Consider the following 60,948-nt stretch of genomic DNA (forward strand, 5'->3'; position numbering starts at 1 on the left):
GGTTGAACAGCATGTCCGTTCACATGACTTGTGTTTAAAGTTTATATTCCGTTTGAGTGTGAACGCAAACCGAACCTTCTGAAAAATGAAACAATATAACAAACTGCCGTCTGGTGCGCACCAGAGAAGTGGACTATATTAGCTGTGAATGCGAACTAAATCTGTTTTTTTTTTAAAAACCGAATATCCGAATAAAGAAATTGAAAACCAAATAGTAGGCCAACGATCGAATATTTGGATATTCGGGTACAGCCCTACACTGTTGCCGGAAGTACATCCGCGAAATACATCCTCGATGTGCATTTAGAGAAATTAGATGTCCTTCAACATGGCGCGCTGAAATCCATTTCCGGGTCACTACCGGAGGACCGAGGAGTCGAGGAGTCGAGGAAGGGAAATTAGAGAAATGAGAAACCTTCAGTGTGTTCCCTTTGGTGTTTTCTTCTGCTGTTCCCATTAAGGTTGCTGTTCATTTCTCTGGCGTCCAGCTCTCTGTCTTTTAACCTCTTTCCTTCTCTTGTGGTTTATTTGACAGTTTAGCCATCATCAATCCAAAGTCTCCTACTCTCCAAAAACAAAATGAGTTGAGTTGTGTCACTCTTCAGCGAGTCCTGGACATTTCTCTGCAACTATTTCTCGGTCATAGAACAGCGGTGAGTTTCTCTGCAGGCGATGGCGAGAGTACCTCATCAATCAGACTCAACGCTCATCGACCTCCCTTTTGTACAGAAGCTCACGAAAACAGAGTGGAAAGAGGGGTGACACGGTGCAGGAGTTTGAACTTGTTGACATTGAGATCTGAGTGCCAGTCCTGCTGGGTCAGATCGATGACGGACTAAATCAGTATGTCTCCCCACTGATATTTTAGCATGGTTTTAAAAACTGATTCTGCCATTGGGGAAATGTGTGTTAAGATGTACTCTTGATGAGTTTGTTGGTTTTGAATAGCACTACACATGAAATAAAATGTTCTATAACTATGGGGGTAATATAAGAGAATTATTCCTCACATTTGGTTAAGTTCTTTGTTTTGTTTTTTGTGTTTTTTGGTATGTTTTGTCTCAAAGAGGTCGTATTATGCTAATGTTCAGGTTCATTAAGTGCCTCTACTGTGAAATGTCTCCATCTCTAATTGGTTAGCTGGTCGGCTCTGTTGTGATTGGTCAACCGCTTAGAGATGTCCCGCCCCTTAGCCTATCGCGTACAATGTGTTGGAGCGCTAGATAATAGTTGTTAAGTGTTACATATAGTGCTGCGTACCGGTACGCCGAACCGGTACTGGACTTTCGGTTTCGGTTCAAATCCGGTTCAAACCGGAACGTCGGGAACCGGTACTTACGTATATATTCTCCTTTTTGTTCTAAACCATCTAAAACCTTCCATAGATCGAGAAATTTGCGCTGAGAAAAGACGAAAAACATTGTTTTGGCTTCTGATATGGCGTCCATTACTGAACTCACCAAGTCTCGCAAAATATCGCAACTGCTCGCGAGATCTTTGTGACGTCAAGGGAAGCTGGCTTAGACATAGTGGACACTGACAGCGTGGGATGCTGGTTGCCATATTTGGTAGTGTAGCTAAGCTAACTCCTTTGTATGTATGGTGATATAGTGTCTGCCGAAAGAGCAACACTTCACCCAGACAATGTCAATATGCTGTTGTTCTTGAACAAGAACACATAGACTTGTACTCTTGCATATTGAGTCTTGTATGTACATCACTATGTATGTAGTTGTGTTGTGTAGTTAGTAACACATGTAGAGTTCTAGAAAAGACATGGTGTAGAAACAAGTTGGAAGGGGGCACAATAAACCTGACGAGTTTGAATTTGAGTTGATTATGAGTTTATTTTCAATTGATAATTAGCTCACAGTAAGTTCACTTTAGTTACTCACACAACTTGACACAAGTCCGGACTTATAAGTCCGGACCTGAACCTGAACCTCTGGACTTGAGTCCGGACCTGAACCTGAATGTGAGTCCAGGTACACAGCACTAGTTACATAATGATGTCACTATGTTCCGGAAGTAAACAAAGGAGTCCAACACAGTGATTTTAGTCTTTGCAGACCGTTTACATGCACTAAAACCTATATAACACACTATTGGAAAGGGTAAAAGCAGAACAGGACCGTTTTAAGTCTAGGTCTTGCAATTGTCTCATGTTATGACTGATGAGAGAAAAATACACATAGAGTCCCTGTCCCATGACACTGGCTAATAACATCGTTTTAAATGTAAAAGGATTTGTATGAATAAAATGTAAAAAACACCAGGTATACAGCGAACGGGCCAAGTTTTTGTCTGATGTTATCTGTTCAAATTAGGTTTCCATTTAGTCGAGGAAGGATCAAAATGCAGTGCAGTTCCCATCCTCTCCTAAGCCCTGTCGTCTCAGCGTGATCGGTCAAGAAAGGCACCAACTTGCTCTAAATTATTAATAAAGAACTACTCCACACCCTTAGTGACAGGTGACCTAAATAACCTGCTGGGGGGAATTGAGCCAGTCAGCTTAAATTAATTGGGTAATGAAGAATGAATTACTGCCACGTCACACTATTTTACAGTGATTAAAAAAATGTCTCTTACTTAAACCACAAATATAAATCTCATAGTCACATGATGAGAAAAGCTAGTTGATTATCTAAAGCTTAACTATTTTTACAGAAATCTACCCAACCATTTTTTCATGTCTCTAGGGTAAAAAAAACGTCTCAAGGCTTCATTTCATGAGGCCCACAAGACCTTCCAAAGAATAAAATAAGTTTATGGTACGGTTACACGCCACTTTACAGAAGCACATTGCCCAGAAACTACATGTCCCACAATGCATCTCATTTTGTGGCATGCCACTGAAGAGACTTGCAATTATTTGCGCTAGACTTCTGCTTTCAGACGTAGTTAATTATGAAGTTATTACCCTATCCGATAATAATCCAAAGCAGAGGCAATAATGTAATATAATACATTAGTTTATATATATTATATTATATATTTATATGCGTATATTTATATAGTCTTAAAGTTACAACCGGCCCTTTGAGTGCAACGATAATGCTGATGTGGCCAGCAATGAAATTGAGTTAGACACCCGTGCTCTAGGGTGTCGAAAAACACATAAAGTGGATCAAGAAAATATATTAGCTGATGTACTAATGCCAAAATAACTCTCATCATTCAGGAAATGACAGTGAGAAACATTCTCTTCTTGCTTTCTCTCCAATATGAATTACTGCTTGGCTTCTTTAATCCCCACATAGGGGTTTGAGAGGATGACAGTCCTCACACACAGGATATGAATTGTGTCGGTCTCATGCTCTCTGCACGTCACACACTGAACATGGCATCAAAAGTAAGTGTGTGTGTGTGTGTGTGTGTGTGTGTGTGTGTGTGTGTGTGTGTGTGTGTGTGTGTGTGTGTGCGTGTGCGTGTGCGTGTGTGTGTGTGTGTGTGTGTGTGTTCGACCCAAATCTTCCGGGGAAAAGCTTTTGGTTTCATTTACTCTGCAGCCCTGAGCTTAGCGTTTGACAAAATGCCACCTCATCAAACGACATGATTAATTCTAATAAGACTTGAAGATTTTTCTTGAGAATTTCCTGCAATGTGATTTAGTTACTTCAAAGAACATGTTTCCATTAGTACGGTAGCCTACAGAGTCGGCTTTTCAGAGCAAAAGGAAAGTGCACATTACATTCAAATCATCTTTTTTTTTACTTTTGTGCCAATGCAACCTTAAGACATTGAACAATATCACTGCTCAGCACTTTTAGAATACAAACTACTACTTTAAATCTGCTTCATATTTTGTTGGTGGTTTAAATAGTGCACACGGGTCACATTGTGATGACGTGATTGAGGATTGTACGTAACCTAGTTTATTAAATCTTTGTCAGCAGAACTGACACTCGGAGAATGTGCCGAGCCGAGCTCTCTCTCTCAATTCAGATTTAATTTAGACTGAAGTTAGATATGTATCGTCTTTTGCTGTTTTCAGTTCACAAACTAGATTAGAAAATGTGACGAGGAAGAGGTTTATGCAAGAGATTTAACAAAAAAAGAATAGAGCAAATTCGCTTGAGCTGTTTTAACTTACGCATGCATTCACACACTGACACACAAAACAAACAAAACCTCAATGAATAAGGAACTCGCTGAGATCGTTCCTGCCAACGACAAACATTCAATGAGTTATGAAATGGCAAGCAAGGCAAACTATTTCTAATTTAAAAATAAAAATCTAATTAGTGCAACCGTGCAAGACACATGATTGATTAATTTCATGTATGGGTCCTTTTAGAAGTAATGATATATCCAATTCTTAATATGATAGTGTGTTTACTTTATATTACAATCCCCTTAATATGATTATTATGCATATACATCTGAATGTATTTTCTATTTACTAGTTTAGTAAACATTGTGGCTCAATATATGTGTATATTAATGTATATATTCCCTTTCTTTTCCAATATTTGCTTCACATATCCTTTTTGATTTAAAGATTAAGGCATGTTTCCTCGTTTTGTTTGACTGATACAGTATCAGTATACGGCCTGTAAAGAAAGGAGTTTGTGTTTTGAGCAAAAGCACATGTACAGACAGTCCAAGTCCAAGTCAATTAACAAAAACGTTTTAAATAACACTTCACACTCACACATTTGACCTCCATTTCCAGATAGCAGCTAGAATGCAGGATGTATGGCCGCCTGTGTTATGTTTCTTTTATATCTGGATGAACGAATTAAGGTTGTGTACAGATAGAGGGACCACGATGCGGCACAGAGACAAACATCAGATGTAAAGTCATTAGATATCTTAGTTTATTAAGCCGCGATAACTGCGTGACCCTAAGGATTGCAACGTCAATCTGTCGGTCCGACTGTGACTTTGGTCCTGAAATACCTCAACAACTATTGGACGAATTGTCATTGAATTTCAAGGCTTTATTGTCATGTGTAGCTACAGTGTAGATATGGCACAGGCTCCACCAACAGTGCAACGTGAATATATATAGGACATAAATCAAATAAAATAGAAATAATGCAAGAAGAGTCTATATACAAGTAAATGGAATTGATATATTGGATACATAATTAGCTAAATGCAAACAGATGAATGTTTATGGATGTTTTTTAAACAGTTCAGGTGTTTAATAGTAATATCATTTGGTATTTGATGCCTAGAACTTTTTGTTGCGAACCTTTCCCCCCTTTTTAGTCCCTGCTAGAGAGGTGGGACTTTCCTGGGGAGAAAAACGTTCCAATTTCTGATTGGCTGGGAGGATTGCAAACCACGCCCCGTAAAAGTCAAAAAAATGTTTTTGTGAAGCCGCCATTTTATTTGCTCGCATTAGCATTATTAGCATTAGCATTAGCCCGCGCACCAACGGAGAGAGACTAACTTATGTTAACACAAAAAAAAACATGGCAGCTGTGGAGATGAGGAGGTGTCGGCGTTCTGGCGCTTTACTCGGAAGGCTTCGGTAGAAGCTTCTGGGAGTCCCAGCAGCTTCGACTGAAGCCAGTCCCCAACTCCGGGGACTTCCGGCCGGGGATTTCGGGTGGCAGACAGTATACACCGTGAAGTTGTTTGCGGCCTGCCAGTAAACCCAGAGCAGAAGAAGAAGAAGTGACGTCAGCGGCTCCCTCAGGGACTTATTCCGGTGTGAATGCGATTTACGAGATAGTTCCAGGAAATAAAAGTTCCGGGGAAAAGTTCTTGGTGTGAACGCGCCTATTGTGTTATTTTTAACCAAATATCTCTCAGAGGGGCGTGGGGAGGGGGTCCTTATTTTCATCTAAAGTAACAGACAGAGAATCAGCACTTTGGAAACAGGGCTGAAACAGAGGGGATTATGGGTAATGCTGCAATGATTTGTTTGGTGTTTCAGCCAATCAGAGACAGGTTCTGTATATATCTGAGACCTGTGATATATTGATGAAAAACAGTATCATAGGGGACGTTTTTCCCTAAAGTGCTTCTTCTACAGCTCTGGACACACGGCTGTGTTTATTAAAAGCTGCTGAGGAGCAGAAGTCATTTTGATGTCATTCCATGTTTTGTCTGTAATTGATCTTTTAGCACAGAAGTCAAAGCGGTTGCGGTGCAGAGCCAAAGAGTCCAAGTCTATTTCTATCCCGCCATTGTCTAATTCATTGGTGCTGTTTTACTGGTGAAGGTGTCGTCCACAGTCAGCCAATTACAGAGCCTGTCAACCTGTAAGCTGTTATAAAGCAATTCACAGCGATCAATTGTCAAGCCACCACTTCTGATAGCAGAGAGGAAGAAAGAGAAAAGAGAAGGTAATTGCAGCGCTGAGAAATACAATAAAGATGTTAAGAGCTGTTTGATTTGGTGCAACAATATGAACTGTATGTATAAACTGAAACAGAACACTTTCTTTTGTACATTCTCAAAGATATTGAAGTGACTGTTATTTTGCATATATTGTTTGTTGTGCTTTTATGTATGTCTTAATGTGTGCATAATGTATAAATGTGTCTGTTGATTGTGTATATATAGGATATACATATTTCTATACATATTTTTATATATATTTGTATTTTGTTTTCGGGATTGTTGGAAACGGTATTTCGATCTCTCTGTCTGTACACACAAACTGAAAGATTGACAATAAAGTTGACTTTGATATAGAAACACAGAATGGCTCCCAATAAAGTTAATATTTGTGATCCTGATGTTTCTGCAAGGATTCTGCACTTGTTTCAATTCAGTCAGACAACTCATGTGTTTCTTAATATGTTTATTAGAAGCAGCATATAGTTTGAGTTTGGCGTCTAGGCTAGGGCCTCATCACTCCACAGATTTACAAAGAACATGAGTGATGATTAGATAACTATCCCCCGAGCCTACAGGTGGAGCTGGGATGGTGGGGGGGCAGGCGAGCAGCAGCAACATGAAACGCAGCAGCAGGAACATGAACGTAGCAAAAGCGAGTGAACACAGCAGTGGCAGCAGCAGCATAGCGAGGCAGAGGCAGGAAGACCTGGCAGCTTAAATAGAGCGGCATGTTTAGGAGAATGTGTTTGGTTGGTTGTAAGAAGGACGACGTGCGTCACGTGTTAATGTATCATTGGTGCTCGAGTTGACTGCCTGAACTAGCTCGCAGGCGTCGCCCCATTAATGGTTAGCCCTAACTTCTATTCCTTTCTGTTTCAAACAGTCCGAAAAACCATTTATGACAACGCTCGAAACGCATGTGATGGAAACGTTGCCCAAACAGCCAAAAAGCCATTGATGGAAACTTAATGAGAGCATGGACTCCAGCAAATGTGCAAACTGCGAGAGATGTAGGAAGAACAGGGGGAATAAACTATGCTTAATTTGACCACATCATTTAATTGACAATCAAAGAGACTTTGCGATCACGCGGTTTGTGTGGAAAAACCACCAAAGAAGACGCTTTTGACTTTACATGTAACCTTTGTCTCTAGCTGTGTCAAATTACTCTCTCCCTGATTTTGTTGCGATGTTTAAAAGTGTCCCAAATAAAAAAAATTAAAATCCCAGTTCACTTTGCATATTTTGAATGAACAACATCCATAGTTGAGTTTCAGCACAACAACACTGAAACAAATATAAGTTCTGTAAACCCATTGAACATCATTAAACTCCCAGTAACAAGAATAGTTGGTGTGTGTCTTAATTATGCTTCTACGCTCGGCAAAGTGTGAAATTCTACTTGTGATAAACATGTTACGCAAGAACAGCCATGTGGTTAAATATACATGTGTTAATTATTAACTTTTGTTTATTGTTAAAAAATTGGACATGCATAAATAGCTCCCCTCCAGAGCGGCTCACACATTTGCATCTTCTCATGCTGAGGTAACCGTGTCTCACTTTATTCAGCTGCCTCCTCTGTGGAGCTTTCAGCAGGAAGTGAGTCACCCTGTGTCGCTGCTCAGCAGAAGAGCCCACTGCTCGATTAATTAGTGATCATTATCCCATCTCTTCCTGTGCTTTTGTCCTCGCCTCCATTAGCATCGCTAGCTGCACTATAGAATCTGAAGACATGGGAATGTGTGTCGCTGCGGTCTGGCAGAGGCTGTCCGCTGGTATCTGTTCAGATGTTTTGGTGTTATTCTAAAATGTATTTTCTTTCCGTGATCGTATGACGAAGAAGTGAAGCAAGCAAGGAAGGAAGGAAGGAAGGAAGGAAGGAAATGTTGAATGGGAGACAGCGAGGGTGTCATTAGACCTCTTTCAGCGGGATGTGAGCACCTGTGTTATTGTGCCCCAGTTAGAGAGCAGCTTACACAACTGAACAGAGTTTTAAATAAACATTCATTCATCAGGAACCTGACAGTTTTCAAGCACCGGTTGTGAATCAGTGGCTGGTTTTGGACGTTTAGAAGAAGTATTGCCTTCATTAGACACCTATACTTACTGCAGATTTACATAAGTAAGCAAAGCTCTAAGAGATAAATAAGTTATAAAAACAGCCAAAGCCTTTTCTATGTGTGATTGTTTGAGCTATAATCCAGGATGATGTCCTTAAGGCAAGGTCAAATGATGCTTAAATGTAACGTTGCACACCTAGACTTCCTTTTACATCATTCATTCTGAAATACCAATACAAAAGCACATCACAGCACAGTCCAACAAGTGATTCTCTGCATTAACATATGTTTGCATTGTTAAACTTACAGCAATCAACCCACTCAACACACTAAGTGAGACTATTCAGCACCCTATAGGTGGTTATTAAATCAGGCATTAGTAGAAATGAGACAAACTCGACATTTATCTGGTGCAACTTTGATAACAACAAATAAATATATTACATTATAAATCTGTCCCTCCACTTCAACACATCTTTTCATCACCTCAGCCCACCTGAAATGCACAAAAACAATCACATCGCTCCAACAATTGTTTTTGTGTCACCATGATATAATGTCAAACTTACATCTAACACAAAATATGAAAAACTCCACTTGTAATCAACCCATTTACTGGAACTATTCAGCACACATACTGTAGGTGGTTATTAAATCAGGCATTAGTCCAAATCAGCTAGCAGGTGACGCACTGTTTCACACAAACACTCAACATTTAACAGGCTTTATAACAAGAAGGTAATTTATTTTATATTCCATCCACAAAGCATTGTTTATGAAGCATTTCAAGTAAAGTAGTTCAAGTATTTGACATTATTTCACAGATTGACTGCCTGCATTGAATAACATGTTGGTAAGAAATGTAACATAGCCGATATGATAAAGACTTTGCGTTGCTTGCATTAGGAGTAAATACATCCAATGTTATACAAATAATACATACATAATAATAAATAAATATAAATAATATAATATAAATAATAAATAAGACCATAATAATAATACACTTTATTTGTATAGCACCTTTCATGCACAAAGCAGTGCTTTACAGAACAAGAAGGAAACATCAACAATATTAAAATAAATACAGAACAAGATCAAATATCGACAGCGATCCTAATGCAATGTCCTTGAATTAAAGCTGACAAGAAATACAAATAAAACAATTAAAAAAAGAACATTTTAAATGTACAATAAAACCAACAAATACAGTAAAAAATGGACAATGCAGTGAGAATTGAAAGTTAACCCAAATTAAAAGCCATATAAATAATTCCCGAGGCTGTTACTGCAGGTACGATTCAACCTTGAGTTTCACTTCCTTTTCTCTGTGCTGTGATTTTGGAGTGCTCTCAGTCCAAAGAGAGATGCTCAATAAGAGCGTCACTAATCCCTAACAGCTGACCTCTCTCTTGACACCTCCTCCGACAGAAACACACCTTCTGATTACCTTTCATCTGCCGAGCCACAGCCATCAGACGCGCCAATTACACCTCTAATGGATCCGCCACCTCTCCACCTGGCCTTTCATCTACTACTGTAGGTGTGAGGAGAGAGGAAAGCTGGAGTCAGGAGAGAGGCACTTGAAAAAAACAAAGCAAGTTTTTAACCAAACATGCACCATTAGTGGATTTACTCATGACAGTTCCTGGAAGACAGGAGGGAAAAGAGGTGTTGCAGCACAGGCAGTATGAGAAAAATAAAGAGCTTTTTAAACATTAAAGCATGGAGACATGTCACAGTCGAGGAACTAAATACTAATATGAACCTGGAAAATGAGCAGAATATGTCCTCTTAGTCCACGTAGTCAAATAAGTCTGCAGAAAATAATGGTACTTATATGTTTAGTTCAGCAGGATAATCTCCACATATTAACACCAGGGGCGGCGCCAGGGGGGAGTTAGGGGGTGCTGAAGCACCCCCCAGGATTGCCAAAGCACCCCCTAAGCACCACCAATAACTATATGGTTTCTTTTTTTTTTTTCGAAAATTATTATTATTATTTTTATTAAATTAAATCAGAAAATGTGAAAACGAACAAATGTTTGACCAAAAACATAAAGCCAACACAGGTGATATGATTAGGCCAATGGCCAGCACCCATTAGATTTTTGACCTACCCATAGGCTAAATTACTTTGTGAAACTTGAGTGACTTCCTGTTAGCTGGAGCCCCAAATTATAACAGCAAAGTGACAAATGGATCATTTTTAGTCCTTAAACGTCCACGTGTGGACACTCAATCAAAACCAACTGAAAACGAGAGGGATTCTGCACATAATAGGCCTCGTGAGTAGAAGTAGCTTACTTCTGGGTCTCTGTGTTTCATTCAAGCTCTGCTCTCTGTGTGTGTGTGTGGCACGAGCCATTTTGTGTGCGTGCTCAAGCGAGCGAGAGAGAGAGCTCGCGTACCGGTGGGTATCTACCATGGATGTATAGGTATCTACCGGAGATCGTTGTGGTTAGCATCTGGTGCTAGCTAGCCAAGCTAACGGATATGAGGAGCTTTTTCAACAACAAGGTGGAGGGAGAACTCTCTCCTCCTGTCAGACAGAGTCTCAGATAACCTCAGCTCAGGTGAAGTAAAGGACTCTCAGTGTTTAGATAGTTAACTTTAGTCTAGTTATCTCAGTGCGTCTCAAATGGTTTGTTTTAAAAGGGGAGTGATTTGTAAAATATCTATAAAGAAATAGAAAATCTGTTTACAGTTCTGTTTCATATGTATGTTGAGAGATGTATCCATAGATCTCTTCATTTTGCTCTCAAAGTGCACCAGATTGATGCTTTTAACTTCAATATTTAAAAAGTCTTCCCGGGGGAGGTCCACTCCCCACTTGTAAAAATAGCACTTTACCCCTGCTTACACTTATATGCCGTGAGCTGATTACCGAGCCTTCATTGTAACAGTCGCGGGTACACTGTGTGTGCGTGGGGATTGTTGCAGTATAAAAAAATTCAACTATAGCGCTGGTGCATTAATGGGAAACCCTTAATGTTTGAGCACCCTCTATGAAACGTCAAGCTACCCCACAGCAGCCCCTAGAGAAAATCTCTGGCGCCGCCACTGATTAACACCAACAATTATTAAGACTTAAAAGCTAATGTTAGGCTATAAAGCAGGGGTCAGCAACCCTAGGCAGGTGGAATAAGTGTGCAAAATATTTAAATTGTATTTTCGGATCCTGAATGAGACCGCCGCCAGAGCGCGTCTCCCCGTTACCTGCAGAAGGAAGCCATGCACGCAACGCAGCGCAGAAGGATAACTTGTAGGCCCCGCTCTCTTTAACTCCAGTCGACTTGCTGCTGCTTTCCTCCATGGTGAAACGATCAGGTGTAGTGCTGCCGGAGCGCACTTCACAAATTGCAGTAGGCTACCCATAAGGAGCTGTACAAATGCCGCAGTTTTTGCGTGGCTGTGTCTTTAGTTGAAAGCCCAGTGGCGATCTGCTCATCGAAAATAATATGTTACACAGGGGCGGACTGGTCATCTGTGTGCTCTGGAGAATCAAAGAACGGACGGTCATCATTATTATTTTACCGCTTAGACGATTATTTTAATTTGTTTAAACGACATTATGTAAGTTGCACTGACAGGTGAAAGAGGTCCACACACTGCTTCCCCGCAGCGAGGCTCCCCCGTCCTCCTGTTGACAGTTCACGATCGTCGGCACACTGATCACATTTTTTTTTTAAATGGCACTTCATATCAGAAAGGTTGCCGAACCCTGCTATAAAGGAACTACAGCACGGTCATATGACTTCACGTCACCACCGCTAAGCTAAAGGTGGCTAATGTTGGGCTATAAAGGAACTACAGCACGGTCATATGACTTCACGTCACCACCGCTAAGCTAAAGGTGGCTAATGTTGGGCTATAAAGGAACTACAGCACGGTCATATGACTTCATGTCACCACCGCTAAGCTAAAGGCAGCTAATGTTGGGCTATAAAGGAACTACAGCACGGTCACATGACTTCACGTCACCACCGCTAAGCTAAAGGAGGCTAATGGTGGGCTATAAAGGAACTACAGCACGGTCACATGACTTCACGTCACCACCGCTAAGCTAAAGGCGGCTAATGGTGGGCTATAAAGGAACTACAGCACGGTCACATGACTTCACGTCACCACAGCTAAGCTAAAGGCAGCTAATGTTGGGCTATAAAGGAACTACAGCACGGTCACATGACTTCACGTTACCACCGCTAAGCTAAAGGTGGCTAATGTTGGGCTATAAAGGAACTAAAGCACGGTCACATGACTTCACTTCACCACCGCTAAGCTAAAGGCGGCTAATGTTGGTCGTGATGACGTTTAGTCCTCTCATTTAGACGCTTGTTAGCAACCGCCGTTATTAAATTCACGAGTGAGGTATTTAATGACGTATTTCATGTTGTAGAATTTTAATCTCTTCAGCTTGTGTTAACAGCAGACCTTATTTCAGGCTAACAACCAGAAACACATTCAGAAACCATTGACCTCCAGACCAGGGGACAGGAAGTACTAAAATGCTGACTCATTTCGAGATTTTAATACTCATTCCTACACGACGATATCAAGGTATTTTATTAGAAATGGTGTTCTGTTTTTCTCCATATCTCCTAACTATGACATGCACCTTGGATCTAAAAAAGTTATTCAGCTTTCTAACTTATTTAGTCCATATACAAGTTATACACACATCAAAAATAGTTTTCTTTCTCAATTTTTGACAACCGCTTAAGGCTTCTTTTCATTTAAAAGCATTTACTCTCATGGATGAAGTTTAACACTCTTACCCTTTAATTGGGTCCGGAAGTGTTTACCTGAGTTGAAGCAAGTAGCAACACGATAAATCCAACTTAATTACTTTGACTGAAAACTTCTGCAGTCAAGTGGTTAACCTTTATCTGATGGATATGACTCAGAGCTGTCCTGATCTCAGACGTGGTGGATAACAGAAGACAGAAGACTTCACACTGCGTGGGGTTTTTCTGGCCAGCCGTTTATCTCCCTCTCATCGTGCATCGTTACTCCTGGGAGACGATCACACTGTAGCAGCCTGTACACATTAAATCAGGACTCTAATGGTATCAGAATAATCTCCATAGTTGGAATAATTTGAGGCATGATGACAGTGCATAAAGACAAATCTGTGAGACTTGATACGATCCATATTGTTTCTCAAACTACAGCAAAAGCCCACTCGGCAATCATTTCCAGGCTTGGGGCTAACATGAGGATTATGTAATCAAGATACAAAAAAAGGTAGGCCTAACTGTATTCCCTTAAAACAATCAGATTACAGTTACATTTCTGAAAAATTGGGGATTACTAGAAGGATCAGGCTGCCTTTTTTTCAAGATTCAAAGGCTTTCATTGTCATGTGTACATACACTGTTCGAAATGGGGGGGAGCCAAGGGGAGCTTGGTTCCCCTAAAGAGAGGGGGAGCTCCCCTTAAGGCCGACTTTGAGATAAATAGGGGGAGCCCCAAAAAATCATATTTGTGTCAGATTAGAAATGTTAAGTTTCTGTAAATAACAGTTCTTGAAATAAATAATAGTCATTGTTCATTACAGTTTCTGAATATTAGTTTTATATTTGTGAATATTTCTGGGTGTTGCCATCTGTAAGTGGCGGCGCTGCGTTCTTTACGCTCCTTACGTTGCTATGGTTACGGTGGCGATGCCGGCGCGGTATTTGAAATGTTCATATTGATATTTGTTTAACTCTGGCTTTGTAATAAAAAATATGGCAAAACGAAAACAGCCAAGCGTCGCAGCTTTTGGATTCACAAGCAAAGAAGCGAAGGAGTCTAAAAATGACAACGTGAACGGAACAACTTTTAGTTGGCCGGCTGTAAGTGGCGTTAGGGTCGAGTTTGACAGCTCCTCACCGAGGGAGAGGCCTGACGATGCGGAGCAACAACGGCCACAGCCGCCGGCGTAGTGACACCGTCTGTAGTAGTAGCAGAGTGATTTTATAGCAATTGATCAAATCCGCGCTGCTGCGCCAGTCAACAGAGCGTGCGTGTGAGTGTGACATATTTAGTAGCAGGATGTGCACTGAAAAATAGGGCTCCCCCGAAAGCAAATGGTAATTCGAACACTATGTGCATAGCTTCTACAGTTTAGTTATGTCGATGAAAATCTTAGGCTCCTCCAACAGTGCAACACAATAAAACTGATAAAATAGTGCAAGAAGATACAATAAAATAGAATAGAAGTAGTGCTATAAGAGTCATTGCATCCTGCTACGTAATCCTGTTACATATAGTCCTTTATTTCCCAACTCTGTACTTTAATAAAGACAGACAACATGTAAACATAGATATAGTTATTGTATTTGACCTCATGACACAAGTCGCTACACGCTTTACAATTCCTGGGGTTTCAGATGTTTCTATCACCATAAACTCAGTGGGAACCTTTTTGGATTAGTACCAAAAGGCATAGTAGTAATAGCCAAATTCAAACGAAGCCGCTTAGCTCCTGAACAGCTGCCAGTTTTTGAGATGGACTCAGGATTATCTCCACAGCTGCAAAAAAGCCCTGCTAACATATGCTGAACATACAGCAGCAGCCCATTAATGAATGTGTAGCTTCTCCTTATATTACATTATACATGGGGTGAAGTGTCTCAGGGACACAACGACATGTTGACTGCAGTGGGGTTTGAACCTGTGCTCCCCTGATCCGAACACCAACGCACAACCCACTGCGCCACACGCCACACGCTTCTCAACACTTACAGTTGCAAGTAAAAGTGAACCCTTTGGAATTACCTGGATTTCTGCATAAGTTGGTCATAAAATGGAGGAAGCCACTGCTGTCCAGAAAAAACATTGCTGCACGTTTGAAGTTTGCAAAAGAGCACCTGGATGTTCCACAGCACTACTGGCAAAATATTCGGTGGACAGATGAAACCAAAGTTGAGTTGTTTGGAAGGAACAAACAACGCTATGTGTGGAGAAAAAAAGGCACAGCACACCAACATCAAAACCTCATCCCAACTGTGAAGTATGGTGGAGGGAGCGTCATGGTTTGGGGCTGCCTCAGGGCCTGGACAGATTGCCATCATCGGCGGAGAAATGAATTCTCAAGTTGATCAAGACATTTTGCTGGAGAACTTGAGGCCATCTGTCCACCAACTGAAGCTCAACAGAAGATTGGTGATGCAACAGGACAACGACCCAAAGCACAGAAGTGAATCAACAACAGAATGGCTTCAACAGAAGAAAATAGGCCTTCTGGAGTGGCCCAGTCGGAGTCCTGACCTCAACCCAATTGAGATGCTGTGGCATGACCTCAAGAGAGCGATTCACACCAGACATCCCAAGAATATTGCTGAACTGAAACAGTTTAAAGAGGAATGGTCCAAAGTTCCTCCTGACCGTTGTGCAGGTCTGATATGCAACTATAGGAAACGTTTGGTTCAGGTTATTGCTGCCAAAGGAGGGTCAACCAGTTATTAAATCCAAGGGTTCACATACTTTTTCCACCATGCACTGTGAATGTTTACATGGTGTGTTCAATAAAAACATAAAAACATATAATTGTTTGTGTGGTTTTAGCTTAAGCAGACTGTGTTTGTCTATTGTTGTGACTTAGATCCAGGTAGTTCCAAAGGGTTCACATACTTTTTCTTGCAACTGTATATCAGTTAGGTTTACTTGAAATAAATAGTCTATGTTTTGGATAAAACACATTTTCTTTTGTTAAAGATGACATATTATGCTCATGTCTCTACTGGGACATGTCTCCATGCTTTAATGTTCAAAAAGGTCCTTATTTTTCTCATACCGCCTGTGCTGCAGCACCTCTTTCCCCCCCCTGTTTTCCTTTGCAAGCACACAAACAACTCACAAAAAGAACAGTTCGACCTCTCTCATTTCATAGCCTGTTCAATTTGCTTGGCATAAAGACTGAAAACAGGGAGGCAGAGTTCGCAGTGGTTCAGAGTTGGAATATTACGCACACTTGCCCCTCAATAAAAGTCCAACATTTCATTTTAACGCTCGTGGAGACTCCAGGAAGTCACTATGCCCAACCATGAAATATTCATAACCATTTAGTCATTTCCCCCTGTATGAACTAAGATTTCACGCATTTATTAAATGTTTTATACGAAACAAACAAAATACAACTTGCTATTTTGCAGATTTGTTTACATTAGCAGTCCTGCCTGACTCACCATACTACTTCCCTGATGGCTTCCAAAAGATTGTTGACATCCTCGTGGATTCATCTTCTTATTATACACACATGCATTTCCAAACATTTGGTCTACCTATTTTGTAAATGTATTATTTCTTCAATTTACACACGGCATCTATTGCACGTCTGTCCGTCCTGGGAGAGGGATCCCTCCTCTGTTGCTCTCCATGAGGTTTCTCCCATGTTCCCCTTTAAACTGTGGGGCTTCTCTGGAAGTGTTTCCTTGTTTCCTTGTTCCTTGTACGATGTGAGGGTCTAAGGGTGTCGTATTGCCATACTGATATTCTGTACAAACTGTGAAGACCACTGAGACAAAGGTAACATTTGTGATATTGGGCTATATAAATAAACATCGATTGATTGATTAGCAAAGACCCTGGCTATTTTTCCCCCATGATTTCTTTTTTGATAAGCTTTCATTTCCCCATCTGACTCTTGTAAAGAAAGTGAACAAATGTATTTCCCTCTCTAAAAGACACACTATACTTCTAATTTAAGATTTAATATAATTTATATGACGGCACAAATAAATGATACTATACCCTCTGCATCCATTCACTTCCACATTATGTACAATATGAGCTGCATTCCAGGACTATCTGAATGATTGATGGGGCAGAAGATGCATGGTGGTTCAAAGTTAAATATGCACTTAAAACGCTAAAGGAGACACATTCTAAAAACCCAGGCTGAGGGCGTTATGATGTAACCCCCAGCCAGAGAGCTTCCTCAGCCTCCGGACTATTGTCTGTCTTTAAGGGATTACATGTAACAGGATTACGTAATCAGGATACTAAAGGTAACTGTATTCCCTTACAGGTATATGGAAAAGAGTTATTCACATTGCTGTTACATTTCTAAAAACTGGGCATTACTAACATATAGTGTTTGTTGTAAAAGGATCAGATGTGATCTCTTCTCTGTAAGCGAAATGTGAAACACGCATACTGCCTGAATCTGCTTCATGAGGTTTTTTTTATCCAATTTTTTCCCACAATTCTGACTTTTTTCCCAAATTATATTTTCCTTGAAATGTCTCACTTTTTTCTAAAAAAATCAGATTCTTTTGAAAAAACGTATTTTTCGAAATTCTCCCTTTTTTTGAAAATTGTCTGTGTAAGCTTTTCTGTTCTGTAGTATAACAATATGCCTTATATAGGTATGGTCCTACACTATATTATTCAAATATAGCATGATAGGTCCACTTTAATTTGTGAATCTATACTTCTACTGCCTGCATCTGCTTTATGCTTTTCACTTTCTTTGCTTCATTTGTTCTGTTTTTAATTCAGCAGGTGAACCTATATGTTCATAAAATAGTGTGTGTGAGCTTAACTGTGTGTGATAAACTAAAACGGAACATTTTCTGTCAGCTCAGATTTTATTTCTGCTTTTTTTAAACTGTAGTATAAAGTATGCTCATATGATTCATTGAAGGCTGCTGCTGAATATGCTTCATGAAAGGCAGGTTTTCTTATCAATAAAATCATTTCTGATCCTAAATATCTGTATTTTCTAAGGTCAGATTGTTCTCTCTTACACTTCAGTAAAAAAACATCTTATTGATATTTATTTTCTCTTGTATTTATTTGCATATTCCTTTCTGGATATATTACATATTTGTATACAAGCTACCTCTCTTGATATCTGCACAGCTTCCCACATTTCTATTAACAATACTGCACATATTTTAATATTCTGAGTATTTTGTCCGAGTATACTGTGCGCCGTTTTTGGTATATATATTTAATTTAAATAACTTTCTATACCTCTGTTATAATACTTGTTTTTTTCAATAGTTTTTATTATCGTTTTTCATTTTTTGGTTTAGTTTTTATCTCCAATTCATCTTTAACTGTCTTTATGTATCCACCGTACTGTACACACCAGGGTAAATTCCTCATATGGAAACAGCTACTTGCCAATAAACCTGATTCTGATTGCATTTGACATAATCCAAAAGTAACGCAAAGTAATCAGGTTACAATACTTCCCTTTTCCATTTTGATTAGATTACATTAGTTTACAGGTCATCTTTATGGATTACATGCATTTGCTTGTGTGGCACCGCTCTACTTTTTATATTTTTGCACAATGCCTGTGAGCTATGAGTGGTGGGAAACACAGCTGCTGCCTGAATATGCTTCATGAAAGGCAGGTTTTCATTTAAATACAATTATTTCAGATCCTAAATATTCCCCCGTGCTCGCTCCATCATGTCCGACGGCGCTAAAGCTCTCAGAAGATTGGTCACAGAGCGGAGCCATTATACTTCTAACTGGTCAGATTTCTGTCCCCATCCAAACATGAGAAATGCAGTTATTATGCTCCAAACATCTGGAACAAACTCCCAGAAACCTGCAGGTCCGCTGCAACTCTGACTACTTTTAAATCCAGCCTGAAGACTTTTCTTTTTATGGCTGCTATTAATTGAACTATTCGCATCTCAAACTGCACTGTAACTTTTATTCATATATATTTTCTTATAATGTTTAATTTATTTATTTCCTTTTAATGACTGTTTTTAAATGCCATTTTCTTTCATTTTTGTAAAGCACTTTGAATTGCCTTGTGTTGAAAGGTGCTGTATAACCAGAGGTGGGAAGTAGTGGAGTACAAATATTTTGTTACTGTACTTGAGTACATGTTTCTGGTATCAGTACTTTACTCCACTACTTATTTTTCTGATGACTTTTTACTTTGACTTCTTACATGTTGAACACAAATACCTGTACTTTCTACTTCTTACATGTTGAACTCAAATACCTGTACTTTCTACTTCTTACATTTTGAACACAAATACCTGTACTTTCTACTTCTTACATGTTGAACACAAATACCTGTACTTTCTACTTCTCACATGTTGAACTCAAATACCTGTACTTTCTACTTCTTACATGTTGAACTCAAATACCTGTACTTTCTACTTCTTACATGTTGAACACAAATACCTGTACTTTCTACTCATTGCGTGCCTATTGATTTGAACACGATCCGTGTCTCAATCATTTCCTGGTCTTCTCTAAAGAAGAGGGACCAATGAAAACGTTGTCATGTTGCCGTTGTTCAGCATGGAAAAATTCATTAGCTAACAATGACATTATTGTTCTATTAATATAAAGGGAGGTCAGGTACTCTTTAAAACAGCTGCTAGTTATGGGTACTTTTTACTGAAGCACATTTCAAAGCCTCTTTACTTTTACTTGTTAGTCAGTACTTCTACTTTCACCAGAGTATTTTTAAACACGAGTATCTGTACTTCTACTTGAGTAAAGGATATGTGTACTTCTGCCCTCTCTGCCCCCAACTCACTCCTATCAGAACAGCGACTCAGACCCTTATTCCTGTCTGACAGACCATATCCAGAATAAAGTGGATCCATGTTCCTCCGGCATCTCGATGGGAAGTCTCTGACATCTGCAGCCACCTCTCTGCGGGGGAAACCTCCACCATCATGTTTACCCACTGGGAGCTGGCCTCTAATTGAAAAGAGTTGGAATGGAGACTTTCACTTTGACGCCCTCTTCATGGATAAATCATCAATAGCTCCATGGATAACCAATCAATGAGTCCAAGTGAAATAACTTAGCTGGAAGGAAAACAGTGCAGACTTTGCCTCATTACAGAAGACATGGTAAATGTCTGTCCACATGACAGCAGGGAACACATATGGCACTTATTGGCAGCACTTTCTTAAAAATACAACCGCTCACCTGCATTAATGACGTCATAATTCCAAAAGAGGATATAATGTGCTTATTTGCAGGTTCATATTTGTATTTTGTGCCTCAATGTTAGCCTTTACAGAACATTTACATGCACCAAAACCTACATAGCACACTCGAGGAAAGGGAAAACCCAATATAGAAGAGTATGACCTCGCCTATATTTATCATCTACGTAAGTGTTGTTATTATAATAGGAGGTCAGATAAGTAGCTTAGCGAGGCCTCTTAGGACTTTGTACGTAATCAGTTCAATCTTAAAAAATGCAACAGGTTTTAAGGAGGCTCGGTGTGGTGTGGTCATATTTCCAAAAGAGGATATAATATCCTTATTTCAGGTTCATATTTGTATTTTGCGCCTTGATAGTAGCCTCTTCAGACCATTTACAACACACTAAAGACCCCAACATAGAAGAGTATGGCCCCTTTAACACGCCTGTATTTATCATCTAGGTCTGTTGTTTACTGTGGCGTGCTAACATTTGCTAATTAACAACAAGGTATTTGGATAAAAGCCACATTGAAATGTTGAACTAATGGTGTCACTTGATGAAAAGTCACTGCATCACTTAAGTTATTGGAGCTTCCCTGCAGGGCTTTGAGTCTCAGCAGCAGAGGCCAACAGAGGCTTTTGTGCCGCTCACACGGGAACGTTTGCGTTTATGCACAGTATGCGTTTTCAAAAAAGTCTTCCGTATGGTTCACACGTATTCGTTTCATTTGACGTGTCTACTCTGTTCACACGAGAACGCTGGAAACGCCGGGCATGCTGTAGTATGCCGGGACTGTAAGTGGCGCTGTAACTTCCGCCACAAAATACAACAAAAGCAGCGAAGACGACCCCGGAGCAATGTTGCCATGGCTACCCTTCTGTTTATGCCCCGCGGTGGATTTAGCAACATGTAGTAGTTCATGTAATTCTCCATGTCCACTTGTTGCTGATGGTTGTGGTAGAGGAGCTGTAGATTTTGCACTAACATCTGTAGCATGGTCAGTAGGAGTAGCACTAGCAGTAGACTGACAGTAGCTACTGGCCATGCTACAGCAGTGAGCAGCAGAGGCGGGGAGAGGTGGGGCTATAGTTATTTTTTCAGGAAATTATCGCATAGAGGCGATTACACGGACTCGTTTGACCCCCCAGACCGTTTCGTTTGCAAATCTATCCACCTTGGGACCCGTTATCGTTTGTGGGGTCTATTTCTATCGTTTTGTTACGGCCTCGTGTAAATGAAAGGGCTATACACAAGAGAAACTATGCGGATCCAGCCCGTTTTGTTCTCGTGTAAACGGCACCTTAACCACAGGGTGAGATATTATCAATATTAGAATGCTGCTGTCATACAAAGGTCCAAATCTTGGGAGATTTCCTAACAATAATTTGATTTGACTTGGCTAGACATTGATTAAAAACTCAGACAGTCATTTACACATTATTTGGCTGTCAGCAGGTCCAGAAAGAAGTGACGTCTTTAGAGAGGCAAGGCTTTTGTTCTAGGCACTAAACGTAGAGCTGGAGCAAAACACAAGAAAGTAAAAAGGGACGTCACGGCAGCAAAGGCAGTATGAGACAAATAAAGAGCATTTTGAACATTGAAGCATGGAGACATGTCCCAGTAGAGACACTACTGTACATACTGATATACACCTGAACATCAGCAGGAGAGGACTCTTTAAAGTAGAGGCACTACATACTGATACACACCTGAACATCAGCAGGAGAGGACTCTTTAAAGTAGAGACACTACATACTGATATACACCTGAACATCAGCAGGAGAGGACTCTTTAAAGCAGAGACACTACATACTGATATACACCTGAACATCAGCAGGAGAGGACTCTTTAAAGTAGAGACACTACATACTGATATACACCTGAACATCAGCAGGAGAGGACTCTTTAAAGTAGAGGCACTACATACTGATATACACCTGAACATCAGCAGGAGAGGACTCTTTAAAGTAGAGGCACTACATACTGATATACACCTGAACATCAGCAGGAGAGGACTCTTTAAAGTAGAGACACTACATACTGATATACACCTGAACATCAGCAGGAGAGGACTCTTTAAAGTAGAGGCACTACATACTGATATACACCTGAACATCAGCAGGAGAGGACTCTTTAAAGTAGAGGCACTACATACTGATATACACCTGAACATCAGCAGGAGAGGACTCTTTAAAGTAGAGACACTACATACTGATATACACCTGAACATCAGCAGGAGAGGACTCTTTAAAGTAGAGATACTACATACTGACATACACCTGAACATCAGCAGGAGAGGACTCTTTAAAGTAGAGACACTACATACTGATATACACCTGAACTTCAGCAGGAGAGGACTCTTTAAAGTAGAGACACTACATACTGACATAAACCTGAACATCAGCAGGAGAGGACTCTTTAAAGTAGAGACAGTACATACTGATATACACCTGAACATCAGCAGGAGATGACTCTTTAAAGTAGAGACAGTACATACTGATATACACCTGAACATCAGCAGGAGAGGACTCTTTAAAGTAGAGACACTACATACTGATATACACCTGAACATCAGAGGGAGAGGACTCTTTAAAGTAGAGACACTATACTAATATGAACCTGATATTTGTCCAGTTAGATATATATGATTTGTTATGAGTTATTATTGAAGTTATCATGGGACAATACACTTAACTAATTTGAGTAATTAGTAGGGTTAGATATAATAAACATAGTTAAACAAGGACAAAGACAAAGAGGTGGAGATCCATGTTGAAACTGAGGTAACGTTTTGCTGGTGAAAATAAGAGTAAATACTTCTTCAGTGTAATTTAATAAATACGCTTCACAGTACATAGTTTACATTCAACAACACACACATATTTTGGACAGTGACATTTCAATATGGACATTTGCATTAATGAACGACCTGATATTGCATTGAGACTCCTTCTCTGAGAAGTCAAAGTAATCTGTGTAAAATCTGGAGGAACACATCGTTAGTCTACAGGGGAACATGTTGACCTTTGAGGAACTGTGATGAAGAGCAACAGATGTGTAAATACCACTGAATGAACAACAAACACTGAGCAGCAGTTTGGATTTCATTATGTCCCCCTAACGCTATAAAACTCACTTTCTCCGGCTGTTGTCCATCCAAACACTTTTTAATAATCGATTTGAAAGAATCCCCACTGGTAAACAGAGCTCTTAATGGTGGCCTTATCACCTCTGACTTTCTATCTTTTGATGTGGCTGTCTAATATTTTAAAAGTAAATAATATTGTTATCTAATAATTATTACATATTCAAACGACAGCTGGAGAGACAATATCCCCCTTTAGTTAGCTATTTCTTTTTATAACTCTTTCTTTCTCTTTAAATCTTTTTTATTTTTTTGTCTTTCTTACGTTTACCGAGTGGGATCATTTTTTATATATTTTTGTTATTTATCACCTTACCTATTCTACATTGCTGTATTCTATGTACTCATATGTCTGATGTACTAACGCTGTGACCTGAATGTAACGTCTTGTTGTCTGTAAGTGTTGTCTTGTTGCCATATTGTCCAAGCACTTTGAGCTGCTTTCTGTGTATGAAAAGTGCTCCACAGATAAAGCTTTAACATCAATGTAAACAATGTAATTGGGTTAATAAATGTGGATTCTGTGAGGGAGATATCGAGACTTTGTAGGGCCTATTTTCTTCCAGCTACACCCTCTGAATGAGATGCAGATTAAAGCTGGAGTTCTTCTGAAGGAGAACTTTTTTTTACATATATTTTGATATCGTTGAGTCAATACTGTATTTACAAATGGAAGCACGGACTCTAACTATTTGCAACATTACATTACAGAGGAAGCCCTCAAAGCGCACCTGTTCACCAAGGCTTTCCCCACTGTTAGTTTGATAAGTTTATTTTTCCGCTACTTGCCGCCCCCCCCCCCTAACCTGCCTGCCTCTTTTCCCCTACTCCCCCCCCCTACCCGACTTGTAAAGCGACCTTGAGTTTCGTGAAAGGCGCTATATAAATATTATGTATTATTATTATTATTGTACTCGTTATATGTTGCTTAAAGACCCTTAATCTTTGTTAAAGCATCATTTCGTGTTTCACGTGTGATTGATGTAAGCTGTTATTTTAATGTACATCACAACACCATGGATTGAGCCTTAAAGGTTTGTAATTCAATCTTGTACAATACAGTTCCAAAGGAAGTGTTTCAGGCTGTTACTCCTGGCAGTGAAGCCGCAGCGCCACCTGGTGGTCGTGCATGGATGGTCTTCACGGGATCAGTGAGAGAAAGGTCTGTAAGAGACTCACACACAGATCTAAGAACACATGCTGTGACCATGTGGAGAATAATGAGGCTTTCTATACAGACAGGAGTGAGAGAAGCATGTCACAACATCGTGGAAATGATTGAACGCTTTTGAATTTTGAAGCCACTTCCTTTCAAGCGAGACTCAAAGAAACTGACAGATTAAAACGAATGTGCGTTGCGGTGATGATTGACAGGAAGTCCATTATTAAAAACATTCAAAGTGACAATAAATATGACACTTGAAAAACACTCAGGGCAGATTGAACATTAAGAGGTAACAGCTGTTGTCCTTTTGGGTGGAAAACAATAAGTGCAGACTATTTTCTGTTCCAAATCAGCACGATAAGAGCTTAAGAGCTTCACATTGGTTAACTTTAGTTGCATTTAAAGTATCCTTAACTCTTTCACATTCACAGACATGCACACAACATAATTCCTATAATTCATCTACTAACAGCCGTAATAATCCGGTTTGTATCATAGTATAGCCATTGATAGCAGAGTAACTATTTGTATTGATGTAACAGCTTATATCTGTGTCTTTGTTGTTGCGTATAGCTCGGTTTAGAAGTTCTTCCAACTACAGATTGAAGTTTAAACTCTATTTGACACTAATTGAATATTCGTGTAGTTATTTGCTTTTGTCTACAGTACCTTTCAGAGCTGACTCAAGCTTATATTGTGACTAGGTGTTACACAGATGTTTTTTTATTTCACCTGTATCTGACTTTGTTCTTCCCTTTTTCGATTGGAACATACCGTGATTTGAAAGCATGACAACATACATGTAACCGTTGTATGTTATAAGACCTGAAAATAATTGCATTGCTACGGCTTTCTGTTAAATCCACACACCGGCTAAGTGCATCCTCTATGGCTTCTAACAAGTCAAGAAGCCATCAAACAAACAATAACACAATGGAAATGATCACGGAGAGCAAAAACTGAAGAAATACAGTGTTCCTGTCAGCTTTCAAAAAACAAAACAGAATCAGTTCAACCAGCTGGAGAGAGCTATCTAAGCCAGTTCAGAAAACAACAGGAAAGTTATTAAAGTTAGATTGGAATTTCCTGAAAATAAAAAAGCTATTTGCTATTTGGGACGTCATGTGGCTGAGATGCATTACGGACTAATGTCCTACCACACAACGACCTCTGTAGAGAATAGAGTGTAATGAGACCAGGGCCAAATACATGATCTCTTCCAAAGGGCTCGGATTAAAAGGGATTCAATCCTTTGTTATCAAACACCCACAACAAAAAGTTCAATCAAACAGCAAAGCTCCAGAGTCACTTAATCCCTTCTGATAATGATCGTGTGAAATGCATTTTGAAGGACAGCATCTGAAGCCTTATAGTGGTGCAGGAGAGGAGTGAGTAACAGCAGTAAAACACGATCACTCCCTCCTACTGTACATCGCAATTTGAGACTAAATTACGTTTTTCCACAGGTAGCAGGGTTGTGCTGAAAGTGGGCTCCTCTGATATTCTGCAGATAAAAGAGGGGAAAGTGTTTCCTGTGTTTCAGAGTTCAGTCCAGCGGTACCTCCAGAGGCAACATGGCGGCCGTGGCCTGCTTGGACTCCTTCATCTTGTCCAGACCGAAGAGGAGGTCCAGCTGGGTGACGGGGCGCAGACGCTCCTCATCCACCGGCCTGAAGAGCACACACACACACACACACACACACACACACACACACACACACACACACACACACACACACACACACACACACACACACACACACACACACACACACACACACACACACACACACACACACACACACACACACACACACACACACACACACACACACACACACACACACACACACACACACACACACACACACACACACACACACACACACACACACACACACACACACACACACACACACACACACACACACACACACACACACAATTAATTAAGGACACACAAGATGGACACGGTGTCTTTGACATCAAAGAGCTTCTGTTTTCTCTGGAAAGTGAGAGCTTCAAGTTTTCAGTTTAGACAATGAGCTTTCTGTTTCATATTAACATGCTGCACACACTATGTATACACACATCAGCAGGAGAGGACTCTTTAAAGTAGAGACACTACATACTGATATACACCTGAACATCAGCAGGAGAGGACTCTTTAAAGTAGAGACACTAAATACTGATATACACCTGAACATCAGCAGGAGAGGACTCTTTAAAGTAGAGACACTAAATACTGATATACACCTGAACATCAGCAGGAGAGGACTCTTTAAAGTAGAGACACTACATACTGATATACACCTGAACATCAGCAGGAGAGGACTCTTTAAAGTAGAGACACTAAATACTGATATACACCTGAACATCAGTAGGAGAGGACTCTTTAAAGTAGAGACACTACATACTGATATACACCTGAACATCAGCAGGAGAGGACTCTTTAAAGTAGAGACACTACATACTGATACACACCTGAACATCAGCAGGAGAGGACTCTTTAAAGTAGAGACACTACATACTGATATACACCTGAACATCAGCAGGAGAGGACTCTTTAAAGTAGAGACACTAAATACTGATATACACCTGAACATCAGCAGGAGAGGACTCTTTAAAGTAGAGACACTACATACTGATATACACCTGAACATCAGCAGGAGAGGACTCTTTAAAGTAGAGACACTACACACTGATATACACCTGAACATCAGCAGGAGAGGACTCTTTAAAGTAGAGACAACTACATACTGATATACACCTGAACATCAGCAGGAGAGGACTCTTTAAAGTAGAGACACTAAATACTGATATACAGCTGAACATCAGCAGGAGAGGACTCTTTAAAGTAGAGACACTACATACTGATATACACCTGAACATCAGCAGGAGAGGACTCTTTAAAGTAGAGACACTAAATACTGATATACACCTGAACATCAGCAGGAGAGGACTCTTTAAAGTAGAGACACTACATACTGATATACACCTGAACATCAGCAGGAGAGGACTCTTTAAAGTAGAGACACTAAATACTGATATACACCTGAACATCAGCAGGAGAGGACTCTTTAAAGTAGAGACACTAAATACTGATATACACCTGAACATCAGTAGGAGAGGACTCTTTAAAGTAGAGACACTACATACTGATATACACCTGAACATCAGCAGGAGAGGACTCTTTAAAGTAGAGACACTACATACTGATACACACCTGAACATCAGCAGGAGAGGACTCTTTAAAGTAGAGACACTACATACTGATATACACCTGAACATCAGCAGGAGAGGACTCTTTAAAGTAGAGACACTAAATACTGATATACACCTGAACATCAGCAGGAGAGGACTCTTTAAAGTAGAGACACTACATACTGATATACACCTGAACATCAGCAGGAGAGGACTCTTTAAAGTAGAGACACTACACACTGATATACACCTGAACATCAGCAGGAGAGGACTCTTTAAAGTAGAGACAACTACATACTGATATACACCTGAACATCAGCAGGAGAGGACTCTTTAAAGTAGAGACACTACATACTGATATACACCTGAACATCAGCAGGAGAGGACTCTTTAAAGTAGAGACACTACATACTGATATACACCTGAACATCAGCAGGAGAGGACTCTTTAAAGTAGAGACACTAAATACTGATATACACCTGAACATCAGCAGGAGAGGACTCTTTAAAGTAGAGACACTACATACTGATATACACCTGAACGTCAGCAGGAGAGGACTCTTTAAAGTAGAGACACTACATACTGATATACACCTGAACGTCAGCAGGAGAGGACTCTTTAAAGTAGAGACACTACATACTGATATACACCTGAACATCAGCAGGAGAGGACTCTTTAAAGTAGAGACACTACATACTGATATACACCTGAACATCAGCAGGAGAGGACTCTTTAAAGTAGAGACACTACATACTGATATACACCTGAACATCAGCTGGAGAGGACTCTTTAAAGTAGAGACACTACATACTAATACCAGTGTTTCCCCTATATACAAATAGTGGTGGCGCGATTATGCAAAATCCTCTTCTTCATGTCTCTTCTACATCAACATGTGTCCCCTCTTCTTCATGTCTCTTCTACATCAACATGTGTCCCCTCTTCTTCATATCTCTTCTACATCAACATGTGTCCCCTCTTCTTCATGTCTCTTCTACATCAACATGTGTCCCCTCTGCGTAAAGAGACTCTGAAATCTTCAGGAAAAAAGATTCTCGATAGATTCGCACCATTGTGTTCTTTTTAACCAAATGTCTCTCAGAGGGGCGTGGGGAGGGGCTCCTTATTTTCATCTAAAGTAAAAGACAGAGAATCAGCACTTTGGAAACAGGGCTGAAACAGAGGGGATTATGGGTAATGCTGCAATGATCTGTTTGGTGTTTCAGCCAATCAGAGACAGGTTCGGTATATATCTGAGACCTGGGATATATTGATGAAAAACAGTATCATACGGGACCTTTAAGTTTGTTGTAATTGTACAGAGAACAAGTTCTTGGACATGAGATGCAGTCGAATGTCTTGTTATCTGAACATGGACCTGTAGGCCTTTTTTTTTTTACTTTATCATTTTATTTTCACCCAGGAAATGTATGTATGTATGTATGTATGTATGTATGTGAATGTAAATATATAGTTTTGTTTATCTGTTTTTTTCTTTATCCTGAACTGGATCACTATCAGGAGGACTATCTCTGTGTACACTTTGCTTTCTGCCCTCCGACTTCTACTCATTGTTTTTGTTTTCCTGATGTATAAACAGTCTAATTGTTGAAATAGTAGAATAAATAACAAAAAATAATGTATAAATATGACAGATATTAATATTTATAGCTATTTATTCTATGAACATGTCTTCTGGACCCGTTTCACGTCAATCTAAAGTTTAAGTATTTCAGCAAACTATTTGATACTCATTTCTTTTGTTGAACACATGGTCTTCTATTTCAATATTTCTATTTCAAGACTTCATGTACTTCACAGTAGTCCAAAAAACGACATTTAGCCCACATGTTTGAGCCTCCAGCTGTTTCCTGATGTCCCTTTGAAGCAACGTGCTGACAACTAAAGGTTACACTATGTTCTGCTCCAACAGGGCTTCTATAGTCGCTTAGCAACAACCGAAGCATGGGTTACTCAGATCAGATATTTAGCCTTTTATAAAATATAAGATGATTTAAAAATAAACCAGCCTCTGATAACTTCCAATATCTCACATACAGTGCTGGAGGACATGTTATTAATTTGTTCAGCTTTATGAATCTGACTAACTTCAGTGTTTCTGAATGCGAAGCCTCAAACTCAGACTGTTTCATAATTATAATCCATTAGAGATCATTTACATTTGAATCTCAATGAAGTTGCAGGTTATATTTTCAATTTTGCATTATTTTTGTTTTGATATAACAATTAAAAATAAACTTTACACACTTGTATAATGTAGATGTATGTATGTCTACATCATTTTGTATGATTAGTAGATTGGTCTATTATAATTATTCATTCTGTATTTTTTTATATTTTGACACACACACACACACACACACACACACACACACACACACACACACACACACACACACACACACACACACACACACACACACACACACACACACACACACACACACACACACACACACACACACACACACACACACACACACACACACACACACACACACACACACACACACACACACACACACACACACACACACACACACACACACACACACACACACACACACACACACACACACACACACGTTTTTTTGTATGCCCTGCTTGTGTGTTTTTTTTATATACTTTCTTTTTAAAGGTCCCATGTCATGACCATTTCTACTGATCATAATTCCATTGTTGAGGTCTACTAGAATAGATTTACATTGTTCAATTTTCCAAACTCACATTGGTTTCTCATACAGCATCTCTGTATAGTATGTGTATTCACTCTCTGTACTAAACGGCTTGTTGGAGCTCCTGGCCCCCCCCTCCCTATGAGCCAACTGTGCTCTGATTGGTCAGCTTGCCCACTCTGTTCTGATGAGTCCACCACCGTTACAGCGGAACATCAGTGTTTATGTTACAACGGCGTTTGTTAGCAACCAGGAAATGACACCAGTAATGACAAACAGATGAGAATGCTGCGTGGGGTCTGGGTGCCGTGTTGGCGGGGCGTTGCGGGGCTCGCTGCTGGAGCGGACAGTGTGAGCTGTGTTACTGGTGTGGTTTCCTGGTTGCTGTGTGGGGTCTGCGAGACCTGTGTGTGTGTGTATGTGTGTGTGTGTGTGTGTGTGTGCTCTGGCTGAGATATCCGCGGAGCTGCGGCTGAGAAAAGATAAGGCTGACTGAGTGTGTGTGTGTGTGTGTGTGTGTGTGTGTGTGTGTGTGTGTGTGTGTGTGTGTGTGTGTGTGTGTGTGTGTGTGTGTGGAGCCGTTACGTCACTATGCCCGTTTACGTCACTTTACTCGGGAAGAAAAAAAAGAAGCAAAAAGAGAAATCCTCAACGAGGCGTTCTGGGGCAGCACAGACAGGTCCTCTCTGTGTTAGAGTTTTACTCCCTACAGGGTGTACTTTGAGGGTTTGTGACTCTGCAGACCGTTCACATGCAGAAAAACCTTCATAACACACAAGGGGACGGGTAATAACCGGGAAAGCATGACATGGGACCTTTCACCTTTTAGACTATTTTATAATACAAATAAAATAAAATGTATTCGTATTAATTTATACTATTATTCATAAGATGTTTTTTTTTTTTTTTTTTTTTTAAATTGTGTTTACTGTTTACCTTTTTTATTTATTTATTTTTAATCTATTGTAGTATATTCTAACTGATGAGTAATGTCTGTTATTATTTTTGTTATATTTATTTTATTATATTATTTTTTGTTATATGTATTATCTGTTATTATTTAAAAGAACCCCACACATTTTACACAAGTACATCTAATCTGATCTAAACTAATTATAACTAATCGTAACATAACACTACAAAATAAATACAATGCTTCACATACAGCAACTTTAATTGAAAAGTCAGGTTAAGAGAACATCGGTCTATAATATGCTATCAGTTTTAAAACTAATGAAGCTCAGCGCAAGTTCAACCAGAAAGACCGTCTTTACTCATTCATTTATTATTTCCATGTTACTACTCTCTCTCCTCTCAATAAGTGATCAGGGGCGTCACTCCCCAGCTTAACCAATTACTTCGCTCTATTCTCACAAGCCTATCATATCCCTCCCTCTTCTTCCTGCTCTCAGACGCAGCCAGCTCCACTCTGTCCTTCCTGGTTCCTCCCCTTCAGATCCACACTGAGGAGGAGGGGTGTAACCAACATGTGGGTAAAGCACAAGAGCTGATAGGCCACATTCACTGCACACACACATCCTGTTCAGATAACCTGTCACACGAGTTTCAGCTTTTAGGAAGTGAAACTCACACACTCGCTGCTACTGAGAGGTGAAATGGCGCAGAGAGGAGTTCAGCTGGACCGGGAAACCTTCTCTTGTTCCATCTGTCTGGATCTACTGAAGGATCCGGTGACTATTCCCTGTGGACACAGCTACTGCATGAAGTGTATTAAACAGCACTGGGATGGAGAGCTAATCCACAGCTGCCCTCAGTGCAGGCAGAGCTTCACTCCGAGGCCTGTCCTGCTGAAAAACACCATGTTAGCAGCTTTAGTGGAGGAGCTGAAGAAGACTGGACCCCCACCTGCTCCTGCTGATCTCTGCTATGCTGGAGCTGGAGATGTGTCCTGTGATGTCTGCACTGGGAGGAAGCTGAGAGCCTGTAAGTCCTGCCTCGTGTGTCTGGCCTCTTACTGTGACCAACACCTCCAGCCTCATTATGAATCACCTGTCTTTAAAAAACACAAGCTGGTGGAGCCCTCCAAGAAGCTCCAGGAGAACATCTGCTCTCGTCACGACGAGGTGATGAAGCTGTTCTGCCGCACTGATCAGCAGAGTATCTGTTATATCTGCACTATGGACGAACACAAAGGCCACGACACGGTGTCTGCTGCAGCAGAGAGGACTGAGAGGCAGAGAGAGCTGGAGGGGAGTCGACTAAACATCCAGCAGAGAATCCAGGACGGAGAGAAGGAGGTGAAGCTGCTTCAGCAGGAGGTGGAGGCCGTCAATGGCTCTGCTGAGAAAGCAGTGGAGGACAGTGAGAAGATGTTCACTGAGCTGATCCGTCTCATGGAGAAAAGAAGCTCTGATGTGAAGCAGCAGCTCAGATCCCAGCAGGAGAGAGAGGTGAGTGGAGTCAGAGAGCTCCAGGAGAAGCTGGAGCAGGAGATCTCTGAGCTGAAGAGGAGAGACGCTGAGCTGAAGCTGCTGTCTCACACAGAGGACCACAACCACTTTCTGCTCAGCTACCCCTCCTCACTGCCAGCCCTCAGTGAAGCTACACACTCCTCCAGCATCAACATCCGTCCTCTGAGATACTTTGAGGACGTGACGGAGGCCCTGTCAGCAGTCAGAGACAAACTACAGGACGTCCTGAGAGAGGAATGGACAAACGTCTCACCGACTGAAGTGGAGGTGTTACTGTCAGCAGCAGAGCCCACCACCAGAGCTGGGTTCTTAGAATATTCACAGGAGATCACTCTGGATCCAAACACAGCAGAGACACGGCTGGTATTATCTGAGGGGAGCAGAAAAGCAACACTCATGAGACAGCATCAGTCTTATTCTAGTCACCCAGACAGATTCACTAGGTATCGTCAGGTCCTGAGTAGAGAGAGTCTGATTGGACGTTGTTACTGGGAGGTGGAGTGGAGAGGGAGAGGAGTTGAAGTCGCAGTCGCATACAAGAATATCAGCAGAGCAGCATGGAGGGAAAGTATATTTGGATACAATGACAAATCTTGGTCCTTGGAGTGTAACCAAAACAGTTATTCATTTCGTTACAACAGTATCAAAACTCCCGTCTCAGGTCCTCCGTCCTCCAGAGTAGGAGTGTACCTGGATCACAGAGCAGGTGTTCTGTCCTTCTACAGCGTCTCTGAAACCATGACTCTCCTCCACAGAGTCCAGACCACGTTCACTCAGCCGCTACATGCTGGAGTTTGTCTTTATTCTAGTTATGGAGACACTGCTGAGTTTTGTAAACTCAAATAGCCTGAAGTCCTTGGAGGAACTCTTCTACTTCTTAAACTCACCGTGTGTCCATCAGAGCTGATTGTCCATGTCTTCACTGCAGAGATCAGCTGTCAATCAAACATGATGGGATGTGCTTCAACATCTTCTCACGAGTTGTTCTGTAGATGTTGGACTTTCTTCCGGCTCCTTCCTGTGTCTGTGTAGCCATGGAGGCTGTCACTGCTCAGGAGGATCCTTGTTCACCTGAACTGATTTGTAAACTTTGCTCTAAATATGTGTTGGATATTTCTTTTGATTCTTGTTGTTGTTTCTCTTGTAATGCACGAGTCTTCAGAGAGAAAGCAGCAGAGCTTCTTTTATTCTACACATTTTATTCTGGTTCTAAAACAACAGAGACATTTATAATCACATGTATTATTCTGACAGGTTAAATGTTATTGTTGCTCAAATTAACTAACACATGAGTTCCCAGATGGTTATAACACTTATTTCATCATCACATGTTTATTTAAAATGATATTACTTCCTGTCATGATCATAATCAATAAGTACATCATTTATTATTCTGCTGTAAATAGCTTCGAGTCTTTGCTCGGGAAATATATTGTATAATATTACAGTTATTGTTTTGCAGACTAATTGTTGTTGTTGTTGTTGTTGTTATCCAAATAGAAAGTGGGCACTCTGATGTTTTATAGAACATAACTTATCATGATAATAATCAATAAGGACATCATGTCTGATTCTGTTTGAAATAGCTGAGATGAAACACATTCATGGTGTGGAGAAAGAGAAACTGATCATGAAATCATTGAACACACTTTACTGATGGGATGTGTGATCAAATGAAATGTTTGGATCATTAATAAAGGTTTGTCTTTCAAAAACAAAAACAGGAAGTTGTTCTTGTGTTATGTCCAAGGTGCCATACGAAGCTGATGGAGACCATGTGGAAGTGATCTGAGACTAAATGAAGCTCAGCTCGAGTTCAACCAGGAAGACCGTCTTTACTCATTAATTTACTATGTCCATGTTACTACTCTCTCTCCTCTCTATAGAGAGGCGAAGTCCCTCCCCTTCCGGTGGGCCTCATGGGACCTTATTTCGGAAAAAATATGTACTGAAGTCAATGGAGAGAGAAAGATTATCTTTCGATCCCGTTTGAATTGTGCCACGAATTACACATATGATGTTTGTCAATTTAAAAGATCATTTTGCAAGTAAAAAAAAAAATGTATGTCGTAAAACTTTGAAGTAACACTTTTTTTTTGTGTGAAACGCTGAATGAACTACAACTCTGGTCTCGCAGACTCTCACAACAACACACGTCACCAAGATGGCCGTCGCTACTGTCTTGTCAAAAAAGTGATTGTCTACCCTCACTATCACCACAATGATATTAGAAGCTGTTTCTCAAACAATGAGAGGGAGAGCTCTCTGCTGTCATACAGAGATAACTACAGCTCGGTGAGGTAAGGGACTCTGTTTAGATAGTTAACTTTAGTCTAATTATCTCAGTGGGTCTCAAACGTTTTGGTCACCATTTATCAGAATAAACGAAAAACAGTTATGAAATACTATGACAGTAAAACAAGAATACAGTTTAAAAGGGGAGTGATTTGTAAAATATCCATAAAGAAAAATAAAATCTGTTTACAGTTCTGTTTCATATGGTTGTTGAGAGATGTATCCTTACATTAATTTTGCTCTCAAAGTGCACCAGGTTAATACATTTAACTTCAATATTTAAAAAAAATCTTCCCGGGGGAGCATGCCCCCGGACCCCCCGGAGGTGAGGACCCCCCCCCCCCCCCCCACTTGTAAAATAGCACTTTACCTCTTCTTACACCAATATGCCATTTTATATGCTGTGAGCTGATTATCGAGCCTTCATTGTAAAAGTTGCGGGTACACTGTATGTGCGTATTCCACTGTAGCGCCCGGTACATTAATGGGAAACCCTAGTTTATATGTTCAATACATTTGTAACACTGTACAGATGAACGTTTCTTTTTTTCGGATCACCAAAAAAAAATCTCACTCCAAGCTGAACTCAAATGTTAGCAGGCAGCCCTGACAAAAGATCGCAGATGCTAATGTAGTAGGGATGTGCATCTCCATCACTGAGGCCGATGCGATGCGCATCTCGATACGTTGCCACGATACGATACATTAGCGATACCTTTGAAACACCAGGCGATGCGATACGATACGATTCACCCCTGTTGCGATACAGTTCGATATGATTTGATTCAAAATTATGCGATTCGGGGCGATACGATGCGATTCAACACGATGCAAAAATAATGATACTTCAATATGGTACGACAGAGGATTTTTGTTTTATTCCTTATATGCAGCAAATCATACATTAACAAAAAAGTGCTTTACATATTTGGTACTACACATCCCATCATGCCGTTTATTTTTTTTACCTTTAAAAGCTCTCCAGAGTACAATTGTATAACACCTCACAGTTAAACAATGTAAGGATGCATTGCTCATGATTAACAATGTGCAAATAACAGCTACCATAGAGCAATGCCCATACAGCTGCCAGCCTGATGTGCTTAACACTCAGAGGCTAACTCACCAGTGAGCAGAAAGCAGTGGTTTCTATCTGAACAATAAAGAAAACAAATAACCTTTCACAAACAGGTATTTCATAACTGCTTACAGTAAGGAAGACATTTAAATTATTATTGGCCGTCACAGGCTGCTGTAAGCTAAACACCTCTCTCTGACAGAACACCTCACTGAGTGATATAACTCATATGTCTCACTTTCAGGTTTCTCTTTTCAGCCGCAGACCCCATGTCGCCTCTTTATGTGCGTCGCTAAGTTCCTCGTACTACTTGTGTACTTTAAAGCGGCTCGGCATTGTTAAAGGCCATGTAATGCATCTAACACAGGTGTTTTTTAACATGTAGTTTAGATATCACCAGAATAAAAATAAATAAAAATGTTTAAAGTTTCGTCATAATTAAATGACATATACGTTAAAAACCGATGTTGGTTCCGAAGTTTGCAGAGTACGCCCCCGATCACTCCCGAACGAGCGGTGACGTCACACGTGGCAAACATTGCCATTTGATCAAATCAGTCCAAATGGCAAGCAACGCGATAACGTCAGACAGCGACAGCGACAGCGATCATTCAAGCTCAGATTCGGTGGGTTATCTGGATTCAGTTACAGAAGTAGAGAGTGAACCAGCTAGCCTTTCACTTCAAGGCATCTTGCCTTATCAGTACGAGCCTCCTGCCCGGTAATCGAACAACGAGGCAGAAACTTGTGAAAGAGAAGCGGATTCCGCAGCCGGCGAGACTCGAGTCGGCAATACTGAATGGTAAATTCTGTTTTATTTAATTTGACCTGCACTAAATGTCGATCTTAATTTGTCATCTGTTCCTCACACGTCCGGCAGATATTGTTTTGTTTTTTAATGTTATGTACAATATTCAGGTGTACATGTCAATGCTGTGAAAGCATGCCCACTGCAGATGAATGTGTATGCTGCAGAGAGATCTGGCAGGTGATGGAACAAATAGACAGTTTGCAACCTACTGACCAGATAGCAGAGTCCTGCATCGGGTCAGGTATCCGCGGGTACCCGACGGGTGACCCGCAAAAAAGGTGATTTGCGGGTGGTATTTTTTCAAACGCTTTTTTCCGGGTTCGCTTCTGGGTAAAACAAAGATGATGCGGGTCCGGTTGCGGGTGTTGCATAATAAATATATTTAAACAATAATAATTTAGTTTAATGTTTAAATCCTCAGACCTCTCCTCCGCGGTACCGAGCATAATCATAACCTCTGCAGCGCATCTATCTGCTGCTGAGCGCACCACATTCTGAATGGCTGAGGTGAAGCTCTCTAGCGGAGAATACAGCATTTTCAATAACTCTTCCTCAAGAGCGAAATCCAACGTCTGGGAGGCTTTTGGTGTCATCCTAGATGGAGAAAATAAACAACATCCCAGGCTTTTTGAGCCAAATATGCAACTGCGTGTGTTAATAATTGCACGTTGTCACTGCTTATATATATGCGGGTTCGGGTCGGGTTGCGGATCATGTGCCGGCGGGTCGGGTCGGGTTGCGGAACTAATTGGCAATATGTGCGGGTAGCGGGGCGGGTTCGGTACTGCACGTCACGGGTGCGGGGCGGGAGCGGGTCTTGAAAATCAGACCCGTGCAGGACTCTGCCAGATAGAAGACACCGACGAGAAACCAAGGTGCATTATTAGCCACCCAGGCTTTAGAGAAGGCTGTCTCAGTGTTTGGACACTGAAAATAGCGTATCTTCAATACAAACAACAACACAGAGCAGTTGATGGCCCACTACACCAGTAAGTAAATATTGATTGACCCAACTGCCTATTGCAGCTTTGCTTTTATATAATACTTTTAGTCGCTACAGATATGGTACACTTTTAAAGATACCATTAAACTCTTTCAAGCAGTCAAAAACAGCTTGGCTTTTATTTTTTCTGTGTATGCAAGTTCAATGTATGCTTGGGAAAAGAAACAACTACACATGTGAGGAAATATATAAGAGGTCTATGATTCTGTCAAGCAGTCATGTATAACCTCATATTTATTTTGTACAAGTAAAATACAAATATCATGTTATAAGCCAATTTGTAACCATTGCTACATAATAGTACTACATAACGTTTTATTTTTCTCCAAATATATTTATAATCTGTATACTTTTTTTTCATTAGGAAGTATCGATATACAGCTTATCGACAGTTTGTACGTTGGTGCTGGGGTGTACTCGGCCCAAAAATCAGAGTCCCGCTGCCTGCATGTGCTGTAACCGAGATACGGAAGACTTACCCTGAACCGGGAGGCCGCTATCAGGGATTTCAATGGCCAAATCTGTAATTTGACATAAGTCATGCAGCTGAACTGGTTAAAATGGTTTCGCATGATGTAAATAATTTACAAAGTACATCATTTACAATATTATTTTTCCAAAGAAACATGTAAATATAACAACATTTTCCAAATCGCAAATTTGTAAGATTGTATTAATTTACTGTTTGATAAATAAAAAAGGGTTCTTTTGTTAATTTTTCACTTGTAACATTTTATCTTTATTGCAGTGTACATTAGTCTATTTTGGTATATGTGCGAGCCCACAAATAATTAAAAGTGGTAAAAATAATAAAGATATTCAGACGTAATTCATTTTTGGCCTTACTTATTTCACTTCAACTTTTATATATTTCAGTCACTAGGCAAGTTCACTGTACTCTGGTGACATTTAGCTCAAGCTGGCATAACACCTGTAGTAACTTAATTCTGACCCGAGTTTTGTGCACAATCTTCCAGCACCCATGATCAATGTTTATAGCAATCAGGAAACATTCACAGCTCACAACTACACATCGCTTCCCCATCATGAATTGTTAGATAAAAAAAGTTTAGCGAGGTCCAGTTACACATATGTTGAGCGAAAATAGCGGAAGGATACAAAACAAACAATCCAGACGAGGCTGGTGTTTGCCACGTGTGACGTCACACAGCTGGGTTAATGGCTGGCAAGCTTTTTGCTACCGGAGCGGAATAACACGGGAAAGTGGCACACATTTCATGTTATTTGGGGGGTATTTATGGAAAGAATCATTGATGTTGATATGTCAAATGAAACAGTGGAAAGTGATGAAGCGATTTATTAACACAGAATAACATTTATTTTGGACATTACATGGACTTTAACAATTTGCGAGTGATTTTTCAAGTTGACCGTCTGTAGTATATAGTGCCGCGCACATATACCATCAGGACGTTACTGATGGGGTGCGGCTGCGGAGTGATACTGTGTGTATGCAAGTCCGCATCTAGGACGGATCTATGTATCATGGCTGTAGACCTGTTAAGTAATAAAGATACCTCATACAAAGGTCTACGGATACCTTATTACTCTCCATGACCTGCGGTCAACTATATAGCATAAATGACTATTACACCGTCTTTCTTGAACAATCCGAAGTGTTGCCAAACGTTTGATTTGTAGGTATTTTTCGGTGCGCTGTGTTTCTCTTTCTCCTCAACTTCCGTGTGTGTTGATAACTGAGACTCTCGTTCTCTGTAGTGGCGAAGCAAATATCAAAGATCGTCTCTGCTGAGCGTTGACAAGATGAGGGGATTTTATATGAATGAATTGTTTTTTTACCGATGCAAAGACGCTACGCAATCGATGCATCGCGAGTTCAACCCAAACTGTAGCCGATGTGCACTCTTTCAACCGGTGCACTCGCATCTTGAACGTTTATGCCGGTGCACCGATGCGAATCGGTGAATCTTAACATCTCTATAATGTAGCGTTTGCGTTAGCATTTCTCCCCCGGGCTTAAATGGTGTATTATAGAATGATCACACCGGTGTGAAAGTACTCTTCAAAGGGTTCACAAAATATGACTACTACTCTTACTGTTTAACATTTTGGGTTACTTAATGTCACGTCATGTCATGTCATGTTAAGGCTAATAAAAATGACAAGGCTGTAATGCTAACTAACGTGCTAGCTACTAGCTAGGTAGCTAACTTGATCCAGCCACTCCTGGTCCTCTCATCAGACGGGAAGCAAAAGAACGAGCAAGACCCATTGCTGGTATGATAACAACCTGGTACTAAGCACACAGGCATCTTGTTAAAGTTATCTTATCTTAGCTATCTCTTATATTTAGCGGAGGAAAACAATTGTGACATCAGTTATGACAACCCTTTTAAATCTGCTCTCCCCTCTGACAGCTGTCATTTCAGGTGACTCGGCGCAACCCTCCTAACCCCATTTTCACCTCCTGTCCCTCTGAATCCAGGGTCAAGCTAAGCCACTCCCCTTCAGACCGAACCCAACCATCCATTCACCACCACCAGGGTCTAGACCCCGGGGGGTTTCATCGGATCGGTTCTCCCCTCCCGAATGATACTCCTGCACAACGGGGCCTAATCGCCAAAACTCCATCACATTCATTTGTTTATTCCTGGTAATAAATATGTATTCTTACATCAAAACTGTCTCTCCCGATTGAACTGACACGTACGCACTTTGAGCGATAGAATTACTAACAAAGCACTTCTATACTAATAAAGGACTGGCTTATCTAAAGCCAGTTGAGCAGCACTTGAAATGTTTTAGCTCTATGAAACCTGATGAACTTATATGATTCTGTTTTCTTCAAGGTTATATCTTCCTGGTCGAATGTACTTATTGTAAATGCAATGTAATGTAATTATGTAATGTACGAGGAATTTGACTTGATGTCATGGTGCATACGTAAAAGTAAAATTTTTTTTTTAAAACACAGATAGCGAACTATTTTAATAAAACTATAATAACATTAATGTTTTAAAAATAATAGAAAATATAGTAAAAAATAACAGTATTTACATAGAAATAGTAACAGTATTTGGTGACACTTTATATTAAGGTAGCCTACACTTATTCACCATCAACTAGTTGTTAATTAACACATTAGAGTCAAACTACTAGCGTATTTGTTATGAACCAGAATTCACTTTAAAATAGTTAGAAATACCTCATTTTGAGTTATTTAGACACAATTAACACTTATAGCTTCATGTCTTGTTACATAAGAATAGACCATATTTGTTAGGTGTTATTAAGGGAGGATTAATATTCGTGTGGTACTGCTACTGCATATTGAGTATATTAAGACCCAAACTCATGTACAACGACTTCCTTGCAATAAATGAGCACTAATTAGAAGGTTATTGAGGAAAAACTCTCAACTAATGGCCTAGTACTTGTAGAATATGGTCATTTAGAATAAGGTATTAATAAGTGTTTAATACTGACTAATAATGAGCCAATATACTGCTAATATGCAGGTTAATTAACAACTAGTTGATGGTGAATATGTGTACCTTGATATAAAGTGTTACCCAGTGTTTATATAGAAATGTGAGCATGAGTCGTACCTCTCCTCCTCCTCGCTGTCCTGCAGCTGCTGAGCGATCTGCCTCATCTGCTCCTTGCGGACGTAGTCTCTGACTCGGTACATGGCGGCGTCTCTGCAGAGCTCCCGCAGGTCGCTGCCCGAGTATCCCTCCGTCCGCTCTGCGATCTCCTTCAGATTGATGGCATTGCTCAGCTGTGTGAGAAACAGAGTATTATAGATTAATCACAATCAGGTTTATTATCAGCAGAGGTGGGAAGCAGTGGAGTACAAATACTTTGTTACTGTACTTAAGTACATCTTTCTGGTATCAGTACTTTACTCCACTACTTATTTTTCTGAAGACTTTTTACTTTGACTTCTTACATTTTGAACAAATACCTGTACTTTCTACTTCTTACATGTTGAACTCAAATACCTGTACTTTCTACTTCTTACATTTTGAACACAAATACCTGTACTTTCTACTTCTTACATGTTGAACTCAAATACCTGTACTTTCTACTTCTTACATTTTGAACACAAATACCTGTACTTTCTACTTCTTACATGTTGAACTCAAATACCTGTACTTTCTACTTCTTACATTTTGAACACAAATACCTGTACTTTCTACTTCTTACATGTTGAACTCAAATACCTGTACTTTCTACTTCTTACATTTTGAACACAAATACCTGTACTTTCTACTTCTTACATGTTGAACCCAAATACCTGTACTTTCTACTTCTTACATGTTGAACCCAAATACCTGTACTTTCTACTTCTTACATGTTGAACTCAAATACCTGTACTTTCTACTTCTTACATGTTGAACACAAATACCTAAACTTTCTACTTCTTACATGTTGAACTCAAATACCTGTACTTTCTACTTCTTACATGTTGAACACAAATACCTAAACTTTCTACTTCTTACATGTTGAACACAAATACCTAAACTTTCTACTTCTTACATTTTGAACTCAAATACCTGTACTTTCTACTTCTTACATGTTGAACACAAATACCTGTACTTTCTACTTCTCACATGTTGAACCCAAATACCTGTACTTTCTACTTCTTACATGTTGAACTCAAATACCTGTACTTTCTACTTCTTACATGTTGAACACAAACACCTGTACTTTCTACTTCTCACATTTTGAACACAAATACCTAAACTTTCTACTTCTTACATGTTGAACACAAATACCTGTACTTTCTACTTCTCACATGTTGAACCCAAATACCTGTACTTTCTACTTCTTACATGTTGAACTCAAATACCTGTACTTTCTACTTCTTACATGTTGAACACAAATACCTGAACTTTCTACTTCTCACATGTTGAACACAAATACCTGAACTTTCTACTTCTCACATGTTGAACTCAAATACCTGTACTTTCTACTTCTTACATTTTGAACACAAATACCTGTACTTTCTACTTCTTACATGTTGAACTCAAATACCTGTACTTTCTACTTCTTACATTTTGAACTCAAATACCTGTACTTTTTACTTCTTACATGTTGAACTCAAATACCTGTACTTTCTACTTCTTACATGTTGAACTCAAATACCTGTACTTTCTACTTCTTACATGTTGAACTCAAATACCTGTACTTTCTACTTCTTACATGTTGAACACAAATACCTAAACTTTCTACTTCTCACATGTTGAACCCAAATACCTGTACTTTCTACTTCTTACATGTTGAACACAAATACCTGTACTTTCTACTTCTCACATGTTGAACCCAAATACCTGTACTTTCTACTTCTTACATGTTGAACTCAAATACCTGTACTTTCTACTTCTTACATGTTGAACACAAATACCTGTACTTTCTACTTCTCTCATTTTCCAAACAGGCTGGTTCCTTTAGTCTGAATGTGTGTTTGGTGGCGTGATCATTATTATTTAGAGTCATTGCGTGCCTATTGATTTGAACACGATCCGTGTATCCATCATTTCCTGGTCTTCTCTAAAGAAGAGGGACCAATGGAAACGTTGTCATGTTGCCGTTGTTCAGCATGGAAACATTCATTAGCTAACAATGGCATTATTGTTCTATTAATATAAAGAGAGGTCAGGTACTCTTTAAAACAGCTGCTAGTTATGGGTACTTTTTACTGAAGCACATTTCAAAGCCTCTTTACTTTGACTTGAGTAAAGAAGTTTAGTCAGTACTTCTACTTTCACCAGAGTATTTTTAAACACGAGTATCTGTACTTCTACTCGAGTAAAGGATGTGGACTTTTGCCATCTCTGATCACCAGGTAGGTTGACACGTACGAGGAATTTGACTTGGTTTCGTGGTGCATACAAAAAAGTAAAACAAAAATAAAAAACACAGTGAACTATTTTAAGGAAGCTATAATAACATTTAAAAAATATAGTAAAATATAGCAGTCATCTCCTTCAGATGAATGCCATTGCTCAGCCGCATAGAACAACAGTGTGTGTGTGTGTGTGTGTGTGTGTGTGTGTGTGTGTGTGTGTGTGTGTGAAACAGAGTATTATAGATTTAGCCTGTTAGAGGTCTTCTTTAATGTGATCCGACAGTGAAATACAGTTTTGTTTATAGTGTCGTGGACAGTCCCCATTAATCAACTGTCACAAAGAACAGTAAATGTCCCCGGCCAGATGATAATGGACCCATTTTTAAAATCACAACACATCAACAGCATTAGTTATAAAGAAAGGACAAAAGAGAATAACACAATGCAAACAACACGCGTCACATATAGCACCTCCCAATAGAAACGAGGGGTCCGTGATCACAACATGTAACACACACACCATCTCCAACACAGACGAGTGTGCGTAGTGTTTTGATGTATGCATGTCTTTGAGGGTGAAAAAACGAGGACATCACATCTTACGTTTTCTCCCGCTAAAATCAGCTTCAGGATGTCTTGTCTTTGTCTCGTGCTCTGCAGAGACAGAAGGATAGCGGTTCTTTAAAGCATATTCATGAGCAACCTTTGGATGAAAAACAGAGAGTACCAAACAATCAGCGACTCATGACACGTTTATAGACTCTCCCTTCATCAGACACCGTCTAAGTGACACTTCACCTGCCTAATGGCTGTCATTCTTCTCATTTACTGTTTGCTCCTGCACCAGCAGCACATATGTATTTATATCTGACAGCTTTTTAATGTCCCGGGTTAAAGATTTACTTTGTGCTTTTTGTAGTTTCACCAGCAGCCATAACACACGCAGTTTAAGCTCTGCTGCTTTACTGTGTGTGGATTAAAGCCCTCCTTTAAAACGCACCATCACTCAATAGATTAGCTGATAATGAGACAAGAAGTGGGATTAAGTGGAGTTACATATCTCTCATTAGATTTTCATTTAAGTATATCCCCATCGCACTTTTATTGTCATTAGACAGTATAGGTACTATGTAATGAAATGGTTTCTCTGCATTTGACCCAGTGTTAGGAGCAGTGGGCTGCCATTATGTACGGCACCAAGTCTAGGGAACGGTGCCTTGCTCAGGGACACCTCGGTAGCCCTTGGTCTTGCCGGGACTTGAACTGGTGACCTTCCAGTTGCCAAGCCAAGTCCCTGTATGGACTTCGCCACCACGGCCCACACACATTTGTAGAAGTACACACGTTAAGGATATAGACCAGGGGCAGTAAACATGGACGTATTACATACTGTATGAAGGAATGGGTTTAGATAACATTATATTTGGAGATTTGATTTGATAAGATTTAAAGAAACATTTGTATGATAACATTGTGTTGGCTTATACAGAGCCATTGTATATGTGTGTTTATTATATGTTATCTATTTTAAACCAATGTTAGACAGATGTAACGAGTGTTTTATGAACATTAGGTCGTTATATTAGACTAGTTTTAGGGTTCTTGGTTAGGTGTTTTGAAGCTTGTAAAAGTCTCTGTATACAGAAACTCTCTCTAGTGTTGGTAAGATATATTTTAAATATTTCCTCTTTCTCAAGCTTCAGATAGCTTTTCCCTTTGAGATATTTCACTTGTGCTTGTAATTTTATTTACTTGAAGACACGGGTTATCGAATTACTAGAGCGTTTAGGTGATTATTTTGGGGTGACAAGACGAGACATTGCAGAGACAGTCTCAAAGAAAACTAAAGCGCCAGCAGCTGCTACATCTGTATGCACCTTGGATCCTCACTAATGTCTAAACACTGCTGGAAACAAAGGTAAAGGGCGGCTGCTGAGTCCCGTGCATTACCCAGTGGAGGAGTTCTGTATACCTGTCAACGATTGGCTTAATACACTACAAAAACTCTAAATCTTGCCAAGTGTATGTGTCTAATATTTAGTCAGAATATGTCTCTACACCTTCTGAAGACACAATAACTTCAGAAGTGACACTGCAGTGAGATATCGGGTCTTGTTTTTAGACACTGCATCATCTTGTTGAGTCAAAAAATCTTATTTTGAGTTGTATTTCAGATGAAACACATTTTTTTTTACATATTTATTAGAAAATCACCAACTGACATCAGAAAACTGAACACTTTGGAGCATGTGCGGCTTATATTGTTACACAACATTTCCTGATTCTGGCCAAATACAGTTCCAAATGAGTTCTCCAGCTAATTACAAGATCTGATTTATCTAAATATCCCTTCTTATTTCAAGAAACCTAACCAAGCTAATGTTCACTTGTTCTATTGGCAGATTTTTTTACTTATTTCAAGTGAAAACCGCTTGTTTTCATTATTGTTTCACTTGTTTTTGGAGCAGTGTTTGTTGGAGTGTATCCTACTGGTTTAAACCCTGTACTACTTAAATGAGATGTCAATGGTTTGTGCTGGTGAAAGTGTTTGTGTCTTACTGGCAGGCCAACATAAAACGTGGCGGGCATCCTGCGCAGAATGGCTGGATCTACATCCTGTGGTCTGTTAGAGGCTCCCATCACCATCACCTACAACCAGAAGAATCACATGCAAGGTTATTTATAAAGCACAATTTAACAACAAGGCAACTCAAAGTGCTTTACAAGAAACATTGCATTTCAAAACGGTCACTAAAAGCTAAGATAATACTTTAAAAAACAAGTGGAAATTGGGTGACACAGGTACAGAAATACAATAATAGGTAGAGTGCAGGGAAAGATATGACAAGTTTTTTGATTTGATAACAGGCTGAGGCAAAAAGAAAAGTCTTAAGCCTGGATTTTAAAGTATTTAAAGGGGACCTATCATGCAAAATGCACTTTTTGATGTCTTTTATACATAAAGATGTGTCCCCGGTGTGTCGGGGAACTCACGCAGCGTCAGAAAATAAAACTCTCTTTTCCTCCGTACCCAAATCTCTAAAAACGGGGGAACAACGGAGCTGATCCAGATTTGCGTCCGATATGACGTCATATCTGAAATGTGGACCCACGGCCCTATCAGAAACGTTGCTATCAGAAACAATGCAGACTGTTTTGGACGTAATATGGTCGGTGTTCACATTAGCATCGCTAACACTCAGAGCTAACCTGTACTGGAGAGCATGTGTGTGAAGAAGCAGGAAGTAAAAAGGAACTCACCTTGTGGTATAACCGGCAAGAGAGAAAGCCTTTGAGCTCCATACTGTTTCAGAGATAATCCTTGATAATCCATGATATGTCGTTTCATCACGGCAGTATTTAGTTTAGACAGTAGCTGCCGGGTCCCGCATGAGCTCAGACCCCTCCTTTCTTATCAATTTTTTTTTTTTAAGCTTTATACCCCAAATCAGCACTTTAGAAACAGGAAGTGAAATAGAGGGATATGAGGCATGGCTAGAATGGGTGATCTGTTTGGTATTTTGAGCAAAACACTTCATAGAGATGTTTTTTATATATTTGTATATATCTGAGACCTATGCTATTGCCTACAAATAGCATGATAGGTGACCTTTAAGAGTTTTAGCAGACTTGCAGTTTCCTGGTAGTTTATTCCACATATATGAAGCATAACAACTGAACAATGCTTCTGTGATTAAAAACCAAACCTAGTATTGTCTTCAAACATAAAGACCTGCATACATGTTGATGTAGAAGAGACATGAAGAAGTGGATTTTGCATAATAGGTGACCTTTAAGAGATGACAGAAATCCTACCCATTCAGTGCCAGTGTGACTACAGCTGGTAGATACATTATAATAAAGACTCCTGGTGGTGTTACCTGCGTGGTGGAGGAAGTGTCCAGGCCGTCCCACAGGCTCATGAACTGGGCCTTCATCATGGCCGTGGCCTCATGGTCCAGGCTGGAGCGGTTCCTCAGAAACGAATCTGACACAGGAGACGAGGAGGACATTCTTATTTTATTCTTATTCTTTCTTAGGATCCCCATTAGCACTAGCATGAGCATCGGCTATTCTTCCTGGGGTCCTCACACACACAAAACATATATAAAACTAAACGGCTCATAATTTAATGCAATTTACAGTGCTATATGAAGTGAAAACAAAAATGGTCTTCCACAGTTCAATTTTACTTTATAATATTGAGATAATTTTTAGCAACCTTTTGAAATGTACTTGAGAAATAAAGATGGAAACAGCATTTACACAACACATGACATACTAAGATCAGTAACATCAGGGACATTTCGTGGGGATGAAACATGAACGAAAATGTGAAATCTTGCCAAGTATATCCGTCTGATTTCTGGTCAGAATACATCTTTACACTTGATAATGAATATTGAAGAAGTAACAATGCAGTGAGATACAGGGTCTTGTTTTTAGACAATGAGTACAAAGTAAGTATCTTGTTAACTCTTATTTTGAGTTGGATCTCGGATGAAACAAGTATTTGTTTACATGTCACAACGTTTTCAAGCTGCTGTGCTATTTGTAAAAGATGGATCATCTTGTATCAAGAAATACATCTTATTGATTTTGAAAAACACATTTGTATTAGAAAATCACCAACTAACATCATACGACAGAAGACCTTTGAGCATTTTCTGGCTTATTTTGTATCATAACATTTCCTGAGTCTGGTCAAATATAGTTCAAAATGAGTTTTCCGAGTTAATTACAATATCTAATTTATAGAAATATCCCATCGTATTTCAACCTACCAAGCTAATGTTCACTTGTTCCTTGTTTTCATTCTGTTTTTAGAGCAGCATTTTTGTCAGTGTCAGCATTCTGAAATCATTTATTTTTGAAAAGGTAAAGATAAATCACATCTGACAGTTTAATAAACTAACACCACATGGTCATCAGACTCACCAATCTCATCGATGAAGATGATGCAGGGCTGGATCTTGACAGCCAATGAGAAGACGGCAGCGGTGAGCTTCTGTGATTCGCCGTACCACATGTCCGTCAGCGTGGACGCCTGCAGGTTGATGAACTTACAGCCCGATGCTTTGGCTGTTGCCTTGGCGATCATCGTCTTCCCACATCCTGGAGGACCAAACAATAAAACACCTGCGAGGACAAAGAAAAAAAAAAAAATTAGGAAAAAACTGTACATTTGAACCTTGTAGAGATTTAAGAAGTAGTACATTATACAGTATGTCTAAATATTACATCCTGTTTGAGCAAAACGACAGAATGTACATTTTTACACATGATTTAACAGTTTATAGACCTTTTACTTTAAGTGTTTTAATGCACCTAAACTCCTCAAGAATTCAGACGGATTGATTGAAAGGCATTCGCTGTAAAAGAAAAAGTGTTTTACTGAAGTTACATGGAGTCAAATGTGTGGTAGAACTCATTTTTAAGTGTTTAATTTGAGCTCCAGTCACTGTCATTAATTCCTATGAGTCAAATGTAAGGACATTTTGACTTATATAAACTATAGGAATATTATTTAAAGGCAAAATCCACTTCTTCATGTCTCTTCTACATCAACATGTGTCTCCTCTTCTTCATGTCTCTACTACATCAAAATGTGTCTCCTCTTCTTCATGTCTCTTCTACATCAACATGTGTCCCCTCTTCTTCATGTCTCTTCTACATCAACATGTGTCCCCTCTTCTTCATGTCTCTTCTACATCAACATGTGTCCCCTCTTCTTCATGTCTCTTCTACATCAACATGTGTCTCCTCTTCTTCATGTCTCTTCTACATCAACATGTGTCCCCTCTTCTTCATGTCTCTTCTACATCAACATGTGTCCCCTCTTCTTCATGTCTCTTCTAAATCAACATGTGTCCCCTCTTCTCCATGTCTCTTCTACATCAACATGTGTCCCCTCTTCTCCATGTCTCTTCTACATCAACATGTGTCCCCTCTTCTCCATGTCTCTTCTACATCAACATGTGTCCCCTCTTCTTCATGTCTCTTCTACATCAACATGTGTCCCCTCTTCTTCATGTCTCTTCTACATCAACATGTGTCCCCTCTTCTTCATGTCTCTTCTACATCAACATGTGTCCCCTCTTCTTCATGTCTCTTCTACATCAACATGTGTCCCCTCTTCTTCATGTCTCTTCTACATCAACATGTGTCCCCTCTTCTTCATGTCTCTTCTACATCAACATGTGTCCCCTCTTCTTCATGTCTCTTCTAAATCAACATGTGTCCCCTCTTCTCCATGTCTCTTCTACATCAACATGTGTCCCCTCTTCTCCATGTCTCTTCTACATCAACATGTGTCCCCTCTTCTCCATGTCTCTTCTACATCAACATGTGTCCCCTCTTCTTCATGTCTCTTCTACATCAACATGTGTCCCCTCTTCTTCATGTCTCTTCTACATCAACATGTGTCCCCTCTTCTTCATGTCTCTTCTAAATCAACATGTGTCCCCTCTTCTCCATGTCTCTTCTACATCAACATGTGTCCCCTCTTCTCCATGTCTCTTCTACATCAACATGTGTCCCCTCTTCTCCATGTCTCTTCTACATCAACATGTGTCCCCTCTTCTTCATGTCTCTTCTACATCAACATGTGTCCCCTCTTCTTCATGTCTCTTCTACATCAACATGTGTCCCCTCTTCTTCATGTCTCTTCTACATCAACGTGTGTCCCCTTTTCTTCATGTCTCTTCTACATCAACATGTGTCCCCTCTTCTTCATGTCTCTTCTACATCAACATGTGTCCCCTCTTCTTCATGTCTCTTCTAAATCAACATGTGTCCCCTCTTCTTCATGTCTCTTCTACATCAACATGTATCCCCTCTTCTTCATGTCTCTTCTACATCAACATGTGTCCCCTCTTCTTCATGTCTCTTCTAAATCAACATGTGTCCCCTCTTCTTCATGTCTCTTCTACATCAACATGTGTCCCCTCTTCTCCATGTCTCTTCTACATCAACATGTGTCCCCTCTTCTTCATGTCTCTTCTACATCAATATGTGTCCCCTCTTCTACATCAACATGTGTCCCCTCTTCTTCATGTCTCTTCTACATCAACATGTGTCCCCTCTTCTTCATGTCTCTTCTACATCAAAATGTGTCCCCTCTTCTTCATGTCTCTTCTACATCAACATGTGTCCCCTCTTCTTCATGTCTCTTCTACATCAATATGTGTCCCCTCTTCTTCATGTCTCTTCTACATCAAAATGTGTCCCCTCTTCTTCATGTCTCTTCTACATCAACATGTGTTCCCCCTTCTTCATGTCTCTTCTACATCAACATGTGTCCCCTCTTCTTCATGTCTCTTCTACATCAACATGTGTCCCCTCTTCTTCATGTCTCTTCTACATCAATATGTGTCCCCTCTTCTTCATGTCTCTTCTACATCAACATGTGTCCCCTCTTCTTCATGTCTCTTCTACATCAACATGTGTCCCCTGTTCTCCATGTCTCTTCTACATCAACATGTGTCCCCTCTTCTTCATGTCTCTTCTACATCAACATGTGTCCCCTCTTCTTCATGTCTCTTCTACATCAACATGTGTCCCCTCTTCTTCAGGTCTCTTCTAGATCAACATGTGTCCCCTCTTCTTCATGTCTCTTCTACATCAACATGTGTCCCCTCTTCTTCATGTCTCTTCTACATCAACATGTGTCCCCTCTGTGGAAAGAGACTCTGAAAGTTTCAGGAACAAAGATTCTCTCTCTTTTTGTCCTGATCCATTTCTATAAAAACCTGTCTGAAAATGAGCTGATCAGATTTTGGCCCCTTTATGATGTCATCATGATGTGTTGTCTTGTGTAACCATTAGCCAATCAGCAACCAAGGTAACCCCCACCCCCCCTTTTCACCTGAATCTCCTCCTAGAGCACCATTGAGTTCTTTTTAACCAAATCTCTCTCAGAGGGGCGTGGGGAGGGGCTCCTTATTTTCATCTAAAGTAACAGACAGAGAATCAGCACTTTGGAAACAGGGCTGAAACAGAGGGGATTATGGGTAATGCTGCAATGATCTGTTTGGTGTTTCAGCCAATCAGAGACATGTTCTGTATATATCTGAGACCTGGGATATATTGATGAAAAACAGTATGATAGGGGACCTTTAAAGTGTGTGATGCAGATGGAACATTTGGCCCTGCTTGCTGCATACTTTATAGAAGTTGCATGATGTAAACAAAGGCTGGAGATTAGTAATAGCACTAGATTCCCATAACAGCTAATTTTGGAAGCCGTTTCATCCTCAACTCTGTTTAAAGCTTTCTGTCAAACAGTAAAAACGTTCAACAGAGAGTGAAGTGTTTGTCTGCTGTCAGGCAGCCAAGAGGATAAATACTGTCAGATCTTTCTGTGACACATTGCTCAGAGGGTCCCGACCTTTTTCCTTAAAATACCTTTTTTATGTAAACTATTGAACCCTGACTAAGTGAGATGTGTTATGGATACTTCATGTTATAATTATTGATTTGTTAAACTTGACAAATAACCTAAATAATGAACATACTAGCTGCAGGATAAATGTAGAAAATCTGGCGTTTTAGAAATATAGTTTTTTTGCATGCATGATGTCGTCTTGCTTATTTTATCTTGAAAAAACTCATGCACGCTTACTAGGCTATTTTTCAAATTCTGTTTTTTCTTCACCTGACCCTTGACCATTGTTCTATTAGCTCTTAGGCTGTTTTAACTGCATACTTTTCTAAATCGGGACGAGGCGGTTTGACAGAGTGTCAAATACACATTACGGCCCGTCCACACAGCGGCGTGCATTGAAGCTTCAACGCTTCTGCCCATTCACTTTGAATGGGGTGACGTCACGCTTCGCCGAACTGCATTGTGGGGAGCGTAGCTACGCGTTGCTCGCGTCAAAAGTTGAACCATGTTCAACCATGTTCAACTTTTGAAGCTTCGACGGAAGCGTCAGCCAATCAAATCCCGTTTATGAAAATCTGCCAGTACAACTGCTAGCCAATCAAACGGCGTGTATGCTGCGAGAGCCATACCGCAGGTCATTTCTACATGTTCCATAAAATGGAGGAGAAAATAATCATTGAGCGAGTGAATCACCCGGTGCTGTATGATCAGTCTCTGTTCATCTACCGGGATACAAACCGGAGGAGCCAGGCATGGAGGGAGGTGGCAGAGATAGTTGGTGAAACTGGTAGGTTTTCTCCTGTTTGGGGAGTTTATATCCAGTTTACTTCGTTTTAACATTGAATGGACAGCTAGCAGGCATAGACAGTATATATAGCTAGCATGGAATGTTTTTTGCTTTGTATGTCGGGGGAGGGAGATTCATGTGATTGGTTGTTGGTCGCGTTGCTCACGTTGACTCCCCAAGCTTCAGACACGCCCACGCCCACGGCCAAGCGTCAACGCACGCTGCTGTGTGGACGCTCCGTTACAGTTAAAGGTGGGGTACGTAAGTTAGAGAAACCGGCTCAAGATACACTTGTTGTTATATTCCATGGAATGCTCTTAACATCCCGATAGCAATGAATATATGAAGAGCTTTGACAAAAATGTCATCTGTGGAAGCTGTAGCGCTGTAAAAAGCACGACCAATCATCTGAGCCGGCCCGGCTAAAGTAACTGGATGGCCTACCTGCCTGTCAGCCTTCCATCTGAGCACAAACTTATCTCGTGCCCTCATTGGTCATGTGCGCGTTCGTGTGTGTTTGAGGAGGGGCTCTGTAAGGAAGTGGCAGATTTCTTCCGGCTGTGTTTTTTCAAATTCTAGCGCACTCAAGCTGGTTTCTCCAAAATGACCTACCCCACCTTTAAGTGAAATACAATTAAAAATACATGGGAAAGGAGCTGTAACTCCTACACAGTTGACCTAATTGTCCAAATACTTTCTAAGAAGCACTGAGGATTCAATAATGTCATATCAGTGTTTGGTTTCCAATCCATTAGAATATCACTCAAATTACTACAAGAAGATTTTCCTATGTTGTCCTTTACTGCAATGTTAAGATAATGGATAACTTTCTGATTAGACAACATGTGTTACCTTTTGGCGGCTGAAAGAGTTTGGATCCCGTTAAAAGGTGTCTCTTCTGGAAGGGCAGGATGACGGTGTCCTGCAGCTCGTTGATCGTCTCGTCCAGACCAGCGATATCCCTCCAGGTCACCTGCAGGGCGGTTCGTATGGAGAGAGAGATCAGATATCAAGGCGCTTTAAAAGGTCCCCTAGTATACTGTTTTTCATCAATATATCACAGGTCTCAGACATATACAGAGCCTGTCCCTGATTGGCTGAAACACCAAACAGATCATTGCAGCATTACCCATAATCCCCTCTGTTTCAGCCCTGTTTCCAAAGTGCTGATTCTCTGTCTGTTACTTTAGATGAAAATAAGGAGCCCCTCCCCACGCCCCTCTGAGAGACATTTGGTTAAAAAGAATACAATGGTGCTCTAGGAGGAGATTCAGGTGAAAAGGTGGGGGGGGAGGGGTTACCTTGGTTGGTGATTGGCTAATGGTTACCAAGCCAAAACATCGTTATGACATCATAAAGTGACCAAAATGCATGTTGATGTAGAAGAGACATGAACAAGTGGATTTTGCACAATAGGTGACCTTTAAAATCAAGATGTCATGAATTAGGATTACAGCATTCACCATCATCGTCTGTGGATCAACGAGATGAGACGCTATGTTCATCTCGTAATCTGTCAGACTGACGCCCTCAACGCCGATCCTCCTCATCAGCCGTTCTGCCTGCAGAGGACCACACACACACACACACACACACACACACACACACACACACACACACACACACACACACACACACACACACACACACACACACACACACACACACACACACACACACACACACACACACACACACACACACACACACACACACACACACACACACACACACACACACACACACACACACACACACACACACACACACACACACACACACACACACACACACACACACACACACACACACACACACACACACACACACACACTATCAGAAGAAATCCTGGAAAAAAAGCATCTCCCTTGATTGATATTGAACAATGCCTTGTCTTTTTATGCTGCTGTAACACAAACATTTCCCAAATTGGGATCAATAAAGTACTTCTTATCGTATCGTATCTCTTGATCAATTATTGTTTTATTATTGTACTCCTATTGTGTTATTCTATATTGTTTTTGTTCCCTTTACAGCACTTTGGTCAACTGACTTTTGACTTTTTAAATGTGCTATATAAGTAAATAAAGATTGAGATTGAGATTGAGAACATCCACTTGGTTGCAATTTACACATTATTTATCTAATATATCATATTCCAATTGTGGAGGAAACTTCTGTGTAGCAATGCAGTGGGAGTCACCGACTCATGAAGGAGACACGGGACGAGCAGGAGTTCTGATGGCAAACACGGATCTTTGATACAAGTATCGGCCGGAGAAATTCACATCACAAGTCACGCAGTCAAAGGTTCTGACTGCACGGGTTGGTTGCCATGTCAAATCTGATCAGCCTCGCATCTTGGTAGACCCTTTAACTAGTTTTCAGAGAGTCAAATCCACATATTGGGGATGGCCGTAAACACTCTGTGGTGCTTAGAAGCCAGCGTTCTCACAGTCGTAAAAACCCCCCTGTGCCCGCCAGGTCAGGCCATAAAACCTGGTAGTATCTAGGCCTGTCACGATAATTAATTGTGTTGGACGATACATTTTTCTGGAAATTATTGCGATAAACCATAATATTGTCGGCACCGTTTTAAGACCATTTTAGACATAATGATAATATATAATAATAATTCAAGTACATCCTTTCAAACATAACTTTTTATTGAACATTCAACATTGCAAATGAAATGTGAAATAATATTAAAATATATAAATTCATAAATAAAACAAATTAATTAAATTATAAAAAATTAATTAAATCACACACAACCAAAACAATAAATTAAATAGAGTCAGGCTGGAAAACAGAGCTCTCTCTCTCTCATATATATATATATATGAGAGAGAGAGAGCTTTATAAATAAATAAATAAATATGAGCACACATTATCTCACAAGCAAAAAAAACCTCCTTAAAACAACAGTCAAGTGTACAGTCCACTGTCAAAGACCCAGATGCCTCAACAGGCCATATCCAAATCTTTTTTTCTAAGTTTTCGAGCAAGGAACACCAACATGTTTGCATTGTCGGGCGGGGGCTCTCCATCTCCAGCTGCCGTGTTTGCTCCCAGCTGGGAAAACGGAATGGGGTGGTTGTGTTTTAGGTGGTTTAAAATGCGTGGTATTGCCTGCTTTTGTCGCTACCTTTTTTAAACCAATGCGACACACCGCCCGGCTCATTCAAGTCCGTAGGTTCGCCTCGTTGATTTGGTTTGAATCCAAAATACTGCCACACCGGAGAATCGAGATGTGTAGTTAGGTTTTGTAACCAATTCCATTTCACTTTAAATTCCCCGCGAGTAAGTCACACGTTGTCTCCCGCTTGTCGCTATATTATTAATTTGGCTGCTACGCTGCTGCACGTGCACGCGGAGTGTCCTGACCTGGCTGTGTGTCAGCCCCGCCCCTCACAGCGCGCCTGGCAGCCACAACGCTCCAGGCTAAAATGCTGGTCACATCTTTATGCAAACGGCAATTTATCGAGCTCAGAAAAGTTATCGAGTCCATTTTTATTTATCGTACGATACGTCAATTTATCGATTATCACGACAGGCCTAGTAGTATCAACATACGACTGCATTATCACATTCCTTACAGGAGATTAGAAGCAGGGATGGACGTAAATGTCAACACACAGAATAAGTTAAATATCTAGGAGCAAAGACAGAAATATTCTTTGACACCAATTACTTGTATATAGACTCTGATTGCACTATTTCTATTTGATTTTATTTGTATTTACTTGCAGGATTGTATCAGTTGTATTGTGTCGGAGGAGCCTGTGACCTCAGATTTTCACTGCAGCTATGAACGAATGACAATAAAAGCCTTGAAACTTGAGATCTAACAGAAAATAAGTGCCTGTGTTCCACTTACCCTTTTCTTGGCTTGGCTCTTCTGTTTGGAGGTAGGGTCCATAGCGTCCATCGCCCATTTGATGCCGTAATATGTCACAGCGCCAAAGATGGTCAGCCTCAGAATCATGCCCAACACTTCATTTCTGGACAGAGGTCGCAGCAGGGCGTCCCGAGGGAGATCTTTCAGCAACATCTCTGCTGGAGCAGGTCAGTCCATCAGCTGGAGGAAGGGAACAGAGAGAATAAGTTCACTGAGTGAGAACCGAACCCGAAAATAGGAAACAGTTGGCATACATCTTTTACCAATGTTGTTCAGCTACCTGATTATGGAAAAATACATGATTATGGCAAAACTTAACTTAAATAATAATCACTATTATGGGTCCATAAAACATTTATTCAGCACTTTTGAATGCATACAGTACATGAATTCCAAGTCAAGTGCATTTTCTTTTCTCTGTAGGATAACTACAACAAAGTGCATTCAGAACAAAGCCAAGGTGCTTTAAAACTGCATAAACATCTAGGCCAGTTGGCCTACTACAAACTAGTGTAAATAAAGACTGTAACAGCCAGGCCTTCAACAACAACAAATGCACCTACAAGTTTGGTAACCTAACGTGTTGTTGTGATGACGTAATCAAAACGCGGTGACAAGCACGGCGCGCGACCATGCTCGCGGCTGGCTCACAGCCAACATGTCTGGCGCTTGGAGATATTTCAAAATATCAGAGAAAGAGGCGCGGATTGCGATTTGTAAAACGTGTTCAGCTGACATTTCTCGAGGGGGTGTAACTGCAAAGACTTTCACCACTTCGGGATTACTCCACCACTTGAAATCAAAACACCCGGACAAATATGCAGAGTATGATCAACGTAACCCTGTTCTCTGACATTCGGTCGAAAGGGCCTTTTTAACCATTTCGGTGGCCGAATATTCGGTGCGTCCCTGCTGAGAACTGCACACACTCGTCTGTGTTGGATATGGTGTGTGTGTGTGTGTGTTACAAGTTGTGATCATGGACCCCTCGTCTCTGTTGTGTGATTGTGATGTGCTATATGTGACGTGTGTTGTTTGCTTTTTATTGTTCACTTTTAACCTTTCGCCTCGATCTACTTAATCCTTTCTGTATAACTAATGCGTATTAATAGTGATGTATTGTGATTTTAAAAATGATTATCATCTGGCCGGGGACAACAGCTGGAAATGAGCAATGTTGGCCAAAGCTGCCCCATTTACTGTTCTTTGTGACAGTTGGTTAATGGGGACTGTCCACGACACTACAAACAAATAAACTAAACTAAGAAGAATTCAGACAGACACATAAACAACAACATAAGGTATAGTAAATAGCCATCAGGTTTGCAATGTAATTCTGCCTGGTCGTGTACTGATGCTCCACCCTGTGAACTATAATCCCATATTGCTGGAATTGACAAATAACACAATAAAATGTCCTCCTGTATTTAAACGTCAATATTTCAGGTTCAAAATCAAATGTTGTCCTGAAATCAAATACGCATATGAATGGCGATGAGGAGATTGAACCAAATCATAAAACTCATTTTTCGAGATATGTCGAGAATGTTAAATAAAACACAGACGCGAGAATACATTTGCATGTGGCCTTCCACTTTGTGGCATGATGGGGGGAACAATTACATTATCACATTTTTGGTAGATACTAAAATGCTTTAAAAAGCTTTGTATATAGATGTAGTCATCCAAAATGTCACAACATGTCACCTATTCTCCCAAAGAAGCCATATGCATCCTGTCTGTCTGTGAGTGTTAGTCTGTTTTTAGAAGCTCTCCTTTCTTTCTACTTTTCTTGTATTTTCTCACAACTCTTTACCTTTTATTGTACAATACTTTAAACTGCACTCACATCTGCACACTTATTTAATATATTTAACAATCCAAATATGTATGTATGTCCATTCAAATGGTCCATGTTTACTGTGATATCTTGTTTCAACAGTTACTGTATCACTTTAAATGTTTGTATTATTTTTACGCGTCTGAATTTCCCCACGGGGATAAATGAAGTTCCGTCTAATCTTATCTTATATGAAACAAGGCCTGTTGTTAGACTTAGGATGATGGGCAAAAAAATGACATTTCATATAACTTTATCACATTATTGGTAGATACTAAAATGCTTTAAAATAAACCTTTTTATAAACAATATTAATGATTGCATAAACAGATATATCAGTCCAAAATTGTCACACCAGTTCTCCTTAAGTTTTGCCATGTCAAAAACAGTATGCAAATGTGGCCGGTTAGCTCAGTTGGTTAGAGCGTGGTGCTAATAAAGCCAAAGTCGCGAGTTTGATACCAGTACTGCCAATAATTGATTTTGAAGCGGTGGTTTGAGGAGACTTGCACTGGAAACTGGAGGGTTGCTGGGTCGAGTCCCGATGCGAACAACACTGCCGAATTGCTCAATTTAACACATGACATAGCGCTTGCCGAATTAAAGAGTAATATGGGATGATTAAATAAGATGTATAAAAAAAATGTTGCATCAGCATAACACAAAGCAAGGCGTTGCAAATAATAACAAATTAAAAGAGTAGAAATAAACAATTCTAAAATAGAAACATCTCAAAATAGAAATAGAAACAAACCAGCATTAGAGAGTAAGAAAGATATACTGATGACCGTTCAGATAACACATATATAAACTGACTGACAAATAAAAACACTATTGGAGGGCCATTATGGTTGAAAAAAGTATTTTGAGGTATGGACTTTAATATATTTAAAGAAAATTATTAAATGTTCACTTTTCTGAATGGAGGTTAGTCGCTGGTCTCCATGGTAATAAACGAGTCCTTTAGTCAGAATCCGAAATAGGTTTACGTATAAGAGGAATTAGTCTTGGTGTATACAGTCAAAGCCATAACATAACAATGCTAAACAACTATTTTACTATAAACTATAATAACTTTAAAATATAGCAATATTTACATGGATTACCAGAACAATAAAATTAGAGTTACATCTAATATGTGCAGTATTGTATGACAGGTGGAAAGACGTGCGGGTATAAGAGGTAGCTTTGCAGCAGTTTGCCGTTACTGTCAGAATCCACTCATAAAGCTACATTACAGCTCATTTACACACCAAAACAAGCCAGTAGTTTACGATTAAGTAGAGATAGAGTTAGTGTTCATCCATGATTTACTACCAAGAAAAACATCCTTTTGATTCACCAGTTAGCATCTCTGAAGCTAACACAGCTGCACCTAGCAACGGTCAAACGGTCACTTTAGCCGTTTGGCATTTTGATTAAAAACCCAGGCTGAATAAAACACTTTACACACACTCTGTATGCTGTCTGACACACATTAACACTTAACTCGTAAGGAAAAAAAGACATTAATTATACTCACTGAAGACGGGAATCAAATACCAAAACACTGGCATTAACGGTGCATCATGTTTAGTAACTCGGGTAGGAATAAACACTTTAGTTCCGGGATTTGTTCGTTCCACCTTTTCTTCCTCTTCTCTCGGAATATTGGCGGATCGCATTATTTAAAGGTGCATACCGCCACAAGTCAACAGCTTTAACATCTGATATACTGAACCCTGGTGTTCATAGCAAAGAAAGAAAGGTACAAAATGGTGTCATGCAAACATTGGATTGTAAAATATTTAGGAGGTTTAAAACTGGTATTATTTCAACATATGAAAAGGTGTGCAATGTGATGCTTAGCAAACTCAAAAAAAATATCAGGTCCAGACTTATGATACAGTTGTTTTCGGTAGTATTGGTTAAATATATTAGTTTAACCTTAACCAATGCTGATTTAATTCTAAGACTTTCTGCACACATCTCTCTCAAATAGATTTAGAAAACAATACTGGAACGCCTTTTAAACAACAAAGTATTTAAGACAAAATTAAGCGAAAATATAGTAATCTAATAAGAGTGCATTGACGTAGATACGTTGTGCCTC

At 40.0% G+C, this 60,948-nt stretch overlaps 2 protein-coding genes across 2 annotated transcripts; one reads left to right on the forward strand and one right to left on the reverse strand.

Annotated features, from left to right (window-relative positions):
- Nucleotides 1-24,252: 24,252 nt before the first annotated feature.
- On the reverse strand, nt 24,253-60,485 carry atad1a (ATPase family AAA domain containing 1a). The gene is made up of 10 exons (XM_079690058.1): nt 60,379-60,485; nt 56,996-57,196; nt 54,579-54,677; nt 53,968-54,088; nt 48,881-49,081; nt 47,824-47,930; nt 46,502-46,591; nt 44,546-44,596; nt 41,697-41,869; nt 24,253-26,257 (listed from the first exon to the last, which is right to left on the reverse strand). Exons 2-10 carry the CDS (start codon nt 57,167-57,169, stop codon nt 26,134-26,136), a joined length of 1,140 nt encoding a protein of 379 aa, XP_079546184.1. The 5' UTR covers nt 57,170-57,196; nt 60,379-60,485; the 3' UTR covers nt 24,253-26,133.
- LOC307044736 (tripartite motif-containing protein 16-like) lies at nt 30,639-34,640 on the forward strand. Its single transcript, XM_079690052.1, has one exon. The coding sequence runs from the start codon at nt 32,104-32,106 to the stop codon at nt 33,763-33,765; it is 1,662 nt and encodes a 553-aa protein (XP_079546178.1). The 5' UTR covers nt 30,639-32,103; the 3' UTR covers nt 33,766-34,640.
- Nucleotides 60,486-60,948: the final 463 nt, after the last annotated feature.

This window comes from Notothenia rossii (genome assembly GCF_949606895.1).
Source record: "Notothenia rossii genome assembly, chromosome: 6".
Lineage (NCBI taxonomy): Eukaryota > Metazoa > Chordata > Actinopteri > Perciformes > Nototheniidae > Notothenia > Notothenia rossii.

Coding starts and splice junctions, on each gene's coding strand:
- LOC307044736 (XM_079690052.1), top strand. CDS start 32,104: ATGGCGCAGAGAGGAGTTCAGCTGGACCGGGAAACCTTCTCTTGTTCC.
- atad1a (XM_079690058.1), bottom strand. CDS start 57,169: ATGTTGCTGAAAGATCTCCCTCGGGACGCCCTGCTGCGACCTCTGTCC. Junction 54,089..54,578: donor TTGATCCACAGACGATGATG/GTGAATGCTGTA, acceptor ACCGCCCTGCAG/GTGACCTGGAGGGATATCGC. Junction 47,931..48,880: donor CATCTTCATCGATGAGATTG/GTGAGTCTGATG, acceptor CTCCTGTGTCAG/ATTCGTTTCTGAGGAACCGC.